This window comes from Apium graveolens, chromosome 4 (assembly GCF_009905375.1).
Source record: "Apium graveolens cultivar Ventura chromosome 4, ASM990537v1, whole genome shotgun sequence".
Taxonomy (NCBI): domain Eukaryota; kingdom Viridiplantae; phylum Streptophyta; class Magnoliopsida; order Apiales; family Apiaceae; genus Apium; species Apium graveolens.
The window spans coordinates 31,393,871-31,465,959 of NC_133650.1; the positions used below are offsets into that span (position 1 = coordinate 31,393,871).

General features: G+C 35.4%; 1 non-coding gene across 1 annotated transcript; it reads left to right on the plus strand.

Annotated features, from left to right (window-relative positions):
* The first annotated feature begins 1,312 nt into the window (after positions 1–1,312).
* LOC141723190 (small nucleolar RNA R71) lies at positions 1,313–1,416 on the plus strand. Its single transcript, XR_012576178.1, has one exon. It is a non-coding gene; the product is annotated as a small nucleolar RNA R71 (small nucleolar RNA).
* The last annotated feature ends 70,673 nt before the right edge of the window (positions 1,417–72,089 follow it).

Genomic DNA, 72,089 nt, shown 5'->3' on the forward strand with positions numbered 1-72,089 from the left:
ACGGTCAGCCAACTGCAAAGTCATATAAGTCAGTTTTGGATCAGGTAAGTCCAACTGCTTGAAGATTGACAAAGGTATTAGATTGATGCTATATCCCAAGTCACATAAGCATCTGTCAAAAGACATTTTTCCAATAGTACACGGAATAGTCAGGCTTCCTGGATCTTTAAGCTTCGGAGGCAACTTCTATTGCAGCACAGCACTGCATTCCTCTGTGAGAGTGACTATCTCTAAATCATCTAGATTCACTTTCCGAGAGAGAATACCTTTCATAAACTTTGCGTAACTAGGCATCTGCTCAAGAGCCTCAGCGAAAGGTATGTTGATATAAAGTTTCTTGAACACCTCCGGAAACTTCTCAAATTGCTTGTCCAGCTTTTTCTTTTACAGCCGCTTAGGAAAAGGCGGTGGAGGATAGATCTGTTTCTCTCTTGTATTATCCTCAGGAGGAGTGTGCTCAACAGTAGTCTTCCTTGGTTCCACTTCTACTTCCTGCTGCTCTACTTCTTTCTCAGCCCCAGCTTCTTCAGTCAACACTTGAGTTTGTTCGGGATTCGCAACCTTTCCAGACCTCAAAGTTATTGCCATTACCTACTCCTTAGCTTCCTTCCTTCCTGGCACTTCAGTGTCACTAGGTAGTGTACCAGGCTGACGATTTAGCAAGGCATTGGCAATTTGCCCAATTTGATTTTCCAAGGTCTTTATAGAAACAACTTGACTCTTGCACATAAGCTTCAACTCCTCTAATTCAGATTTTTCATTAGCTTGTTACAACTGAAGTTGCTGTCTTGGTGCATGTTGGGGTTGCTTAAAACTAGGGGGGTTGTACTGCTTAGCTGGATACTGCTGATAAGGCTGTTGAACCATATTCTGAGCGTTGCTCCAACTGAAATTAGGATAATTGCGGTTGTTGGGATGATAAGTGGCTGACACAGGTTGCTGCGAACGCTGAAAGTTGCTCACGAACTGAGCTAATTCACTAGAAATTACATATTGATCAGTCTCATGGAGCTCACAAACACTAGCGATTTGATTAACTCCATAATTAGCCAAAGTGTCCACCTTCATCATCAAATCCTTAAGTTGGGAAGCTATAGCAGTTGCTGCATTCAACTCCAAAATTCCTGCTACTTTTACCTAAGTCAGTCTCTGGGAAGGATTCTGGTACTCATTAGCAGCCATCAGTTCAATCAATTCATAAGCTTCATCGTAGCTCTTAGCCCACAAGGCTCCTCCTGATGCCGCATCGAGCATGGGTCTAGAAGTAGCACCCAATCCATTATAGAAACAGTTTATAATCATCCAATCAGGCATTCTATGGTGTGGGAACTTTTTAGCATCTCCTTATATCGATCCCAAGCCTCACACAGAGATTCTCCAGTTTGCTGAGCAAACTGAGTAAGAGCATTCCTGATTGCAGCAGTCTTCGCCATAGGGAATAATTTAGTGAGAAACTTTTGAGCAAGATCTTTCCAAGTGGTGATAGACCCTGCTGGTAGAGAATATAACCGGCACTTAGCTTTATCCCCCAGAGAGAATGGGAAGAGTCGCAGCTTGATAGCATCTTCAGTCACATCATTGAACTTGAAAGTGTCGTAGATCTCGATGAAATCCCTGATGTGCATGTTGGGGTCTTCAGTAGGAGAACGCCCAAATTGAACTGAGTTCTATATTATCTGAATCGTGTTTGACTTGATCTCAAAAGTGTTAGCCCTGATGGCTGGCCTGATGATGCTTGACTGAATGTCATTAATATTAGGCTGAGAATAGTCCATCAAAGCCTTAGGATTATCTACTTGATCTCCCATCAATACTGAAACTGGTTCTTCAACTTTCTCTTCTTCTTCAACCTTCTTTTCTTCTTCAAAAACTTCCTTTCGAACCACCACAACTTCTTCCTCGGCTTTATCCAGAGTTCTCTTATGAGTACGTGAACGCGTATGCATACACCCTCGCTAGAGTACCTGAAATAAGATAAGGAAACAATAAGTAACAATGTCCGAGTCAATGAATTTTAACGACCACTGATGGAAAACATATAAACTAAAAATGAACACTTTAGTCCCCGGTAGCGGCGCCAAAAACTTGTTAGTCGCTAAACACACGCTAAAATTATATGCAAGTATACGTGTTCGCAAGTAGTATAAGATTTAAATCAGATTCGTTCTCACAGGGACTGGCTTGGTTAACTAATTAATTTATGCACTTAAATAACAATGTATGGTTATTATTCAATGCTAAGACGATAATAAATTGAGATTGTTCATAACTAAGAATTAAACTAACAATTATAACTAAGAGAATACGAATGATTGAATAATATATATGACAAACATGAGATTCTAACTTTATTAAGTACTTCATTCAATAGCCTTTTCATTCTCAACCTTAGCATGTAATGGTGATGACACTAATCAGATAACACGAAATTGATAAACGCCAACTTTCGGTACACGAATACCATACTACCAGACATCCATAAAAGAGATAGAAGTTGAATATACACCAATTATATTGAGACCCTATATGTCTATAGAATTTGACAACATAACAGTTTAAGCATAAGTTATCTATCTTGATTACATATGGCAAGTAAGATGGTTAAAATTACCCACCAATCACGCATAACAAATACATGAACCAATGCTACAATGGTAAGTTCTAAACCCTTAAATTCACTTTCACTTCATTAAGAATTAACACACTATCTTATAAGTTCGTGACGCTCATAAGACTAATAAGCACAACCAATACTAGGTTATCATACAATCACCACACACTAAGGCATTAAAACAAATCAACTAAAGAAATCCATAAATAAATCCGCTAGAACCCCACGATAACGATTGGCCCATAACAAGAATAAATAAAACCTAGTACGAAACAAGAATAAGGTTCACAAATAAGAAAACTAGCATCCAAGTTACAACTTAGAACAAAGATTCACAAGTAAAAACAAGATATTCTTCGTCTTTGTTGAATCGTGCTAACGCGGTCTTCTTACAGCTCTCCTTGTGATATGTTATGAAAAATGACCTAAAGTTATGATTATATAGCAGCCCTAATCAGCAGAGAAGTCCAGAAATCAGTCTTCTATTCAAAACAGGATTCTTGAAACCCGACCTGGCGCGGCCACACGCTTGATCAGCGCGGGCGCGCCGGATCTCTGTAGTTTGGGCACGGGCGCGTGCTTGATCAGTGCGGGCGTGCTGGGCTTCTTCCAAAAATCATATTTCTTTTTTTTTCTTGCAGTTTTGAGCCGGTCTTCGCGAGCTTTATTCCTTGGACACCATCCTAACACCATATTAGCATCAAATAAATGCTAATTCACCTGATTCTCAGATTAATTCCTGAAATGCAATAACACTAGAAAACACATTAAAACACCAATAACTTGAGTACAAATACACCAATTCAAAGCTTTACGGAGCGTAATAAAGTGTCATAAATGCCACTCAACAACTATTTAAAAGTTTGCTTTAGCCCTGGTGATGGATTCAAGGAAGTTATGCCCTTACTTCCAAGCTCATAAAATTGAAGTGCTAACAAATCAGCCCTTGAGAAACATCATTCACAGTCCCAAAGCTAGCGGGGGTTAACTAAATGGGAAATCGAATTGGGAGAATTCGACATCAAGTACAAGCCGTGAATGGCAATAAAAGCTCAGGCATTGGCTGACTTCGTGGTGGAATGTACCATACCCAACCAAGAAGTCAGGGGGCAGGAAGATACCATACCTCAAGACACAGAAGGTAATAAAGGAGACAAAGGAGAGGGCGTTAAAGAGAAGGAATACTGGGTTCTCTATTTTGATGGAGCATCAAAAACAAATTCGAGTGGGATAGGGCTAGTTTTACAAAGCCCAGATGGCTTCTTGATTGAATATGCTATGAAGTTAGACTTCCCAACCACAAATAATGAAGTTGAGTATGAAGCTCTGATAGATGGCCTCGGCCTAGCAGGGACATTGAGGGTCAAGAAATTGAAAGTCTGTGGAGATTCGAAGCTTGTCGTATCCCAGGTCAAGGGGGAGTTTGAAGCACGGGATGAAACCATGGCAATGTATGTGCGCCTAGTGAGGGACGTAATGACTCAGTTCGATGAATGTCATGTTGAACACATTCCAAGAGAGGAAAATGCTAAGGCAAATACATTGTGTAAGCTCGCCTCATCAGAGATAGAGAAAAGTTCAGGGAGTGTGTACTTCCGCATTCTGAAAACTCGAAGCATTGATGTTAAGCTTGTAGTCCCAATAAGCTCGGGGACATCGTGGATAGACCCCATTAAGGCCCATATTTAAACTGGTTGGCTCCCGAATGATGTGATTGAAGCACGAAGATTGACTGTACAAGCACTGAGATATTCTTTGATTGATGGAATTTTGTATAACTGGTCCTTTGTGGTTCCTTATTTAAGATGTCTCAGGTCGGATGAGGCTCGGCTTGCCTTAGAGGAAGTGCATGAAGGTATATGTGGCCAACACTTGGGGGGGAAGTGCCATAACCCACAAGATTACGCGCTTAGGCTTTTATTGGCCAAAAATGATGGCTAATGCCAAAGATTATGTTAAGAGATGTGATCGATGTCAGAAACATGCTCCAGTAGTAAGGCAACCTCCTGAAATGCAACTTCTATAAACTCCCCAATCCCCTTTGCTATGCGGGGAATTATATTCTCGAACCTTTCCTAATGGCTACTGCATAAAGGAAATTCTTGATTGTGGCTATTGATTACTTTACCAAATGGATTGAAGCCAAGCCCTTGGCAAAGATTACAACTAAGAAAGTCTCTCAGTTCTTATGGGAAAATATTATGTGTAGGTACGGAATTCCTCGAATCTTGGTAACCGACAACGGAACACAGTTCAATAATGAAGAGTTTAGAAAGTACTATGAAGAAAACGAAATTGACTTGAGATTCACCTCTGTTGCTCACCCTCAAGCTAATGGGCAAGCAGAGGTTGCGAATCGTATCATTTTAGATGGGTTAAAGAAGAGGATTGAAAAATCCATAGATAATTGGGTGGATGAAATACTGCCAATACTTTGGGCTTACAGAACTACATGTAGAGTTACTACAGGAGCAACACCATTCATGCTAGCATATGGGGCAGAAGTAGTTGTTCCTGTGGAAATATCGCACTCGTCTCCTAGAATCCAAGCATACAATGCTGAGGAAAATGAAGAAGGGCAAAGTTAGCCCTGGACTTGATAGATGAGGTACGAGATACAGCATATATAAAGACCATAGAATATCAGAAAAAGGCCTCCTTTTACTACAACCTAAGGGTGAAAGAAAGTTTCTTTAAGCAAGGAGATTTGGTTCTAAGGAAAGTGGAAGCTTCTGGAGTAGGGCATAAAGGTAAGCTCACCCCGAATTGGGAAGGGCCATATAAGGTTAAAAGCGTTATAAATACATACCCTCCACTTCCAAATCAACTCACTGCTTTTTCAGACACAACTCTTAATCTTCTCAAACCTTTTCATTCAAAACTCCAACACTCATCAAAACAATGGCTCAACCCCAATTCTACAAATGCAACGGTGGATGCTACCTATCTATCTTCAATCCAAGTGATGAAAAGATGTACTTTGATCGATACGAAATACTGGTCTGGATCGGTGGTGAAATTTTTCACCCAACTGCTGTTCCAAACTCAGTCTATGATCATCTCTCTTGGGATGATCAGTTAAAACTGCATTTCTTCACCAACGAAGTTTTTATTGAAGAAGAACGATGTGCTGAGTTGGTTAAACGCCTATGTCAGGAAGCTCTTGAGCTGTAAGAGAATATCATTTCTCTTGCAGGCTCCATGTCTAGAATCTATCATCGCCGGACGATGAGGGCGCAGCCGGATGCAAAGAGGCAGAAGATTGAGTAGTTTAGATTAAGTTAGGATTTTAATTTAAAATTCTAAATCTTGTACTCATCTTATTAATATTAATGAAAAATCTTTTATCTTCTTTGATTTCATAGCTTAATGAATGTTTCTTATTTTGTTTGTGCTTAATTTATTATGACTGTTCATATTCCAGTCAGTACTACATGTTTAATTACAACAAATTTTCAATAGTGCATGTGTACAACTAATCTCTGTATGAGTTATATATGTTTATTATAGCATAGATTGAGCACAACATTACAGGAAGCAACTGATATCACAGAAGAAATTGATGAAAGGTTTAATTCTAATCTCATGAGAATTATGATCTTTGAGTGTTCTTGTCTATCAAAATGTCTAAACATATTTATGTTTCAAAAGTCTGATACTATGAAACATGACATATTATTTGAAACTTTTTTTCTCTCAAAGGAAGTTGTCAACACTCATTCTCAAAATCACACAACTTCTATCTCAAATTTCTTCTTTAAGATGAAACACTTGAATCCATTTTTTCAAATGTTGCCAATATCAAGTGATATGGTTCATGAAACTATGTTCACCACTCATAGTCAACATTAAGTTGGTAAGAGAATACATGCTTAGGTAGATCTTGATGACACCAACAAAAACACAGGGGTTTCATCAGTTTTTATTGAAGACGCTGTGATAGCTTCAGATAACACATTCAAGTGTCAGTTCTTTGCAAGAAGAACAAGGTTTGAGACCATGATACATGACAGTAACCTAGTCAAATCCTCTCCAATTCAAATGGACGTTCCCATAATTGGTGAACAACACACTGTCATAACCACGGTGTCAACTGTGAGTTCAATTGTGATTTCAGATTCACAAGGAATAAATACTGATTTCACTTTATCAGCATTTATTTTAAATACTGATTTGGTATATTCAATATTTAGTATGCATGTTATAAATCCTATTGGTATGATTATTTCTAAACCTTATTTAAGGACTACCTCTAGTCATATGACCACAGACCACCCTTCTTTGCCTACCTTTTATTTCTGTAGGAAAAATTATCTGAGATTTTCTGTGAGTTGTATGAAAATATTTAGAGAAAAAAGAATTACTGAGAGGCAGTCTCCTTCCTGGAAAAAGGAGAGGTAGATGAGAGACAGGATTTAGTAAGCCTTGTGTGGAAACTCTAACTATTGAAAGTTAATAGATGTGTGGTGTGAGGAGTAGTGAAACTACTTTAAAAGAATATAAAGATTAAGTGTTAATTGTTATATTTTGTAGGTGCACAAAGTACACAAGAAACAACTGTTGAACAACAGTCTGTTGACCCTCGAATAAACTCTGATGTACCAAGTATTGATAATCTCCCTGCAGGTCTAAGTACTGATACTTTCCTGCAGTCCATTCAATCTACTAATCCACCACTTGTAGCAATCCCTGTTTTTGTTGAAAAATATTCCATTCACTCTATTATTCCATCACTTGAAATTCTCCATGTTGTTGCTAAAGATGTAGTAGCACAACAGTCCATTCATAAAGTTCTATCCATTATAGGTTCACCACAACACTCTACAGGAACTGAAGTTCTGGAAGTATATTTTGAAGCTCCAGTTCATTTATCTAAAATTCTTGAAGATGTGGAGTTAAATTCTGATGGTATGGAAGCTTCTGAAGCTAGTGGATCACATACAACACCAATTTCTAATTCTATCCTACATGCTGAAGCTGGTGTTGAATTTCATCAGATAGTTCAAGATCCAATTGCAAATGAAGTATCTAATAACGGTGAAGAAGCTGATATTTCAAATGCTCTTATAGATACTGATGATGATCTTTTCTTTCCTGAAGATCTGCCTAATCATGTGAGGCAATAGAAGCTGAAGGAGTTGATGCTAAGAAGAAGCAGGATTATTTTGATGAAATCTGGAATGCTAAATAGAAAGATGCTACATATCCTATTTCCAGAAAAAATCCTATTTAACATATGGAAATAGCTGAACAAAGAATTCAACATCCGGATATGCTAAATCATCTAAAAGCATCTATTGTGGTTGTCAGATCCTTACATACAGCTCAAGAAGCAACTACTTCTTAAATCAATCAGATCAAAGAATTTTTGATTGCTTCAAGGCTGACTGCTTATCAGGAAATTCAGAAGTGGATTGCACTAATTTTTTCCAGACAAACTAAAATTGAAGTCAATCAAGCCATATTAGATGCTAAGCAAGTTCAAATGTCTGAACAACTTACAGAGGCACAATTTCAATGGAGCCGATTCTTTCTCTACTGCTTGGTGATGATGCCAAAAAGGGGGAGAAGATTGTTAAATCTAAATGCAAGTAGCAGACATTTACAATTCCTGATGGAGATAATAAGGGGGACAAAAGGACAGTGATAGGAGAAGAGGTGAAGAGCTAGTTGGGATTAGTGGCTCATCAAAAACAATCACTAGGTCTCAATCTAGACAAGGTGGAGAGAGTAGGAGAAGTGAAAGAAGAGTTAAATCTAAAGAACTGATGGTGACTACAACAACTCAATAAACTTTAAAAGTTACAACTGCTGATGAAGACCAAGGTATTCTGGAGATAGAAGCTGGTGCAGAAGCAAGTCGGTATCTTCAAACTCTGAAAGTAAAAGGTAGAAATACAACTCTATTTTACAAGGATCCAAATATTCAAGCATTTAACTCTAAGGTGAGTAGAAGAATCATTGAAAAAGAAAATCCTCGAGTTGATCTAGAACAACAAATACTGATGTTTTTTTATCTCTCAAGATCCATATGAAGATGATCCCTTCTAACAGACCAACCAACGTGGTAGTCATAAGGGAGGTGAGTCAGGCAGATGCTAAAAGATTTTTTAGGTCCCAAGCTATCTTAACTGCTGACAAGAGTCATAAAGGGAAAGAGAAGATAGGAAAGAAGTCAAAACCTTCAAAATCTAAAGCAAAAGCTGGTTTTAAGAAGAAATCAGTGTATAAGGAAACTAAACCACAAATACTTATAGATCCAATCTATACAGTTGCTAAATCTTTTGATACTGATGAAATTGCTGAAGAAGAAAAATTGAGTCAAGCTCACCAAAGAAGGAAGATTCATGGAGCTGACCGGGCTGAAAAATTGCAATTAACCTCTAACATTGCTCAAGTTAATAAAGAAGAAGTTGTTATTTAACCAATCACAACCTCTCATACTACTCATGTTGCTGATTTTTCAAACCTAATTCAAGCTGAGTTATCAAATCCTGATTCTGAAAACATAGTCTCTGATAAGCCAGAACTTACTCTTGAAGAGAAGAAGAAGCTACTATGGGGAAGTAAGAAACCTGTACCTAGAAGAGATTCTTCTGAAACATTAAAGAACATTTACAGTGGAAGTTCTCACTCTAGAAAACCTGGAATTACAAGTGGTCTGGGAAGGTTAAATGTTGATCTATCTGTAGGAGATGTTTTGACTTTAAGGAAGCATGCTAATCTGACAGAAATTGGAGACAATATGATGCTTGAAGGCTTACAGAAGATCATATCAGTACAAATTGTTACTGATCTTGTTGGAGAGAAAATGATCTATTTTCTGGAGTCTGGGAGAAAATTAAGGTTGACTCCAGAATAGTTAAGAGACAAACCATGGCAGGAATTAGAACCTGTTGCTACAATTCTCAAGGTAACCAATCATGTAACTACCATATGGTATGCATTCATAAAGAACCTGATACAATTAAAGCAGAGATAAATGCCTTACAAATCTAACTATATTCCAAAGTACATTGATCAAACTGAATATATTATTGATATGCCTATTGGAGGAGCCAAGATAGAAATGAGTCTAGGGACTAAAGTCTTAACTTTTAATCCTTATGGAAAGAGGATTGGGTTTCTGGAACTGGATGATCTATCTCTTGGAAATGCAAAGTTATATGATCTCAGGGCTGCCATCTATCAGAATGATAAATCAACAGATGAACTGAAATAACACAAATAGAGGATGCAATTGTATTTGGAGGTAATGGAAGAAAATTTGATGATGAAGTTTCTTGAAGATTTTCCAGACTATTTTACATTGTGATCCAAAAATGTTTTTTGGAGAGAAAAGAAAAGAAATGTAAAGAATAGATTTTATCAGCTTGTTCCTGAACAACTTTTATGAAAGAAAGGAAAAAGATATCTGGAGATTTGGGGAGAAGTTTTCTTTATTTTTGTCTCCAAAATCTTCTTCCCACTTTTGAAAAGATTAGGAGAGAAAGAAAAATTAGTTATTTTCTATTCTTTTCTTTTCTACCCTAGATTCGGGAACACAACGTTAGAGTTCAGAATGAAGAGTAAAGTCTGATGTTCATTGAAGTAAGAATGAATATGTTTACTTGATTTTCGCATTTAGATAGTTTTGACATCATCAATCGAAACTTGTACATATTTTCATAATGTACAAGTTGGGGGAGATTTTTAGGTATAATTGATGATATCTAGACAGAAACTATCAGAGGTTTTTATCAGGACTTATATTAGTATTTACTGAAGAGTGATGTCATCAGTACTTATATCAGTACTTGATGATCAGCAGATGATGTCATCAGGATTTATCACATCAATAGATATTCGAGAAGGAAAAGGAAAGCAGAAATTCAAGGTGGTGAAGGACTTTATCTCAAAAGCAATCATACATGGATATGTAATAGGTTTCCTTACTATAATAGAATATGATTCCTTATTGATTGTGTAACTGTGCTCTATATAGAGCACATATTAGTTTCATGCTATAAGCATATTGCTAGATCATTCGCATAACCTAGCAACTATCAAAGATAATTGTTCATCCTTTGAGAGAGTACTTTTATAGTTAATTTTTATCAGTTATTATAAAAATTGTTGATTCTGTTAAAGCTTTATTGAATTGTTTGCATAAACTGTATTCACCCCCCACTACAGTTGATTACGGACCTAACAAGATAAAATATATTTTTTATTATAAAAAATAAAATAATTATCAAGTGACAAAGTAATAACTCAGAAAAATATCAGATAGACCATATGACATAGAGAGAATGTAGTGTCTACTTGTTGTGCAATATAAGCCTGTACAATAACAAGGCTAAGTCACATTGACAACCCTAAGAGCAAGATACGCCTTTACAATAACAAGACTAAGTCACATTGACAATCCTAAGATTAAGTTGTATGATAATCTAAATCTGTATTATGTATTGTATTTTTTGAGTCTGTAAAAATGGTTAGAAGATTAAACTGGGAGATTTTTCTATGAACACATTTAAGCCAAAGAATAAACTTTGGAAAAAGATCAAATTTGATGATCATGCATCAGAGAAAAGATGTAGAAGCTTGGAGTTGAATAAAGTTGTTCTATGAAAAATGTTCTAAATCAAGACATCGACAAGTCAAAGATCAAGTTATATCGAGAAGTCATTCGAGAAGTCCAGAATGACTTGTAGAGAAGTCCAAAATGGCTTATAGAGAAGTCTCAGAGATATCGAGAAATCAAATAAAGATGTGAAGAATTGGAGATATCGACAAGTCAATTTCTCATATAGAGATCTCATAGATATCGATAAGTCAAATTGTGTATATAGAGTTCTCAGAGATATCGACAAGTCATTTCTACATGTAGAGATCTCAGACATATCGACAAGTCATTTCACATGCAAGGATCTAGAGACCTCGACAAGTCAAGTATACATATAGAGAACTCAGAGATCTCGATAAGTCATTATACTTATGTAGATGTCACTTCTCTATTGAACAAACTGGAGATCTCGACATACTTCTCAAATTTAGAATGCAAGCAAGTTCAAGATTCAAGATTATCAATCAACAAACGATCTATTCACTAGATTGAAAAGTCTACAAAGTAGCTGGAAGAATACAAGATCAAGGGCCAATATTAACTGGACAAAGGGTGGTCACAGACCTACAAGATTTTGCACAGATTTGCTAAGCTAGAAATGGAAATAGAAAAATATTGTTTTAGAAAGTAGTTTAGTATATTTTAGTGCAAGTCTTGTAAACCCGTGTTGCTAGTTCTTATTTTCTTAAGAACACAGATTTGTAGCAAGATAATCTTAATTAATACAATTATGTGAGTTTTGAAAATATTGTACTTGTTGATTAATTCTGCAAACATAATATTTCTACAAAAACTGAACTGCTTTGTTCACCTACAATGTGAGTTATTACAAAGATTGACGGCCTCGTTAAAACCTTAAAAGGAAAAATCCAGTACAAGGAAAAACGTTGAGGTGGGTAGTGACTTTGTAAGCAAATCAACCAGATTATTACATTAGCGCACTTGTACAACAATGTTACTGTTCTCCTGTAGTCCATGTGTGTAGAAGAATACAATGATATGGTGTATACTTCGTGGAGGAACCTCAAAATAAAATATACCCAAGTCTATTTATAGATCAAGTTAACTTTCGAATAAATCAACACTTCTAATCTTGACCAAGTCTCACGGTAGTTTGTTATTATATAAAATGTTAAGATAATTTAAGATACGTGTAAACAAAAGATAAGATAGATTTGAAATCAATATAAAAATACCTATTTTTAGTTTAAATTTAAATACCGATATTTAAGTAAGTTGTTTGGATTGAAAATGTTATTAACAACTTACGAGAAAATAGGAAATGATTTTGTTTAAAAGAGTTTGAATGAAACTGGAGTTCTAATATATTTTAACACATAAAATATATACTCATTGCTATTAAATTTCCTTAAAATCCGCAAGTCCTGAATAACTTCTATGCTTTTATGCGATAATTGAAAGCTAGCTAATAAACTTGTCAAAATATTATTAGCTTGGTAAGAGCATCTCCGAGGGTAATAGCTAAAATGGTTAGCTAAATGATCATCATCTAAAATTTTGTTAAATCTGTAAGAGATTTTGCTCCAGCGGTATTACCTATATTGGTTAGCTATATTCATTAATATTACTATTTTTAGATGTTAAAATACATTTAGTTTATATTAAATTAAATATGAGTAAAAATTAAATATATTTATTAAATAGTAATTTAATATATATTACAGTTGAAATATAATAACATATTTAGATATGACCAAACACGATTAATAAACATTACTTACATATCTATTATAAAATATGTGATTATATTACATTATATTTATATATATAAATTTGTAATGTAACTAAAATAATTATTAAGTTACATATTAAATAAATAAGAGTTTTAAAATATATGTATTAAATGTAATATAAATATATGTACGTATTAATGTATAGTCTAGGTTTAACTTAGGCACAAAGGTGACGTGACAAATATAGAAGACATGATACATGATACGTAAAAATATTGTTAACATGTGTCATAGTTGGAGCGGTACATTTTTTAGCTAGCTAATATGTATATGATGTCACATAGACATTTTAGCTAATATGTATATAATCCTGTCACATAGACCTTTTAAGTAATAGTTTGTTATTATATAAAATGTTAAGATAATTTAAAATACATTTAAAGAAAAGATAAGATAGATTTGAAATCAATATAAAAATGCCTATCTTTAGTATAAATTTAAATACTGATCTTTAAGTAAGTTGTTTGGATTGAAAATGTTATTAACAACTTACTAGAAAAATAGAAAATGATTTTGTTTAAAAGAGTTTGAATGAACCATCAGCTCTAATATACTTTAACACATAAAATATATAGTAGAATTCTTATAAAGATTAAATCCTATTAAATCTCCGTAAAATTCACAAGTTATGTTTATCTTAAATAACTTATATACTTTTATGCGACAAAATATTATTAGCTTGGTAACGGATTAAATTTATCACGAAATTTTACTTAGCACAACAATGTGAGTAATATAATATATTAATATAACGGTGTTGTGGATAAAAAACTAAGGTTATTACTTGCTATATTTAATACTAAGATTCGGGAGCTCAAGGCCTTTAATGGCTGCTCTCGTGTTTCGTGACTCAATCTGCCTTTACGAGATGCCTACGTATCTCTGTGAATTAGAGAATCAAGCCAAAAAATGTAGTTCTGATTGGTGGGGGTGAGACCCCTTATATAGATGTTGGGAGTCCTTGAATTGGACTTGGTATAGGAGACTTGGTGGGCAAGTCTCATAATTAGAATGGACTTTGGAGTCCTAGATAGTAGGAAACTGATTCCTTATCCTTTTAGGTCCCCTTGAGGCTAATCTCCAAGGATTTATATCCTTATCGGGACTCTTTTCAACATCTGATTTGTCCCTTATTAATTAATTACGAAATTAATTAATAATTAGGGCTTTTGGGCCTTTTTTATTCCATCAGGCCTGATCTGGTCCATCAGGCTTAACCTTTCTGGTCTGAGTATCATATATCTTTTTATTGGGCCTAGCAGCCCACAGCTAGTACAAGTAATGCAGTATAAATTATACAAGCATAATTTATTTATCCCTATCAAACGGACTCAGCTTGAGACAGTGTATTGAGGCATCTAGGAATATTCTAAATATTTTAAATTATTGTTTATGAATAGAATTGAGTAGTAGAATTTTTGGAGTAATATTGAAGAAGTACAACTACATGTGTACTCGGGAGAGATTATGCTCGATCAACAAAGTAATAAAGGAGCTACGAAGACAAGTAATTAAATTTATACTATCTATATTATATTATACTATAATAACCGAAACCGAATGAGATATAATTTAATTCAATGGTAATTCCTCAATTTTAATTATTAAAAAAATAAATAAATAGTTTTATATATCTGTTAAACAACTAAATTATTAAACTACTACACACATAGTCTACTTATCCTTCTAAACTACAATCATAACTTATCCTATTATTGAAAAAAATAAATAAATAGTATTATACATTCACTAAACTAATAAATTGTTAAACTACTTGATATAATATACTTATCCTTTTCAACTATGATCACAGGTTATCCTATAATTTTTTATATAAATTTATAATTATTATATATTTATATAAATATTTTAAAATTATAATATTACAGGATAAATACAAATTTTAAATATTAACGGTAATCCGTGCATCGCACGGGATTTAAGTTAGTATTATCTAATTATTAAACAAATTTTGGTTTGGGTAGGAAGTTTTTATGTTTCACTATTTTTCTGTTTTAACGATTTTAATTTTTCTATTTAGATTAGATTTTTATCTATTTTCTTTTTGAATTGGACTTTAAATTGCGTTTTCAAGATTGATTAAAATATTGACTACTTTTAAAGCTGAATTTATATTTGGATTCCTATAAGACTCAGGTTATTGTCTAGTCTATATATACTCATATGTTGTAATCTTGTCCTGTGATATGATTGAGTGGATTGATGAATTTGAGATATAAAGTTGAGGTTTATAGATTGTTTATTTATGGATTGATTGTCCTATTAAAAACACATTAATTTGTGTTAGGGGTGAGCGTGGTGCAGGCGGTGCGATTTTTTTCTCAAACCGCAAATTAAGCCGCACATGCGGTTTGCTTAAATTTCCAAACCTCAACCGCACCGCATACCCTCGAAATCCGCATAAACCACACCACGAAAATGCGGTGCGGTGTGGTGCGGTGCGGTTCACTGTGGTTTATACTTTACAAGTTCAAAAAAATTAAATAAATACAAAATTTAAATTTAATCAAATTTCCGAAAATAGTTTTAGTCGATCAGAATGCAACATCTTAGTTCAATAGTATAAATACTTGGATTTTGGTTTTCCTAGTGAAGAAATACAAACAAGAGATTGTGTAGTCTCTTTTTTATTTGTCAGAAAATCGCGTGGTCCATTTGAATTCCTTAATGAATTTAACATATAATTCTAACTCAATAAGGATGTTATGGTCATCTGGTGAAATTCAGTTTAATTAAGAATATAAAATGGTTCTTTATGTTACCCGATAGTAATATAAGTGTGTATATATATATAGAGTCTTACTCTATTGAGAACCTTTTTTTGGTGAGATATGAGATCTAATCTCAACCATAAAAATTTAAATATATTTTTAATCTAGACCGTCCATTTTAAATTTCATCATCTTCTCCAACCATCATCTCTTCCATCTTCTTCTTTCTACTTACCACCCACCATTACCTCCAACCACCGGCAACCACCATTTCCGGCCACCACCACCAGTGACCACCACTACCTCCGGCGATCACCAGAAAATCACCACCGGCAAATATAAAATCACCACCGTAAAATCAAAGATCACCACCGAAATACCAAAAATCACCACAAAAAATGAAAAATCACCGACGGAAAAGTAAAATCACCACGTACTGCCAGGATTTTTGTCCACCGGATCCGGCCACTTGCTCTATTCATCAACTCCGAAGAACATCATTATAACAAAAAATCACCAACGTAAAATGAAAATCACCACATTCAACTTTTGTTTCTGGCCACAAGAATTGCTCACAACTTCCTTTACTAACAGTGTCCACCAAATTTGAAATAAAAATCACCAAATTTAAATTTAAATCATAACAATAATTACTATTACAACCACCACATCACTGCCGAAAATCACCACATCCAACCACCATTTATGTTCACCAGATCCGACCATGGTCACCAAATCAGACCACTGCACAACATAATCACCCCAATATTATTGTCACCACAGACTACCACAACCTCCGATCAATACCACCAAATTTTACCAGCATATAACCACCACCCGCACCGTACCGCGCGGTTTATTAAAATTTCAAACCGCAACCGCACCACAAAAATTAAAAAATATATTTTACGGTGTGGTTTGGTATGGTGCGGGCGGTTTTTGCGGCTCACCCCTAATTTATGTTATTATTTTGTGAGTCTGTGGAGCACATCACCTAAATAGGCTACCGCATACAATTTTAAAATCTCTTAAACTTCTCCCTTGTCACCTCACCGGATAGCTGCTAGTTCACACGCTATTTTCACTTATTTATAGTAGTTATACTCCATTTCCTCTCGTTAGTTGAAATTCAAATCTCTCTGTAACCTCTACATTCACAAGAAGAAAAACTGTGTCATCTTTCACTTTACGTAACTTCACTCTGTCTGTCTCTAAATATACACACACACACACACACACACATATATATATATATATATATCTTTCGAGAGTAAAGCCTGCAGCTGTGGTTTCTTCCTGAGGTGAGCATTGCAGCCATTTTATCTCCTGCTCCTGCTCATGGTGTTTATGACTGTGCTGTGTATACTTAAGTTGCATTACATACATAATTTGTCATATTCATGTGTGCTATTTTGAATTTGTATTCAAGTTGAGTGTTTCATATAATCCTTTTAACTGCTATCTTTTGTTTACATACACATTTACAAACATGTGCAGTCTCTTTTCTTTCAACTACTGTGTTATTGTCCTCAACCAATCTTCCTACTCTGACATTTACCATTTATCATAATATTATAACTTGTATTATTTATTCCTAACTCCTCCTCCTCCTCCTTCGCCTCCTCCTCCTCCTCCTCCTAGCATTTAAATGAGAATGCTAGGTTGGGACACAAAGTAGGTACACTTGTTGAAGAGAACAAAGGGTTGTCTGCTGAGTCTTTGTTCATGAAGAGAAAGGCTGGTGAGCTTGCACGTTGTGTATTGAATACGGGATATGATTCTAGAGTGTGTATGTTTAATCGGAAGATTGAGAACCTTCAAGCTCAAATATATAGTCTGGAAAAGAGGAACACGGAGTATTATGAGCAGCTTGTTGAAAAAGAAGAGGAAAAAAAGAGTAAGATCGCCATGAAGAAGATAATGAAACTTAAAAGTGGGATGTGACATTACGGGATTGCTTTCAAGTGGAGGAAGAAGAGGCCTACAGTAATCCCAAACCTCGATGGAGTGGCAGGAGAGTTCTAAAGATTTTGGATAAAGTGAAGATTATTGACATGCTTCTATGTGTTCCACACAACAACTTCTCGAGCTGATGACCAAAGGAGTCCCTCTAAATTAAATTTTACTTACTTGATGAAGATAGTGGTATATAGGCATATTACTGTTACTAAGGCCCTTTGTTCTTTCTTCTTTATTACTAATGATATCATTCTGTCATATGCTAAACAAAACTTCAAAATTTTTTAATCTGCTGCACTTCAAATTGTTAGCATCGATGCTATGTGTAATGTTTTGCTTTCATCTTTTCTTTTTCTTATTATCCATATATTATTATTTACTAGTTTATAACACTATTAAAAAAGGATCAATAAATATCACTTTTTTAATATTGCTTGGAAGAATCATCGATCTAAATAATAGTTTTCACATCGGTTATCTTCAAGCCGATATTATATATATATATATATATATTTTACATCAGATTTTTAAATAATCGTTCTCTAAGAGTATTTTTTAAGAACTGAAAATTTACCTTGTGTATCGGTTGTATTTTAACATATGTTAAAATACTAATTTTACAGCGGTTATTTTCTGATCAATGTTAATTTCAATTATTCATATCGGTTGTTAAGAAACCGCCGTCTAAATTAAAAAAATTAAAAAAATGGCCGCAAATAATCCCCTCATTTATACTTTGACAAAATTTCAGCCATTCCCTAAATATTCTCCCCTTTCTCCGGTATCTATTTTCCTTCTTCTCTCTAGTATCCTTTCATCTTTGTCAATTATATATCGACACAGCCTCCCTCACACCTCCCTCGACATGAACCCTAATTTGAATGAACGTCGATCTATTATCAAATCTGCGAGACTAAATAGATTACGAGTTCAATCAACGGTGGATTTCAAGAGTTGAGAAGAAAGCTCAATTGAGAAGATAATTTAAGTTCAAACCCTATTTCGATTGGGAAGAAAGTACGAGTATGTTATGGATCAAAAACTAAAGTATAATAATTATTGTATTTATCACTAAGAAACGTGAGCTTCAAGGCCTGATTTGACTGCTCTTGTGTTTCGTGACTCGATCTTCCTGAACAAGATGCCTACGTACCTTGCTGTGTGCCAAGGATCAAGTCAAAAAATGTTGTTCTAATTTGTGGGGTGAGGCCCCTTATATAGATTTTGGGAGTCCTTGAATTGGACTTGGTTTAGGAGACTTGGTGGTCAAGTCTCAGAATTAGAATGGACTTTGGAGTCCTAAGAAGTAGGAAGCTGATTCCTTATTCCACCAGATTCCTTGGAGGCCAATCTACAAGGATTTATTTCTCCACTAGGACTCATCTTATTAGCTGACTTATTCCTTATTAATTAATTACGAAATTAATTAATATTCAGGGTGTTGAGCCTTCTCAAATGAGCCTAGCTGTTGGCCCAATTCTGATATGATTAATGCAACATTAATTACATACCCATACCTTATTTTCTTCCCTATCATTTTCCCCCAACTTTTGGGAAATAGTGACTAGGTTTCGCATAAGTTAAGTTCATTCGTTCCCTTATGGGGTATCGTTTTTGCGTAAAGTGTGGAGTGACCTACACAGTTACAGTGATTTGCTTTCATTCATATGATGTAGGAGTTATTTTAATTTTTCAGGGATTTTCCCCTAATTTATGGGAATTTTCCTTAATTTCCAGGAATTTTCCCTTAATTCTGGGATTTTCCCTTAATTTCCAGGAATTTTTCACTTAATTCTGGGATTTTTCCTTAATTTCCAGGAATTTTCCCTTAATTCTGGGATTTTTCCTTAATTTTCTGGAATTTTCCCTTAATTCTGGGATTTTTCCTTAATTTTCTAGAATTTTCCCTTAATTCTGGGATTTTTCCTTAATTTTCTGGAATTTTCCCTTAATCTAGGGATTTTTCCTTAATTTTATGGAATTTTTCCCTTAATTCTGGGATTTTTCCTTAATTTTCTGGATTTGTTCCTCATTTTCTGAGAATATTCATATTTTCCAGAAGATATTTAAGGAATTTCCTTTAATTTCTGGATTTATTCCTTATTTTCTGAAAATATTCATATTTTTTCAGAAAATATATAAGGAATTTCTTTTAATTCTGATTTTTTCAGGATTTTTCTCCCTCATTTTTTCCTTCTTTTCTCGTTTTCTTTTCTTTTTTCTCTTTTTCTTTTTTCTCTCCCTTTTTTTAATACCTGGTTAGACCAGGAATCCTGTTCGACCAGGATCCTGGTCGAATTAACCCTCAATTTGCTCTGGTCGACAGGTCTTTTGAGGAGGAGTTTTCGAGCAGGAGTCCTGGTTGATTTTCGGCCAGGATTTTATCCCTTTTTTTTGCATTTCGACCAGGATTTTAATCCTTTCGGTCAGGATTCCTCATTTTTTGACCGGAATATGCCTCCATTTCATCCTGGTCGACAGCATTTTCGAGCAGAAGTTTTCGATCAAGAGCCTGGGCTATTTTCTGGTCAAAAAATTTCCTTAGGGTTAAAATTTTTCGATCAGAATCCTGACCCTTTCGGTTAGGAATTAAGATTTTGACCGAATTAACCCTTTTTTCTAGCCTTGATCGAAAGCTTTTTCGACCTGACGCATTCGATCAGAAGATCAATGGGAATTATGATAGAATTGGGTCAGGATAATTATCTATAATTTTTGGTCTATCCACTTTCTGGGCTTTTATCTTAATTTTGGGCTTCCTTGGGCCCATTTTTTCAACTGGGCTTTGGTTCATGGGCCTGACTTATCCCCATTTAAACATATTGGGCCTTATCCCTGGGCCTTTTTACCTGGGCTTTTGTATTTAGGCCATTTTGTTGATTTTCTTTAGAAAATCTTAGGTATGGGCCTTGAGACTGGGCTTCTTGGGCCCTAAATAGTTGGATTTTCTAGATTATTCTATAGTTGGGCCTTATCCCTGAGCCCAAATTCCAGATTTTTCTAGAGTTTCTAGGATTTTTTTGGATTCTTCCAAAAGTTTCAAAAATATTCGTTTAATTCAAGTTTTATTTCTGGATTCTTCCAGAAGGTTCTTTTCTTGGGCCCAAATGGGCTTTTTAGGCCCAAATTGCCTCCCTTGTGGCTATATAAGAGTGAGGTGAGGGGTGTGATTTCATTCACACTTCTCGTTTCCACTCTCCAAAACTTTCTACTCTCCTCTCAACACTCCTCCTCTTCTAGTGATTTTCCGGCCACCGGCCTTTTTCCAAGCTTCCAAGCCTTCCTCATTCTCCATTAATGGCAGACAAAGGTGCTGAGAGAGCGGCCAAGATTGCCTCTGCTTCAAAATGAGGTAAGGATGTCGAAATCCGCTCTTCTTACATGTCTTTGTTAGATATGATTAATACTAGGGGGACGAATATCCCTCAACTGCACATCTTGACTCTTTCAATCATTGCAACACATGGCACAATATTGATTATGATAAGCTAAACGCACGTTATAATGTTCGTCCTCCTCTTAGGCTAGTTCCAGTTTCTGGTGGCGATCGTACTTGCCACCGAAAACCCGATACTCTTTTTGTTTACACAGATGCCCTTGATGCTGAGCTTAGGTTTCCTTTTCATCCCATCATTCCTCACCTCTTAGCTGATTTGCAAATTAACCGCTGTCAGCTTCCTCCAAACACCTGGAGGAACATTTTATGTTTCATGGTTTGTTGTCTTAAGGGTGGTTTTCCCTTATCTGTAGCTGTTTTTAGGAAGATTTTCCAGTGTTATAATAGTTCTTCGAGTATTTATGGTTGGGTCTGCATTAAACAAAGGTCCAAGTGCAAACATATTTATAACAGTGCCTCCATTCCCGACAATAACCAACATTGGAGGAATAGTTTTTTCGGGTTAAGGTGGGAGAATGGTGACTGGGGCACCCTCTTCAGATCTTCCTTCGGGAAGGTTAGTGATGGTAGCCTCAAATCCATTAATCTAACCACCGAGGAAACTATCATTTATAATGAGCTTATTCGGGATGATGGTGCCACCACTAGCTGGACCCTTTTAGAGGAGTTTTCTCTTATTCACGTGGGGCTATCCTCCGTTTCTCAACAGGGTATTTTTCTTCCCTTCTCAGTTTTACTTTATTTCATGCATTATTGACACCACTTATCTTGTTTTTCTCTTATTTTGCAGCTGCTAAGGAAATCAATGAGGATAATGTGCCTCTCGTTGAGGAGACTGCGAGGATGAAGAAGGCTCGCCTTGCGGGTCTGGATACTCGAGGAAAGGCTACAGAGCCTAGCTTCCTACGAAAGCACAAGGAGCCCATGGTGGAGGTTCCAACTGAGGGAGCCGAAGCCCACAGTGCCCCTATCACTGCTGCTGCTCCTGTCTCTGTTGCTACGGGAGCCTTTCAGCCTCTTTGGGGGTTCCGCCGAGGGGATATCGTGGTTGGATCCACAAAGCACGCTTTGGATTGGTCTTATCACGGCGCAACCCCCAAGGACTTTACTGATGTGGTTGCTACCCCCGACCTGGAGAGGATAAAACTCATGGGAGCTCAGTCCCTGGCCTCGGTATGACCCTTTCTTGAAATTTTTCTTTCTTTTTACTTGTAGCATTTTCTTGCCTTATTATATCTTCGTTTATCATTTCATTTCAGTCTAACGCCTACTTCCAAGGCGATGTGAGGCAAGCTGAATCATGGAAGAGGGCTTCTGACAAAGCTGACAATGCCCTCAGGAAGCAGCAGAAGAAGTACGCCGTTTTGGAGCGAAAGCTGAAGCGCAAGGAGGAGGAGCTTGGAGAGTCCAATGCTGAGCTGGTTGTCTTTAGGGCCGAGAAGGACAAGGCGATTGACAACTAATTGGACTCGGAGGAGTTTACCCAGTCCATGAGGGTGAGGGACGATTCAGTGTTCCCTGGGTTTTTCAAGACTGGCTGGGACACGGCCCTTGGGACCGTGAACGAGGCTTGCCCTGATATTAACCCAGCGGACTATGTTTTCCCTGACGACGAGGCTTTGCTACAGAGGTTCCGCACCCGAGTGGTTGTCTCGGATCGTATCCCTCAGGACTCGCTTCTTCCTCCCCCTGAGTCCTCTTCCAGGCCCGCCGCAGATGATAGCTCTTCCTCTTCCGGGACTACTGAGACTTTCAGCGAGAGCGGGGAAGATGATGATATGGATGCTGAGGGCACCTCTGCTCCTTAGAGCTTTTCTAGCGCTGCGTGGCTTATCTATTTTATATTTTCTTTGAGACTTATCTTATCAGACTTTGTATTATTTATTTGAACCTGTTTTATTCATCGAACTCTATGCTTTCATCTCATGCACTTAGTTTACTTGTCTTGTTATTGGAATTCAAACATATTTTGAAACTTTCTGAATTTCATAAATTGTTGGGATTCATCCCTTACACAAGTCTTAATAAACCTCAAAATAAACTAAAACATGTAAATCCTAAGCAAGCAAAGATTCAAGGTGCTTTTCAACCTACTTGTCATCTTGACAAGTGAGAATCGTGCTCAACCGCTTCACACATAGTAAATCTTCAGGTTTTGTGCATGCCAAGTTCTCGGGACTTCAAAACCATCCATAGTCTCAAGCTTGTAGGTTCCTCTACCCTGAACACTCTTGACCTTTTATGGCCCTTCCCAATTTCGGGCAAGTTTCCCTTTCTACCCTACACCAGAAGCTTCCACCTTCCTCAAGACTAAATCATCCTGTTTCAAGAACCTTAACTTGACCCTTAGGTTGTGAAGCATTTTTCTGATATTCCACCATCTTCGCATGTGCCTCATCTTGTACTTCGTCGATTAGATCCAGGGCTAACCTTTGCCCTTCCTCATTTTCCTCAACATTGAAAGGTTGAATCCTGGGAGGGGAATATGATATTTCTATAGGAACAACCGCTTCTTCCCCATATGCTAACATGAAAGGAGTTTCTCCAGTCGTGACTCTACATGTAGTCCTATAGGCCCATAGTATTGGGAGTATTTCATCCACCCAGTTATTCCTCGACTTCTCGATCCTCTTCTTTAGTCCATCCAGGATTATTCGATTCGCCACTTTCGCTTGCCCATTGGCTTGCGGGTGAGCCACATAGGTGAATCGTAATTCAATTTCATTCTCCTCACAATACTTCTTGAATTCCTCATTGTTGAATTGTGTTCTATTGTCAGTGACTAGGATGCGGGGAATTCCATACCGGCACATGATGTTTTCCTACAGGAATTGTGCAACCTTCTTAGTTGCGATTTTGGCCAAAGGCTTGGCTTCAATTCACTTAATAAAATAATCAATGGCTACACTCAGGAATTTCCTCCGTGCCGTGGCCATGGGGAAAGGCCCAAGTATATCCATTACCCATATAGCAAAGGGGATGGGTGAGTTGATGGAGGTCAGCATCTCGGGGGGTTGTCTAACGACAGGTGCATGCTTTTGACAGCGGTCACATTTGTTCACATACTCTTTGGCATCAACCATCATTCCTGACCAATAGAAGCCTAAACGGGTTATCTTATGAGCTAGTGCTCTTCCCCCCAAGTGTTGTCCACAGATACCTTCATGCACTTCTTCAAGAGCCAAGCATGCCTCATCGTGCCTGAGACGTCTTAAGCAAGGAACTATATAAGATCTTTTATACAAAATCCCATATATCAAGGAGTATCTTAGTGCTCGAACAACCAACTTTTGTGCTTCAGTAGCATCATTTGGCAACCAACCGGTTTGAATATGGGTCTTAATGGGATCTATCCATGACGTCCCCAGACCTATAGGAGCTACAAGCTTAACATCAATGCTCCGTGTCTTCAGAACGCGGAAGTATACACTTTCTGAACTTTCCTCTATCTCTGATGAAGCAAATTTTGATAATGCATCTGCCTTAGCATATCCTCCCTAGGAATGTGCTCAACATGGCATTCATCGAATTGGGTCATCACAGCCCTTACTAGGCGGACATACTTAGCCATCATATCATCCCTTACCTCAAACTCTCCCTTTACCTGGGATATGACCAACTTCGAGTCTCCACAGACCTTTAAGTTCTTGACTCTAAATGTCCCTGCTAAACCAAGGCCAGCTATCAGAGCTTCATATTCTATCTCATTATTTGTGGTCGGGAAGTCTAACTTCATAGCATATTCAATTAAGAACCCATCGGGGCTTTATAAAACCAAACCTGCTCCACTTGAATTTGTTTTTGATGCTCCATCAAAATAGAGAACCCAATATTCCTTCTCCTTATCATCCTTTTCTTTGTCCCCCTTATCAACTTCCTTGTCTTGAGGTATAGTATCTTCCTGCCCCCCGACTTCTTGGTTGGGTATGGTACATTCCACCACGAAGTCAGCCAATGCCTGGGCTTTTATTGCCGTTTGTGGCTTATACTTGATGTCGAATTCTCCCAGCTCTATTGCCCACTTGATCAACCTCCCACTAGCCTTGGGACTATGAATGATATTTCTCAGGGCCTGATTTGTTAGCACCTCAATTTGATGCGCCTGAAAGTAAGGACGTAACTTTCTTGAAGTCATTACCAAGGCTAAAGCAAACTTCTCAATAGTTGAATAATTCAACTCAGCTCCATGCAGAATTTTGCTGACATAGTATACGGGTTTCTGGATTTTCAGATCCTCCTTAACCAATACAGCGCTCAAGGCATTCTCTAGAACAGCCAAGTACAAGTATAAAACTTTGTTCAGAGCTAGCTTGTCCAACAACGGGGCCTGAGCCATATACCTCTTTAATTCCTCGAATGCCTTCTGGATTTCCTCACTCCATACAAAATCCTTTACCTTCTTTAAGGACTTGAAGAACGACAAGCACTTGTCCCCAGATTTGGAGATGAATCGTCCCAATGCTGCAACTCTTCCAGTGAGGTTTTGAACATCTTTAATAGTTTTTGGTGGTTCCATGTCTAGGATTGCTTTTATTTTTTCGGGATTGGCCTCGATTCCCCTCTTGGAGACCATTAATCCCAAAAAATTTCCAGATCCTACTCCGAAAGCACACTTCGCAGGATTTAACATCATCATGTGGTATCTCAGGACCTCAAAGGCTTCCCTTAAATGGGTTATATGGTCAGTCTTTACTAGACTCTTGACTAACATGTCATCAACATAAAATTCCATGGTCTTGCCAATAAGATCCTTAAAAATTTTATTTACCAACCTTTGATAGGTGGCCCCTGCATTCTTGAGACCAAATACCATAACAAGATAACAATAAACACCAAAGTCAGTGATGAATGATACCTTTGGGATGTCGTCCTTGTGCATCTTGATCTGATTGTATCCACTAAATCCATCCATGAAGCTCAGCATCCCATGTCCAGCAGTGGCATCTATCAAAGTATCTATCCTTGGCAACGGGAAACAGTCCTTAGGGCATGCGTCATTCAGATCAGTGAAGTCCACACACATCCTCCATTTTCCATTGGCCTTCTTCACCATTATAGAGTTTGCTAACTATTCTGGAAATTGTATCCTCTCAATGAAACCAGCCTCTAAGAGCTTCTCTACTTCCTGTTTTATAGCTTCTTGCCTCTCTGGAACAAAACTTCTTTTCTTTTGCTTCACCGTCTTTCAACTCGGATCCATATTCAGTTTGTGAGTAATCAGTTCCGGGTCTATGCCTGGCATATCAGCTGCCGACCATGCAAACACATCACTATTTTCTTGCAAAAATTTCACCAACTTCCCTCTAAGGGGCTCCTCTACTGTGGCTCAAACAAAAGTCACTTTCTCAGGATCCTCGGGAGCTAAAGGAATCGAAACTAAGTCTTTTGCTGGCTACCCCCTTTTCTCATCATTTTCTCGGATATCCAGATCTTCAATAGGCAGAACTTCCCCCCCATCTCCATATGCCCTCAGAGAGGCTACATAACAACTTCTAGCCATTTTTTGATCTCCTCTCCCTTCTCCAATCCCATTCCGGGTGGAAAACTTCATAACTGAATGGTAGGAAGAAGGGACTGCTTTGAAGGCATGTATCCCTGTTCTCCCCATGATAGCATTGTAAGTTAAACTAGCCTTTACCACCACAAAGTCCAACATCTGTGTTGCTTGCCTTGGTTCCTGTCCTATGGTCGTTGGCAACTTGATTATCCCTTCCACGGGGCACTCTACTCCCGCAAATCCATATATCGGCATATCGGTCGGGGTTAGTTGAGAATCATTATAACCCATCCTTAAAAAGGTGTCATAGAGCAAGATACCCACTGAAGCACCATTATCCACAAGGACCCTCTTAACCGGGCTGTTTCTTATTATCGGTGTTATGACCAGCGGGTCGTCATGGGGAAATTTCACACCCTCCAGGTCAGAATCATCCAAAGCCATTGTCACTCCCGTCCTGGCCCTCTTTGGGGCTTCCCCAACAATATGCATAACTTCTATGGTATATATTTTCCTGGAGTTCTTGGATAATTCAGCAGCAGTTGGTCCTCCAAAAATTGTGTCTATCACAGGCCCTCGGGGTCGCGGTCCTCCAAAGTTTGCATTTATAACCGATCCTCTAGGCTGGGGATTCCGCCCTTGATCGTCTTGGTCCCTCCTACGATCTTCAAAGTTCTTTCTCCCATTGTTATTCCTATCTCTTCATTCCCCATTGTACTTGTTCAATCTTACTTTCCGATGAGGAATCCTATTTCATCTTTCAGTTGCCTACACTCATCGGTGTCATGACCAACATCTTTGTGAAATCTACAATATTTGCTCTTGTCTAGCTTGGCAGGATCTGCCTTCAAGGGTTTAGGCCAACGAATATCTTGATCTTTCTCAATTTCCATCAAGATCTGGCTTCTAAGAGCATTCAACTTGATGTATTCAGCGAACTTTTGTCCAGATCCTCCCTTCTTTGGGGTTGAATCAGGGTTTTGCTCAGTTATGGGATACTTGTCCTTAGCAATATATTCCAGATCAGTTTTTCGCTTCTTGCCTCCAGTGGGCTCATTACATACTATTGTCTTCCTCATGCTCTCCTCCACTTTGATGTACTTCTCGGCCCTATCTTGGAGCTGCAACATGCTTTCAGGGGGGCACTTGGCCAAGGACATCTTGAAGAACTCATCCCTAGTTCCCTGTTGCAGTGCTATCATGGCTACCTTGTCATCAAGGTCCGGGACTTTTAAAGCTTTCTTTATGAATCGATTCAGGTAGTCTCTAAAGAATTCCTTCGCTCCCTGCACAATGCTCATGAAGGATGCTGAACTTTTCTCATGCACTCTCCCGCTGATGAACTGCTTAATAAAAGCCTGACTTAATTCTCTGAAGGATCCAATAAAGTTCGGGGGAAAACGACTATACCATCTTTGAGCCATACCCGACAGGGTTTGAGGAAAGGCTCGATACTTAATAGCATCATTCACGGGCTGCAACAACAGTGCATTAGAGAATGTCCTGACATGATTAGCGGGATCTCCCGTGCCATCATAAGCTTTGTTAGTGGGCATCTTGAACTTCCTTGAGATATGGGCAATCATTATCTCTTCAGTGAATGATGGAGTAGGATCATCAGGATCTCCAAGGGGAAGAAGATTGCTTGGATCAGCTCTTAGGACTACAACCCTTCTTTGTGACGGACCATCCAGGTCTATAATTGGAGGAGGATTTCTCCCCCTAGGTGGTAATGGGAGTCTGGGAGCCTGATGCGCCTCCAAGTCGCGCTTCAGCCTTTGAATCTCGGCCTCGTGGGCCTTGATTCTCTCCTGCACTTCTTGGGGATTCACCCCTCGGGTGCTCCTAGGATGTTGGTTACCATCAGCCATCGGTTCTTTACCAGCACGTCTCCTCCTTGGGGCCACTTCATCATCTGAAGATTTGAAGTCTCTCTCAGTGTAAGGACCAGAAAATTCCTGATCCTCTGGGTTAGGAGCTAAACCTTGTATGTAAGGGGGTGTTCACCCTCATCCTTCACTCCGTCCAGCATGTTCACTTCCTCCAACCTCAGGGTAAAGGGGCATCCCATAAGGGGGGTTAGTGGTCACAACAGTTGAATATTCATATCCAACGGGTCGAGAATTCACAGGTATATGTAGTTTCTGAAGTTGGGGATTCGTACCTTGAGGAGCCGGGGGAATCGTCCCTTGGGGTTAAGGTTCAGTTGCCTCTACCTGGGCTCCTCCTTGGGTGGCGACATAGGTTAAATGCGGAGGTACCTCCATGGCTGATTAAATCGTTTGGGTTGTTCCCACTGGTGTTTCTCCTTCTTGGGCGCTACTTGTTCTCCGTATTCTTGCCATGGTTGTTGTTATGTTTTTTCACTGACGGCGCCAAATGTTATGGATCAAAAACTAAATTATAATAATTGTTGTATTTATCACTAAGGAACATGAGCTTCAAGGCTCGATTTCACTGCTCTTGTGTTTCGTGACTCGATATGCCTTAACAAGATGCCTACGTACCTTAGTGTATGCCAAGGATCAAGACAAAAAGCGTAGTTCTGATTTGTGGGGTGAGGCCCCTTATATAGATGTTGGGAGTCCTTGAATTGGACTTGGGTTAGGAGACTTGGTGGTCAAGTCTCAGAATTAGAATGGATTTTGGAGTCCTAAGAAGTAGGAAGTTGATTCCTTATCCCACCAGGTTCCTTGGAGGCCAATCTACAAGAATTTATTTCTCCATTAGGACTCATCTTATCAGCCAACTTATCCCTTATTAATTAATTACGAAATTAATTAATATTCAGGGTGTTGGGCCTTCTCAAATAAGCCTAAATGTTGGCCCAATTCTGATATGATTAATGCAACATTAATTATATACCCATACCTTATTTTCTTCCCTATCAGAGTAGAACATCAAGTTTGTTTTTGAATATAGTCCCAATCTACAGGTAATTAACTCGATTAGCTTTTCGAATTAGATCGTTTGAGAGGATTACACTTTAAATTAGCTAGATAGTGCAATTTTATATTCAATATTCGATTATATAGCTTGATTATTAATTTTTAATTGATATTGTGAGTATGTTCATCCAGATAATTTACTTAGTATTGAACATTACTAGTGTTCTAATTTGAATACTAGTTTGAATATGGTCCTTTCCGGTAAAAAAAGATAGTTTGAATCGATAAGAGATCTACTGAATATTTGTTTAAAAGTTATATCACATTCATAAAATTTTCTCATATAAGTTTACTAGCTTTTAAATTTAGGTTTCAGCAACTTCCATTTCATGAGTATGTGACAATACAAAAGAATGTTGCAATATTGTTCATCAGATTGTTACCCTGATTTTGAAAGGTGGGTATTTTTGTTCTATAATTCAACATAAGCTAGGAGAAGGTTTATTGTTGTATGATTTAGTTTTGATATATACACAACTGAAGGCCTCTCTCTCTTCGAGGAATTCTAAGGTCGGATATAAGAGCTCTTCCATCTGATCAAATATGGCTTGCATTCACATGTATGTCTCATATTGATTTGAACTTGGAATCTTTTTTTGGAGAGCACAAGATCACAAGTGGACATATTGCTCTATTATTGATTAATCGATTTAAAGTCAGGTTACTCTATTCATGTCAAAGAGTTTAATAATTTCCTTTATGTTTAAAATTTGATTTGATATTTCTTTTTTTCATGTTCTTAGTCACATATAAGTTATCTTCAATTAGCAAAAAGAAGTTGCATTCAAAGTTTCTTTGATCTTCTTTTCATCTATTTTAATTAGTGTGAGAAGGGCGAGCATTCAAAGTCTTTTCTAACCTCCGACCCTTAGATTCTAGATAAATTTATGTTGTCATGTGTGTTAGAAATACAAACCCGATAAAAATAATATATTATGTCCATTACGAATAAGAGATTGTGTATGTGTTCACGACAGATTTCAATAGTTAATATTTACTTTATTCATGAAACTATGGTACTCCCCGACTTTGAAAATGTAGATATACCGATAAGCAGGGATTCTTCACTCACTTGCCACACCGCGCACCGGATTCTTGGGTGTACGAGGATTCTTGGGGATTCTTCTTTCATCCATGAGTGAGAGAAGATAATACAGATATTTGAATATTTAATCAATTAAATATGCTAAAATGTATCAGTTGGATTATCAAGTAATAATACTATATTTTCTTTTAACGATAATGTACTCATAATGAACTTATGTAGTTCATTATTTAGTTTAATTTGACTAAAACTCCTGAAAAACATATAAAAAATATATTTTTAATGTATTAATGTTTGGCGAATCCCCCCGCACCCGAATCCCCATATTTTTAGATTTGCCGAATTCCCATATCCCCATACCATGCACCACCGCACCCGCACCCGCACCCATGCTTTCTAGTAGATATCCCTTTCATGACAACTGAAAAAGATGACTAGATTCTGAGGCAAGTGGCTCTATTTATTTTGGTAAATCAAGAATCTAGCATTAATCCCACAACCTTACATGAACCATCAAGCTTTCAATAGAGTGACGCGACACAATTATGTATGGTCTAAAGTTTCTCTTGTATGTAATGGAATTGCCTTAAAATGATTCACCTTGTTCTATATGTTTAATGATGATGAACACTTATCTGGCCATTAACTAAACTTCAAGGTGGATATTCAATATAGGATTGGGCGTGAAAACTTTTAGTGACAGGACATACATTTTTTTATATATTATTTCTTAATTTTGTATAATAACTTAATTTGCTTGCGTGGACCGTTAGTGTAGTAACTTCTAGAAATATAAGAGGTAAGAGTATAAGATACAACAGAATTTCGACTCGAGAATGCTTATATAATTTACCTCTCATGTTGGACTTTCTCTGAAACTTATTTCCATAATTTACCTGAAGTTTTAGGAATTTCACTGCAAGGAACTCTACCTAATTTCAGCAAATTATCAAGGCTTAAATATCAGTAAGTTTGAATTTGAACTCTAAAGTTAAGTGATAATTGATTAACCCGTGTACTTATGAGTTCTTTTGGCTTTATAACATATTGTGCTTTGGAGCTGATCATTTGAGCAAAAATAGTTTATAACTTCCAACATGACTAGTTATTAACTTCTTCTACAGAGATCTTAGCTGGAATCAACTCACTGGATCAATACTATCAGTTAAGCCATCAGATGATATGACAACTATGTATGCACATGATGTACCTAAAACTCTAGTTATTATATTTACTCCATATACTGTCATGCCTTGACAAAGTAATTTTCTAGTTTTGGAATGTTTTTGCGATTTTCTAGGTTTATAAATATAGAAAACAGTAAATCAAGGATAGAAACAGAGAAATGAAGATAGATCATAAGAGAAATAAGCAAGAGATTGAGAGAATTAGATATAGAAATGACCTAGAGAGAGATCAGTTTTAAAGAAAGAAAGAAATAACATATTCTAGAGAGAGAGAAGACTTGGTGGAAAAGATATTCCATTTTCTGATAATTGTTCATATATACTGAATTACAAAGCTTCATACTCTATTTATACTAGTCTGGAACTTAAAAATATAGTACAAAGACTATATTACCCCTTAGTACTAATATCTCATATTACCGTCCTTATATTGTATCTAATCTCCTCTCCTGACAATCCTTTCCCCTTGAGTATGATCATGCCCTCATGGATCAAGCACAAAGTTAGGAAAATTTAGCTTGAGTAACTCCTCATCCTCCCAGGTAGCTTCTTCAATGTTGCATCCTTTCCACTGAATTAATGCTTGGTAAACCACCCTATGGTCCTTAACTATATTCATGCTGTCCAGTTTCCTCAATGGAGTAAGTTCAAAGGACCCCTGGTCATTGACATTAGAAAGTTGAGTATGCACCTTAGCATGTCCCACAGCCTTCTTTAGTTGTGAAACATGAAAAACTGGGTGAACCCTAGATGTTACAAGCAACTCCAGTTTGTAAGCAACACTTCCAATTTTCTCCAACACTTTATAAGGTCCTAAAAATTTTGCAGATAACTTCAGTTTCGTCCTAATGGCCACCGTGATCTGCCTGTAAGTTTGCAATTTCAAGAAAACACAGTCACCAACCATAAATTCCTTTTCAGTCCTATTTTTATCAGGAAAACCCTTCATCCTTACTTGAGCTGACTCTAGGATTTCCTTCAGTATGGACCACTGTTGTTGCTTAGTCTCCAACATTGTCTCCAGAGTTGATATATTAGTATGCACTCTTTTAGTGCCAGGTAAGTGCCTTGGTTTAACTCCATAGACATCTTGGAAAGGAGTAGTTTATAAAGTGTTGTGGGAAGTAGTGTTGTACCACCATTTTGCAGCAAATAACCAGCTAGCCTAATTCTTAGGAATCTGACTAGTCATTTCCCTTAAATATTGTTCCAAACATTGATTCACCCTCTCAGTGCACCCATCAGTCTGAGGGTGGTAAGCAGTGGTCATGCATAACCTAGTACCACAGATTTTGAAGAGATTCTGCTAAAATTCACTCAAAAATAGGCAGTCTCTGTCACTTACTATGAACTCGGGAAGATAATGTAGTTTGTAGATGTGATAAAAAAAAGTTTGGGCTAAATTTTTAGCTGAAATAGGATGTTGTAGTGCCACAAAATGGGCATATCTACTAAATCTGTCCACCACTACCCAAATAACTTCAAACCCTTGGGATTTTGGAAGTCCAGTGATGAAATCCATTGCAATTTCTCTCCATGTAACCTGAGGAATAGCTAAAGGCTGTAATAACCCTGGTTTCTTCAAATTCTCTCCCTTGGTTTTTTGACAAACCAAGCATTATCTTACCCACCTTCTAATATCCTGTTTAATAGTAGACCAAGAAAAATATTCAATCACCCTTTTAATAGTGGCTTTAATGCCAGAGTGTCCACCAATACCAATATTATGCAGTTTTCAAAAACTTGCTTTTTTAAATTTCCTTGGCATCCAATAATCCACTTTTCCTGGTACTGCAGAAGACCCTGAGATAAGTAATATTGTTGAGGTCCATACTTCTCAACAGCTACTTCAATAATTACCTCTTATACTTCAGCATCATTCTCATAACTTTCCATAATTTATGTTTTCCAAGTAGGAATCACAGTATTAAGCTGGTGATAACTTCCTATCATAAGTAGCTAATCCTCAGTTGTCAACCTCACTAATTCACCTTCTCTCATAAACTGCATAGTATGCTTCTCATAGTTACAGGTGAAATCTCCCAATTGTGCCAACCACTCCACTCCCAATATAAGGTCCCATTCCATGAGATTGACTACCCTCATCTCAGCTTTGAACTCATCATGATTTAACTTCCAGCAGAATCCTTCTATCTTCCTTGTACAATCCAATACACCACCATCTGGTAGAGTAATATGCACATGATCCACTTCTATTTCCTAGATGCCAACTCTTTGCTCAACTTCTGCCTGATCAGATTAAATGTACTGCCACTGTCCACCAGTAATCTCATTGTCCTTCCATTGAACACACCTTTGAATTTTAAAGGTGATTTTGTTGGTTTTCCTTCATAGCTGTTGCTGCTAGTAGAACAGCATTCTCCTGGAGATTTTCTTCCTCATATTATGGATAAACATCATACTTAGGTTCCTCACTATACTCCTTAGCTTCTGCCACTCCTTCAGCTACCAATAAGAAGTTTTGAGGCTTCTTACATTCGTGCCCCATGCTGAACTTCTCATCACAATAATAACATAGGCCCTTTTGCCTTCTTTCCTCCCTTTGAGTGTAAGTCAAGGGCTTTGGTAGAATTAATCACATCTTGACTTTTACTCTGAATAAGAATAGGAGTCTGATTAGTATTTCCACCACCAGGAACCACACTTCCAGCTTTAGCAGGTGCTTGCATTCCATGAGTAGTCTTATAAGTAGAACTAGAAGCATTGTACTTCTTGGGTTGAGCATTGAGAGTTTACTCATAGTATCTGGCCAGCTTAAAAGCCTGAGATAAATAATTTGAGTCCAACAGTCTAATCATACCCTTGATGTCACCTTGCAAGCCACCCATAAAATTCTCTCGAAAGTACTCTGAGGTTAAACTAGGAATCTTCTTCAGTAGTTGACCTCTGCACTTCTCAAAATCATCATAGTACTCTTCAACTGACTTTGTATGTTGTAGTTTCTTAAATTTCTCAAATACTAGGTCAGTATCCAATTCTCCAAATCTAGAGGTGAAAGCTTCTGAAAACTCCTGCCAACTGATCCTAGTTCTTCCTATCATGAAGGACTTATACCATGATCTAGGCACCCCTGACAGATGTATTGTTGCTATAGAAGCTCTCCTTTTATCAGTCACATCATATATGCTAAAATACTCCTCACAATCTCTTAACCACTCCATAGAATCTGATCATTCTATATATACTGGAAATGATAACTTAAGGTGCTTCAAACTCTGGCCATCATTGTAATTCTCCCTCAATATTCCTGTCTTTTGGATCATCATCCATCTGATGTTGGTGGTGGAACAACCTCTGTCTTTCTGAGGCTGCATGGTACGGATCCTTGAATAATCTTTTCCTATAAGTTCTAGGAGAAATGTTTTCCTTACAGTCTCTGTCTTCTTTACTTCCATAAATTTCATCTCTAGGTACCTGTCCTTTGCCTCTGTTCAATCCTACTATCAGCTTCTCAAATTGCTCCTGCGGCCTATTAAGCTTCTCATCAGTTCCCGCAAATTGATTCTGAAACTCCTGTTGGAACATTTCCAGAGTTCCTTGAGTTGAACTCTCAGGTAGGTCATTACTCCAGTAATAACTCATCTCACCTCCACAACTAATCAAACACCTTATAGGCACTACTCCAGAATCAATTCTATATCTCCTTAGCACAACCGTAAACAATCAATGCTCCAAAATAACTCAACAATAATCACAATTCACCAATAGTATTATTTCTAGAAGCACTGCACCTGTACTAATTCAACATAGCAGTATATACCTCTAAGACAGATGATCTACTATTGACAACAATCAAACAATATGCTACCTTCTATTTTTGAACTTTTTCTCAATAAACTCAACTGTAATCTACTTAAAATAAGCAAACGAACATATATCTATTTCAACAGTTTCATAACTAACTACTAATAGCAGTAAAATAACAGATCTGAGAGAAAAAACTTAAGAAAGAGCACCTGAACTGATTTTGAGCAGATATCTGAGATTACAGATGCGATTGTTGTGATTCTAAGATCGCATAACTCTCCTAGAGATGCACAACACAGAGGAAGAAATAGTAGATCGAAAATAACAGCTCTGATACCAATTTGTCATGCCTTGACAAAGTAATTTTCTAGTTTTTTAATGTTTTTGTGATTTTATAGGTTTATAAGTGCAGAAAATAGTAAATTAAGGATAGAAACAGAGAAATATAGATAGATCAGAAGAGAAATAAGCAAGAGATTGAGAGAATTAGATATATAAATGACCTAAAGAGAGATCAGTTCTAGAGAGAAAGAAATACCAGATTCTAGAGAGAGAAAAGACTTGGTGGAAAAGATATTCCATTTTCTGATAATTGTTTATACATACTGAATTACAAAGTTTCATACTCTATTTATACTAGTTTGAAACTTAAAAATATAGTACAAAGACTATATTACCCTTTAGTACTAATATCTCCTATTACTGTCCTTATACTGTGTCAAATCTCCTCTCCTGACATATACACATATATTTTACTTTATGTAAGTACCTTTGTGTTATACTGTGCTAATGCTAAGAAATTCATTTTGTCAACTATTGGTTTAGACTATTATTCTATTGTATAACCTTCTTAATGGAACTATTCTAGAAAGTATCTCAAATCTCCCCCATCTTCGGACATTGTAAGAGCTTTTTTTGTTATGTTAACATGTTGATCCTAACAACGAAGCAAGACACTCTATATATGTAGACTCCATTATCATTACTAGAAATTCTTTCTTTATTTCTACTTTCTGATACTTTGGAACAATTCCTTGCATTTTACATAACATGTGCAACTTTTTATTACAGGTTAATTAAAAATAATACTCTAAGTTGTTCTATTGTTGCTAGTATCTGCTGTCATATTATGGTCAATAGACTGTTCAAGGTCTGACATTACAATAGTGTAGTATATTTAGAGTCATAATTTTTTTATCACAATCCAAGTCTAGTATATTATCCATTAAAGCAATTTTAGTTAATGCTCCTCGAATATGATTCATTTTTCTCTTATAGGGACAACTAAATAGCATTGCAGCAAATTACGATGGCTATTATGGCAACCAGTAAAACATATATCAGCTGGTACAGAGTGATTAAGGCTTCAAAGTATGTATTTGTTCTATATTTAAATTTTTCTTTGATATCACAAAATATCTTATCTTTACTTGCTGGGCAAATGCAGTTTATGAGACCAACAACTTTTACATATCTCCTTCGGGTTACTGTTATATTTTTTTGTATCCCTCTTCTCAACTAGTTATGATTATATTAAATTTCTATGCATGAAGTTATTTTACTATATTTGGTAGGATGAAGCCAATATAAGAGCAGCACGTGATTGTGGATCAAGGCAAGCATGAGTACATTGTGCCCTATTTTGGTATATACTAGATACAATAGGCTTGATAATGGAGTAGTTTTCAAAATCATGTTTTTGATTTTCTAGTTGTACACTAAAATCCTTTGGATTGGTTTTGTAATGATAATTAATATTTTTGGTTATTTTAATACGATATCATTGGTTAATTTTGGTTTTTGGCATTTTTTGGTATGTGTATGATTAGATCATGTAAATATTACATTAGTTTATATAATTGTAAACAATGTCCAAATTGCCTATTAACATCACAATTTTTTCAAAAAAGTCGATGTAAAAAGGTCATTCTATAGACCCACAAAAAACATCAGTTTTAAAATAACACACATCAGTTTTCAGTAGATATCTATTAACCAGGTATCGTCTAAAACCGATGTCTATGTACATATTAGACATCACTGCTTGTAAGGAGTTGATGTCTGGGGTGATATTTTGCAACGGTTCTGGACTGATGTGAAAAATGAGGGAACTGATTTATGGGGTAACATTTCACATCGATTTTGGACAGATGTAAAAAAATAAATTTTCTACACCTGCGCAGTGTCGATTTTGAAGGAAATAGACCGATGTAAAAAATAATATTTTCTTACACCCGTGTAGACATAAATTTTGAAGGAAATAGACATAAGTTCTGAACTAATGTCTATTGACTTTTTTCTAGTATTATAACCTGTAATATCCGGGGCATAGCGTGTAATTATTTTTATTAATAAATGATTATTATGTGATTATTATATGATTATTATGTGAATTTTAGTGAATTATCTGATGATTGATAATAATATTTGGATTTTTATATATGATAAAATGTGAGTATATTAATTTTATTATATCCAGAATAAAGTACAGGTAATTATGGTATTTTTCTGGTAATTTTTGGAGTGATATATGATTTTATAATGATTTCTGAATTTATTAATTATTTTCTGAATAATTACAAAATTATTTTATAAAGACGGGAATCGTCCAACTTCAACCGTTTTTGCGTTTTTAAAACCCGAAACTCTTTGAAAAACTCCTTCCTAACCAAATCTGATAATTCCGGACATATTCCGTGTTTTAACTTTTTCGATCCGGATTATGGTTTGACCTGTGCGTGTCCCGGCGCAAGATTTTCTATACGATAATCATTTCGATAAAGCAACAAAACCAGTATTCTCGAAAGACGGGATAATATTACATTATTGTCATATAAAGTGTTTTATTAGAAGCTCGGTTTGGATAATTAACCAATACGGGTATTGAATCGGATCGTTTTTGCAGTTATTTAGCGGCTAAGTAACTAATTTATCGATCCAATACGATCTAACACAAACCAATATTTCATAAATATAAATAGCCTATTTGTTATATTATATTATTCGTATATAATAATCATTCAGTTAAAACCGATAAAATACAGAGAAAACCGTAATTATTTGACGCGTTCTTCAAAATCAAACTTAAAAATAAAGGCGTTATCGAACTTCGATTTGGGCGTGCAAGTAGTCGAATCGAAGCTTGTGAAAAGTACTTTCATAATTTTCAATCAATTTCACTAAAGAAATCAAAGCTATTTTATATATATTTATTTAAATTTGAATTAAATTATAATTAAAACATGAATTTTTGATTTTTATGTTGTTAATGTGATTTGATGATTGTATCTTGTAGATAATTTTATTATGATCATTTTGGTATATTATATGTTGAATTTGGAGTTCAATAACATATAGAAATTTGGGTTTGATTCTCGAATTATAAAAATTAGGGTTTATAAAGGGTATGAATGTTCTTAATCGGATTTGGGGATTTTTGATCTGAGGGTTATTGATTGAAATTGATGATTGATATAGCTTCATCTTAGCATTTGCAATCGATTCATATAATTGTTTGGACCAAACGATAACCGGATAGTATAAGTCGAGTTCATGTGTTTTATTAAATTTTAATTTCGATTTTCTTGATTATTAAAGATGTGGGTGTTTATTTTGATCATATGAGTAGATTTTAGGTTAAATCAGCTTTGTATTGATATATATATATGATCAATTTTGGTTTCGAAATGGCGGTGTTTGGGTTTTCGCCAGGTTCTTCTCCGGCGGGGAGGTGAGGATCATCGAATTCGACGATTGGCAGACTATTTGATGTTGTTATTGTTGAATATAGCCCAGAAATATGATGTTATACAAGTTTAAACTGAAAACCCTGTTAGATGGTAGTGTTTTGGGTGGCTGAACGGGCGACCAGAGGTTCTCCGCGGCGGCTCGAATTTGGGTGAAAGTCTGGTGACCTTCAAACCCGATTCTTTCTTCTTGACCCGCGGTATAACCTGGTTTCGACCCAGGTTTAATCCCCAAAACCCTAATTCCTAAAACTAATTTCTGTTTTTGCATTTTCTTTTGTTAATTAATTCAAAAATTCAATTCTTATAATTTTAAAAAACATTTTAATTTAAAAATAATATAGTTAATTATTATTATAATTGACTAAATTATTTTAAATTTAAATAAACAATATTTTATTTTATTATTTTCAAAAATCTAAATTTGATTTAATTATTATAATTTATTTTAATTAATTATTTATGGATTTAATTGATTAATTAATTTACTTAATTAATAAATTCTATAAATAGTTAAATAAAATGTAATTATTTATAATTGAGCCAATTAATGATTTAAAAATCATTTTGAGATTATCAAATTATATAAAGGTATTAAAAATTCAATTAATATTATTATTAATTGAATTATTCTTATTTTATTCATAATAAATAGACCGTTCGTCCATTTAATACGAAATGAACGCACCTAGATTCAGAAAAATATTTTACTTCCATTAAAAATACTTTCGAGACCTAAATTCTTTTATATCGAAGGGGTGTTTGTTTTGTGAGTCATTCTAAGTCGGTTATTGATCGATAAATATTATTTTGACCTGATTTCAATTATGAATGTATCGAGTCGAATGTTTTGAGAAACTGAATCATATGTATATGAATTATGTGATACGTGCCTTGTGTGTTTACATGTTATGTGAATTATGAATCCACATGTCTATTAAACTTTATATGATTAAAGATTATCCTTATCTTTTATTATCAAATGGGTAGATGGTAAGGATAAACGTATAAACTAGACAATTATATATTGTTGGTTAAGTGAAATAGTATCTTTTATGATAGATACATATAGTTCGAGGCATTCAAAGCCAGACAGTGATAGTGAAAGTAAGCTTGAAAATATGTGGTAATGAAACGAGTAGATACAGAGATAAGATCAACATAAGATGGTGAATAACAAGAAAGGTCAGATAGCTTGTTGATGGAAATACAAGCATACCAGAACTGAGTGATATGGCGGATAGTTAAAGATCAGACGGTTATCAATTGAGGCAAGTATTCCTAAACCTTCTTATGATATACTGTAAATACTTCATTCTTATTCAAAGTTCAGAATAGTTAACTATTTTTATATTTCGCTGCAATTACTCTTATTTATGCAAGTACCTTTTTGATTTTGTTCCTTGATTATCAATTGATCTCTTGAGTAAATACCTATTGTTTCGGGTTATTTGCGAACCCTAAATCGGGATGTTTTGAAATCAAAATGATTTGACATCAAAATACTCTACGGCCTGGATGGTTACGATGAGGACCAGGAATAAGCTGGACCCTAAGGTCCAGAGATGGGTGGACCCTTGATTATTAAACCATAGTGCCTGGGTACCCTATATGTTTGGTGGTTCTATGCATTTGGGTATAGATCTGTACTATATCCTTACTGATCAGCATGTTATAGTGCATATGTAGGTTCTAATGTCCAGTCTAATTTATTGTTGATCACCATTAACGACATTCCTTCTTGGAAAGTTATGGTTACAAAAACAAATAAAGATTTGATTCAAGAAATGAATCAGTGAAACGTTCACTGTTCTTTTACAGAGAAATGTGATTTATGATTAAGGGCCAATGAGGGTCGATGTTTTATTCGCCAAATGTTTTAAATAAATAAAGATGTTTTAAAATCATTTAATGATTGTTTCCAGAAGTTTCTTTGATCTGATACCTGGAAACCAATTATGATACTTGCTGGGCATTTTTGGGTCACTCTTGCGTTGTGAATTCTTATTTCTTTCAGTATCAAATGAAGACAAAAGTGAATAGCTCTTAATAGACAGCAAAAGCGGAGAGATCCTAGCTGAAGGAGTTTGGAGGTGTCAGAGTAAATAATATGAGGAAGTTAGTAAAGAGGTAATAAAAGTATATTTAGTTATTGTAACTTTAGAAGGTTAGATTCTTGTTTTATACCATAAACTGTAGGCGATCCAGATTATTGAGGGGATGTTTGTATATTTGTTTTAACATACAGATCTATATTACCTACATTGTTTAAAGTTATTTGGTGACACCCAATCCTAACCTCGGATTTGGGGCTGTTACAGTTGGTATCAAAGCTACAGGTTATTGGTCCCTGAAATAAGAATAGGTGGAAGTAAGATAGGATTGATAGGTCCTATAAGATAAGGAAGACCCTAAGTATACTCATCTTGAGTTCGAGTTGAGTGTGAGTTAAGATTAGCAGATCCGATATGGATTAGTAAGATATGATATTGTTAAAATAAGTGGAAGGAGAATATATTGACACTATAGATATATTGAGTTCCTAGATCCTATAGTTGCGAAGAGTCGACAGCTCAATGGAAAATGGGTAAATTACCCTATTTTTATGTGATTTTAAAGAAAAAAGAGAATGATTCACGTAAGAACTTCGTATAAGGAAAGATAGATGAGTTTCGGTATGATCCAAATTAGAATTATGTAGTTGGACAAGGTTCAGACTGGAGGTAACGAGTTGATTGAAGCTGACAAAGAGCCAACGTTGCAAATTTCAAAGGCACCATCGTTGCACGAAGTTTCTTGTCATTTTACGGGCGTCGCGCAAGGAATGATATCTTCCATATTAGGTATATCTAAGACTAGCAAGAAGCTACGACCTTATCTACAGATAGAATACTGAATTCCGTTAATTGGTTATACATATGACATCAGGGACGATGTTGAAAACATCAAAGATAGTATCAGATATCAGCTTTGGAGTTAGAGCTACGAAGGAAATAGTATGCATCGGTAAATGAAGTTCTCGGTGACTAGTGAAGGCGAAATAGATTCAATAAAGAGCAGAAGAGGTATTGAAGTGGATGAATCCTTAGGTGGTCGTTTCTTCAATTAGGTACTTTGTTGTGGTTGAAGAGAACAACAACCAACTCATATAGTAAGGATGACCAGATGTTCGATTTTTAAAATTCTAAAATAAGTTTTCGAAAAAAGATTTTCTTAACAAAATTTCTAAAAGATCTTTACACAAAATGAGTTTTAAAACTTGGTTGTCAAATTACTACTTGAGTTCTTGTTGTTATAAGTATTAGATTACACGAAAAAAATACTTGATTGAACTCAGTATTATTAGTTCAGATGGCCAAGTAGACTCGCTAATACGGAAAAATTTAAAATTTTCTCGAAAGAAGAGTGCAAACATTGTCTAATAGTATCAACAATCGAATCAACGTGCGGAAACATTATCTATCCAATGTATGGAATTATTAAAGTTTAAAATGGGTTCGTTGACCCAAAAGAAGCTCGAGGATGATTGAAGAAAATTAAGGAATCTTCCAGACGATTGAAGAAGAAGAATATTCCTATCGACGGAATCGAGGTGTTGCATGATCAATGATTACGCTATGCGGCATAGAAGAATTTAGAAATTTTGATTATAAATTCCGTAAGAACGCGATTATGGTCGAATTATTAAAGTATCAAACATGGAAGCATAATGCTAAAAATACAAGATTTACATGGTAGGGATGAAATAAGAAGTTATGACGGCAAATTTAACGAGAAGACAATTATGCTCAAATTATTAAAATGTTAAAGGTATTTCCGGAGGATATTTCGAATCTATCATCTGACATGGATCTGGAATCTGTTACTCGAACGAGCCCTGAAAGTATGCATAAGTGAAACATAGATGGCGGTCAACAACGTTATTCTTTTTCCATGACTGTATATACTCTTCTCGATTCTTGAATACGCGTGAGCTTCTTTCAGTGATAAATATATGAGACAAGAAGGAAAGAAAATTTATTATATTCCTTCCAAATTATTTCTTTTCTCGGAATATTGCTTTCTGACCGAGACAAGCAGTGTTATGATGTGACGCTTTGTCAAAATGACGAAGAGTCGGGTGGGACGCCAACTAATCATGTGTTGTATGCCATATAGTATTAAAGACTGGCCATCTTGAGTACAAATATGGTTGTCTCATTTATATCCAAATCATTTATTTATTTATTTTCTTTTGCAAATCATGATTATGAACCTATGGATTCTTCCAATTGTTTTGTTACATTGTTGTTCTTTATAAAGCTTTCAATCAAAATCATATACAAAAATTCTCTTCTTGTGTAAGGTCTATTCTTTCAGTGTTTTAAAAGAAGTGAAATGACCTTATGTAGCAGATGGAGTTATATGTTGGGTATGAATAATTACAAGCCAATAAATGGTGGACATTTTCGTGCAAAGAAGAATCACTATGCCAATAACGTGGTTGTTACGAATACATCAAATTAGAAACGGAAATCTGTATACATGATACGTTTCAAGTCTGAGATTTTGGCGTAAATTGGAGTAGTTGGCGAACCGTATGAGGTAAATCAACCATAGAAATAAGATAATAAGGTTGCGTACACCATACAAGGCAAATGATTGACGGGACAACAGAAGTAGATGAAGGAATTCTCAATAATGACCCAGACAAGCGATTAATATGTAAGAAGGTGAAGCACACTTCAATCTTGTGAGAAATACTTGTCATAAAGATTGAGAATCAAAGAAATTTTAATTATAAATGAATTTGAAATATGTTCTTCAAGAATATGTTAGGCTTCCCAACTCGAGTAAATGAGTTATGGTAAAATTGACGCTCATGACTGAGCCAGCAACGGAGGTTCCGTATAGGAAAATATAAATAGAAATAAAGAACTGGTGATCCAACTGCGTCAAATCTTCTAAGAAATAACGCTTTAGAACCAAATGAGTTTTCATAGAATATGATAGTGTGGATTGGGACCATGTGTTGGTTATCAGAAATTAGACAAGTTACTAATGAGAAGAAACGTATATTCTCAAGGATAGAGGATTTGTTTGATCGGTTGAAAGATGTAGTATAGGTTCTTAAAAGTATCCATGTACAAGTATGAGCCGTGAGAAATAAGATTAAAATATTTCTTTAGAACGGATTTATGAACAGGTATAAGTGATATGATTGTTAATTAGAGAGCTTGAAAAAAATGAACTAGAAGAATCCTGGAATAAAGTTTTTAAGAAACAGCAGAATAATTTTATATTCATTAGTGGAGTTCCGAGATATTTTGAAGGAATAAATGAAAGGTATGGTTATATTCTTAGTTTGATAAAAAGATGTATGTTATGTCAGTTAGTATTATATGCGGTCATCAGCATGATATATTCTGAAGTATGGTGAAATAATGAGGTTGGTAGATAGTGGTGGATTGATATGGTTGTTGATTGTTGGTGACGGGTTGATTCCGACTGGTAGTTCATATAATATAGAGGAGATGCTGCCCAAATTTTCAGAAAATACCCTACTTGGTATTATACTTTCGTGTTTTATTGATTTTCTGTTGATACCCCAAATGATTATGATCTCAGTTCTTGAAAAAGGTTGTTATGACCAAACTGACTTTATATAATTGGATTTTGATTTCATTTTGCTAGTCATCACTTGGTTTAATTGATCAATTAAAAGAGTTGATTGGTTAATTTTATCAACTTATGGTTAGTTAGATGGAAATCGGTTCCAATTAGATTAAGTCGAATCCTGACATGATTTTCAGATTCAAAATCAAAGCAATTAGAAATTTGGAGAAAGTAAGGACACCAGTAGAATTCAGAAATTTAGTAGAATTAACACGATGTTACGGCAAGCATGCGAGACCTTATCTAGATGAATATGCCTCTTTGCGATAGACAAGAGAAAAAAAATTAGTTATACATGCAAGTGAGAAGAATGTTTTCAAGAACTAAAGGTTCGATATAGAGTGGAGGGAAGTAAGAAGGAGATGCAGAGGGAGAAAGAAGAAAGACGAGACTCATAATTCCGGCAATGTGGATACTATTAAATAATCAAAAAAAATTTATCATCTGCAATATTGTTTCCATGAAGGACTTGAATGTGTACCAATATTGAATGATAAAGTAATGAAGAAGTACTCTGAAATACTAGATAAATCGCGAACACAAGTATTCGATGTATACTAGAAGTTGGAAATGATCATATGTGAACTAAAGAGGGGGATATTTTGATTATGCAGGAAAGACGATGTATAGCGGGCATAGACCTCAATAATTTAAAACATTTCTTCAATGCGAAGAACCCAAAGATGTGACAGAGAATAGTTTAAGTGGATTAAATATGAAAGTTGTGCGATTAGTGATTATGTGAGTAAGGCTAAGGAATTAGCTGTCAATGGATTTTAATAGTTTTGTTAACAAGAATCCAAATATTTATTAATAGAAAGCTTTCATTCCAGTATTAGCCACAGAATGGCTTATCTAAAGATAATCAAACCAGTATAATTAGAAAGAAAGGATCGCTTATGTTAAGAAGAGACAATTAGTCAGGAGAATGAAGAACTTAAGTAGAAAGGGAAGTGAAATCAAAAGGATGATAAGAAATTTTATAAGATTTTCCAGGATATAAATAAGTTATGAACGTCAGGGTGCCGGAGCTAATGTAAGGAATTGAGTGAAATGCCTATATTGAAAATAGGAAATTCCTTCTGTGACTACTATTAAATATGGAAATTTAAATGCAGGTATTTATTGACATGGCATAAGAATGGAAATAGAAGGACATGTAAGTAAATGTCATATTTATTAAATAATTAAAGCCAACACTAGAGGGTGAACCTATTACCGTAACCTTTTCAAAAATGAGTATAGCTCGTTAAAGAACGATATAGAGAATTACTTGAAAACCAGAGATAAAGCAAGCATTATTTAAATTATTAAGGATAGATTAACTAAACTCAACCATTCTTTTGTTAACGAATACTTTACCCGAGGAATAAGTTGATATTGCTACAAGGAGATTGTGGTGCGCTATCAGATTCAAGTATGGATTGGGAATTGATCGATATTATTACTTAATCTAATATTTCTGGACAGAAGTAAATTGATGAATTTGATGAAATATTTGTAAATTGAGATTTTCTCGAGTAATTTCGAGAACGTTAGAAATCGAATATGCTATGGTTTCAGTATATCATTCGCAGATGGACAAGAAGATTAAGGGAACGATTTAAGAGCCTCGAATGCGATCGGAAGTGAATACAAACTAGGTTAATTGAACAAAAAGACATGTGGGAATGAGGTTCAACAACCAGTATCTATTGGAAACATTCATTAGCACGAATCACTAGAATAAGAAAGGAAAAAGAATTAATATGCATTGTGATGGTCCTTTTGAGACTGTAAAATAGGCAAGTGAGTTGGCTTCACCGCCACACGTATAGCAGGTTCATAGGGTGTTTATTTGTATATACTCAGGAAGAGTAATTTAGCTCCATTATATTTATAAAATGGAGGCTTGAATTGAGTTATATGAGCAACTAATAGAATACAATGTCAGCAAGAGGCTGTTGAGTAATGATTGATTTGCAAGTTAAAGTTTATGAAAAGTTGTAAGGTTGAAGGATCAACCTGAGAAAATGGAAATGAGATACTTGAATATATCATTATCTGATCCTTAGTATGATTCTGAGGACAGAATCCTTTTAAGGGGGAAGGATGTAATATCTGGGGCATAGCGTGTGATTATTTTTATTAATAAATGATTATTATGTGATTATTATATGATTATTATGTAGATTTTAGTGAATTATCTGATGATTGATAATAATATTTGGATGTTTATATATTATAAAATGTGAGTATATTAATTTTATTATATCCAGAATAAAGTACAGGTAATTATGGTATTTTTCTGGTAATTTTTGTAGTGATATATGATTTTATAATGATTTATGAATTTATTAATTATTTTCTGAATAATTACAAAATTAATTTTTAAAGACGGGAATCGTCCAACTTCAACCATTTTTGCATTTTTACAACCCGAAACTCTTCGGAAAACTCCTTTCTAACCTAATCTGATAATTCTGGACATTTTCCGTATTTTAACTTTTTCGATCTGTATTACGGTTTGACCCGTGCGCGTCCCGGCACAAGATTTTCGATACGATAATCATTTCGATAAAGCAACAAAACCAGTATTCTCGAAAGACAGGATAATATTACATTATTTTCATATAAAGTGTTTTATTAGAAGTTTGGTTTGGATAATTATCTAATACAGGTATTAAATCAGATCATTTTTGCAGTTACTTAGCGGCTAAGTAACTAATTTATCAATCCAATACGAACCAATATTCCATAAATATAAATAGCCTATTTGTTATCTTATTTTATTCGTATAATCATAATCAGTCAGTTAAAACCGATAAAATACAGAGAAAACCCTAAATATTTGTTATGTTCTTCAAAATCAACCCTAAAAACAAAGGCGTTATTGTTAATTGAATTAATCTTATTTTATTCATAATAAATAGACCGTTCATCCGTTTAATATAACACGAACGTGTCTAGATTCAGAAGAATATTATGCTTCTATTAAAAATACTTTCGAGATATGAATCCTTTTATTTCGAAAGGTCGCTTATTTTGCAAGTCAGTTATGAGTCGCGTATTTATCGAAATGTCGTATTTTGACTCAGTTTCAGTTTTAAACCTACCGAGTTAAATGTTTTGACGAACCGAGTCATGTATTATTTGAATTATGTGATATGTGAATTATATGTAACTACAAGTCAAGGAAGATTTTCTTATGTATTTACAGCAAGTCAAGGTTGATTCTTATTATATATTTGATTGTTGATTGAGATTGTAAACAGGTGGATAGTCTAATAAATAGAGGAAATGTTGCCGAATTTTCGGTAGATTTCATATCCATTTATTGGATATAAATGAGTTTATTATATAAATAAGTTGTCAGTTTACATATCATTGAAACATGTCTACGTGCGTATATGGGCCAAGAGTCTTATTTCTGATTGTTTTTTATTTGTGGGTTATCGTTTGGGTAGACGATAGAGTTTTGACGCGCAGTTCGTCGAGTAATTATTGTGCGACAATTAAGAGTGTATCTTTTAATTATAGATGCGAGTTGTTCAAGATGATCAAGACGAGACTTTGGGATCCAGAGTAAAGTTGAACAGTAATGCATATCGGGATTCTAGCAATCGCAGGAGCAATATATCAGTGAATTGTTGAAATAGAAGACAACTATGTCACGAGATGTCAAAATAAGTCGATTGTGTTATTGCGAGTGTGCTTAACTGCTAAAAACCAAAGGCAAGTTTTCTATGCTATTCTAATTCCAGAATAGTTCAATATTTTACATATCGAACTGCTTATGATTATGCAAGTTTTTATAAGCTATTCTACTTCCTGAATAGTTATATGTTTATAGATCTGGATTAAACTATTTTATAAAGCTTTTGGAAGACATTGCGCATATAATCATTGGGATTATTGAAGTCGTGTTATTCTAGCAATTTTTCTGCTAGCATATAATTAATTTCCAGATAGATAGTGAATAACTATGCTATCCCATTTCACTCTATATTGTGGAACTTGATATTGATATTTAGCGAATAACTAATCATTCTAGTTATTTCGCCATCAGTTGTTGAGATTACTCCAGACCATGAGAAATGGAGAGTAGATAATGTATCGATTGATTGGATTCCTTTATGACGGAAAATTATTTTGATTGGAAGATGCATAAGTGGCCCGGGTGGACGGTCCAACATTAGGGCTTTGTGTTAACTGAAATATGTTAACACGCTTTTGTCCTTTGGCCACAGTGTGCCTTTTTATTAAAGTACATATCGGTTGTGGCCGGTATGTAGCTTTTGTTTGAGTACTCATATTTGGGATCCGAATTCTATGAATTATGATCCAGCTCTATCATAATGGCTGATCAGCATATGATAAAACATCCGCCGGAATATTGTGATTCCCAATCTAAAACTTATCGCTTACTATTTTATAAGCTTACTATTAGCTTCAGTTATTTTTCAGATATCATTCATTATCTGTTGTTCTTTCTTTATCAGCATAATACTGTTGCTGATAATCATACATAAATGTTTTATCCCGTGCTTCTGTTTTGAATAAAAGGTGAAAATGTAATTTTGATTCAGTTTCAGGTTGATGTTGATATTTAGTTTGTTGTTAAATATCAAATGTGGTATTAATATAGATGATTGATGTTGACTTCAGTATAGGATGTTGTTAGCATCAAAGTTCGTATTAATATCTAATTTGATATGACATCAAAATGAGTATTGATTTCAAGAGTTAGGTTTTGAATTAGTTTATGATTCAGTCTATAATCACTGTTTCATATTATTGTTTACGATATTCATGTAAACACTGTTTTATGAGTTTTATCCTCATCGAGATTTAAAGTATTGTTGAAGCATTTTCGCTCAAAAATATTAAAATGATTTTTAATACATTTAAGGAACCAATTATGGGATTCCTTAATTAAAACTTTTTCTGGTTCAGCGATTATGATTTAAAATGTTCTGCCCTAGTGCAGATGTCGATTTTATATCAAAAGACCATATATATGCTATAATGAACTTGTTGAGCATTTCTTTCACTCATACTTGCCTGTTTTTTAAAATTTAACCTTCCAGTAAGGATTAGCTTGCGTTGTTTAGCCGCGTAATTGGAGAAAGCAAAGAAGAAGTTTTTGGAAGGTGGTTGGTCCAGGGTTTGCGAAACTAGAGCAAGTTCTATTTTATAAAACTGGTTTGTTTATATATTAGTTATGTTAACTTATATTTGGGCCTAATATACTTCTTTCTAAATTTATACTAGCGGGTTAAGTTGTGAGTTCTTAAATTGTTGAAATAGATGTTTTTAAAGAAAGTGAAAATTTTATTTGTGGAATTTGGAATTCTTGTTTCTAGAACTGTAACCTTAAAAGATCTTGGATTAATTGGGGCCACAGATGCTAAATATCTTCTGCTAGCATTTGTTTATTGATTTGAACTCCGATTTGGGCGTGCAAGTAGTCCAATCGAAGCTTGTGAAAATTACTTTCATAATTTACAATCAATTTCACTGCAGAAATCAAAGGTATTTTTATATATATTTATTTAAATTCGAATTAAATTATAATTAAAACATGAATTTTTCATTTTTATGTTGTTCATGTGATTTGATGATTGTATCTTGTAGATAATTTTATTCTGATCATTTTGATATATTATATGTTAAATTTGGAGTTCAATAACATATAGAAATTTGAGTTTGGTTCTCGAATTATAAAAATTAGGGTTTATAAAGGGTATGAATGTTCTTAATCAGATTTGGGAATTTTTGATCTGAAGGTTATTGATTGAAATTGATGATTGATATAGCTTTATCTTAGCATTTGCAATCGATTTATATAATTGTTTGGACCAAACGATAACCAGATAGTATAAGTCGAGTTCATGTGTTTTATTAAATTTTAATTTCGATTTTCTTGATTATTAAAGATGTGGGTGTTTATTTTGATCATATGAGTAGATTGTAGGTTAACTCAGCTATGTATATATATATGATCAATTTTAGTTTCGAAATGGTGGTGGTCGGGTTTTCGCTGGGTTCTTCGCCGACGGGGAGGTGGGGATCGTCGAATTCGACGATTGGCACACTATTTGATGCTTTTATTGTTGAATATAGCCCGAAAATGTGACGTTATACAAGTTTAAACTGAAAACCCTGTTAGATGGTGGTGTTTTGTGTGGCTGAACGGGCGATCGGAGGTTCGCCGTGTTATTTCCTAACAATACAACAAGAATTACAGAAGGGGGTTGAATGTAATTCTAGCTACTTTTTCAAGATTTTAAAAACTGTTCTAACTAAATATATATAAGTGTTTGATTTGCAGAGTGCGGAATGAAAGAGTTATATAAATCAAAACACAAAGTAATAAAAACACAAGCTTTTAAAACTTTCTGGTAGATTTGAATGTATCCACCAGATATATATATATATATATATATATATCTGGTTTAGAACTCTGTGTAGCTTAGAATGGCTCAAAGCTGCTTTACAAGTAGAACAAACAAACTACAGAGAAATACTTGACAAGTACAGCTTTTTCTATCTCTCTTTTAAAATGTGTTTGCTTTGTTGAATGTTCTACTTGCTACACTTGGTTTATATATTACCAAGTTTACATGACAATAAGACAAGATAATAAAACAAAACATATCTAGTCTAACTCCATGCTACTTCACTACTCTATTCCAGCATCTTTGAATATCTTTACAATTACATGAAAATGGTAATGCTTCCTTGTTTTCAAATTCCTGCTTAACAGGCTGCCACATTCCTTTTGCAAACACCCAACGCATGTGTCTGCGTTGTCACTGTCAATAGATATTTGAATTTGATCATCTGTCGGGTACATGTTTGTCATCCGTCGGGTAGCTTTGTTGATCATCTTTCGGGTAGCTTTGTTGATCATCCGTCGGGTAGCTATTTGTCACTTGACTCCATTTCACTTATACAAAATTACAAGACATCTCATATTTATAATTAATCAACCTATTCTGCATATCCACTAGTAGTCAACATGACTCATATACTCCTACAGAATCTACACAAAGTTGTTTGCAGAAATGTGCTACAATACTTATTTGTTACATAAGCTACTCACCCGGTGGATGTCAAATTGTCATCCGCCGGGACTATATTAAATCATCCTCCGGGACTATATTTGATCATTCGTCGAGTGCTACAAAATTCACTAAGTTAAATGTACTAAGGTGTTTTGTTTAATTTATCATTAAGTTCACAACATATTCCTAACAATCTCCACCAATTTATGTCTACTGTAATTGTAGCCATAAATTAAGAGAAACTTGATGATAACAAAACATCCTAATGATACAGATTGAAAAGTAGAGATAAAACTGATAAGTGCTACAATATTTACTGAAAATTGAACAAAGCAAAGTATACAAAGAGTTGCTCACAATCTTTATCAATGTGCTCCTCTAGTCTGAGCAGATAAATCTATTTCCTTGATTGTCTGGATTTCTTCCCAAGCCTCCTGTTATTCTCTTCTATCTGATTCTGGAGTTGTCTGTGGAATTCAAGTTCATCAGCTTCAGATATATCCAACATTTCTTGTATTTCCAAAAGAGTCTCATTGCTAGAGATGCTCAATTGGTCATCCAGTCTGAAGAATTTTCTAACTCCCTTATCATCCATGAATTCCATCAGCCAGTAAGGCCTCAAATGCACTCTCTTTCCTGTGAAGGGAATAGACAGAGTTTTTGAAAGTGCATATTTGCTCTATTACGCCTTAGCTCCTCTATTTTCTTCAGAACTATTCTCCTTACAGTCATATTAAATCCAAAGTTCTTCTTGAAGGATGAATAGACCTTTATCAGTACAGATTGTCTTTCTTTAAGAATCCTGTGAAGTGGCCATGTGATCTCTTTCCTTCCCTTATACTTGAACACTAGCCTTTCAGAAAGATGTCTATAGGCATCAATCCCTCTTACTTCTTCTAATTCTTCCAAGTAGAGGTTTATTTCAGAGAACTCCTTGATGTCACAGATGTATAAGAGATCCTCCTTATTGACTGTGGGTTAAGATTTGGTTAGGGTCTTGGATCTAAGAGTCACATGCTTCACTTTCTTGATTGCTCTAGTCTTTGTTTTCTTTAGCTTGTTGAAGATTGGAAAGTTTAGTTCAGGAATTGGTAAACTATCCCAGTCTACTGGCTCATCCTTTGGAATTAAGGGCTCACCATGAATATTCCTTGTTGGATCCACCACCTTGAATTCTTCAAATACCATTGAGGGTTTTGATGTCTGAGTTGAAGTTGTAGACTTTTTGGGAATGTAGTCTTCCATTTTCTCATCACTGAAGTCCAATTTTCTTTTGGAGTGGAGCATGTATCGGAATCTTCTTTTCAATTGTGGTACACTTTGCACTTTCTGATCTTGAGGTTCAGCAATTACAAATGGTTGTGCAGAAATCTCTATTGTAGTCTTCACAGCTTGAAGTTTGGCCAAGATAGCAGCTTGCTCCTTCTTTTGTTTGAGCTTCTTAGAATCTAAGGCAGCCTGCTTCTTTTCTTGCCTGATTCTTCACTTATCTTCCTTCTTAGCTTCTACAAACAGAAGGTGTACAGCCACCACACAAATTTCTTTACCATTTCTGTAGATTTTGGCAATTCTTCTTTTAAGTGTTGAATCAGTAGGATCTTTGAAAAATGCAGTTGACCTAGCCAACAGCTTCTTCTCATCTGGTCTGGGTGTCTCAAACACAGTATCCCTAGGATTTTTATCCGAAAACTTTGAGTAGTTTCTTTTAGGCTTCAGGACCGGATTTGCCTTTGGAGATTTGATGCAAGATGTTTGGCCTTTTTCCAGATAATTCATACTCATTTCATTTACAGAAATATTCTTGACTTGAGAGTGATGAGTGAAGATTTTGTCTAGTTTCAGAATTGGCCCAAACTTCTGTTGAATTTCTGCATCTATATTTCTCCATTTCTCATCTAGTTCCTTCTCCACAGCTGCAACATCAAGCATCTTGGGAATTGACTTTGAATCAAGCTTAGCAGCTGCTATTTGGATCAGATCAATGATGTCCAATACTGGTGACTTTGGCAGAGTAATTTCTGGAACAATTACTTGGCTGATTTGTACATTTACCACATGCTCCCCCTCAATAGTTGGCTCTGCTTGACTATCTTGAGATAATGATTTCTCCCCCTTTTCTTATCATCAAGTAGAGTGGAGGAAGAAGATTGTGCAGCCACCAGCTTTTGCAGCAGTTGAGTTTGTTGTGCTTGATGTAGATGAATAGCTGTTAGAGAAGCTTCCATCGCAGTCATCCTTTTATCCAAGTAATCCACTTTAGTGGCAAGATCAGAGTTCTTCCTTAGTTGTCTCTTAATATCAAGCATTGTTGCTTCTGGAAGTTTAGCATCCAATCTTTCAGAAATATCCTTCTTCACTTGATCAATCTCAGTCTTGATAGAAGTGACATCCTGACTGGGTTGAAAGCCTTGGATTTGATGTAATTGTAGAGAATTGAGATGTGCCTGTAAAAGCTTCCTGGTGCTAGCATTTATTGTTGCTTGAAGAGCATTATGTGTGTCTTGAATTTGATGGATGAGAGTGGTTTTGAAATGTTGAATATCACAATCCTCAGAGAATGCCCATGATGGCAGGCCAGATCAAGAGCTGGTGTCTGCTTCTCTCCCTATGTCCATAAGCTCTTCACTATCATCACCATTATCTCCAAAGAAATCTGCAAATTCACCAGTACCATAGTCAACCTCATCATTAGCTCTAGCTGGCATGGCTGTGATGATATCCTTTGCTATTTGTATAGATTGAGGGGTGTACACTAAGTTGAGCATCATTTCAGCCTCCTCATTGCCCTGTCCAGCTAGAATTTGATATGCTGGAACGGGATGAGTAAATGTCTCAGCATCCAGGGGATAGATTCTATGACAGTTTGATGTGCTTGCTGAGATAGACTCCCCCTTTCTGCATCACTGACATTTATTGACTCACTAGTAATGGTGTCCATCCTTATCTCTTCAGTACCTGCATTTCTCTCATGTTCTCTCTGTTTTTGCATCAAGGGCTCCCCTTGGCTTCCCACCCTCACACCCTCACCTTCACCATCTAATGTGGGACTCCCCTCACTCACTTTTGCCAGTCCTGAAGAAATGGACTGCTTAGGTTCACTCATTTTCTCTCCTTTTGCCTGGGAGCAACCCAACCTCTCACTCAGTTCACTCCCTTCCCTCAGTCCTAGGAGTGATTATACTACTACTAAGTCCTCGGCAATTGTAATAATTGAAGAAATTTGAAGTTGTGCAGAGACTCCCGACGGATGAGGAATATCCATCGGGGTAGTAGTTTGGCTAGCCGACGGATGACTGTTGTTAGGCACATCCGTCGGGATACAATCACTACTCGACGGATGAATGATATCCACCGTGATAGAAAAAATGAATGAGTTTGGAGTGGAGACTATTGTAGACTCTGTGCAGATTGATGAAAATTTGGGCACAGATGTCTCAATAGACTCAGAAAGAATTGGCAAGTGAGCCAACAAATCATCTAATAGATGATGCTCACTTGCTTAGATTTTTGGCTTCTCCAATAGAGTTAAAGATGGAGAATTTGGAAGTGATGTATTAATCATGTCTACATCCAATGAGTGTGTGGGTGAATTTGGTGTTTCAGGTGCTTCTATCACTAAAGATTTTGGTTGTGACTCCACATTTACTGGAGCCACATCAACTTGAATTTGAGATGGTGCAGTGACTGAGTCTATTCCTTCAGTTTGCACTGTTTATGTTCCCTGTGCATCTCCAAGGGTTTTAGATCTTTTCTTTCTAGCATAAGTCTGTGGTGAACTTGTGTCCCTAATCCTCTTGACCTGTGCTCCTGGTTGGGAGCTTGTTTCAATAGTAACATCCTTTTGGGAGGATGAAACTAGAAGTGAGCTTATTTCCTTATTAACAACCATAGTTTGTTGGGAAACTGTGGTGTGGCTAGGCTTAGGTACACTCATCTCACCAGCCTTATCCTTAGGGTTTCTTTGATTTTTACCCTATCCCTCACCTTGCTCACTCTCCTTTACACTCCCCTCTTTACACTCCCCTCTTTTTGTTTAGTAGATTTTGCAAATGATTTCTTTTGAAAGAAACCAGATGGGGCTTTCTTAGTTTTGGATTTTGAAATTATTGGTTTGGTAGCTTGGGTAGGCATCTGTTGGGTCATTGACACAGATGTCATAGCTACACTTGAAGGCAAAAAAATGTGTGAGGTTGGAAGAGTAGAGACAGTGGTGCTTACCTCACTTACCTGAGGTCCCTCCATGATTGGAAAGTAATGGAGGGTCACCTCTTTATGGTGACTTGCCCTGTTGAGATCAGCAATGACTCTCCTTTCTTGAACCCAATAATTTAGCTTGTTGGTTGGGTTCTCAACAACAATATTCTCAATAAGATGGTAAGCAAGCATCATAAAGAATCTAGCATAATAGACACTTTTACCTCTCTTATTAAGTTCTCCTAACTTATAACCTAACTCAAACATGATCAAGTCACTGAAATTAAAGTACTTATCAGTAACTATCATATAAAGCATGTTAAGCATGGAGATGTTAACAGAATCAAAATTGCTAATTTTACCAGAAAATACTTTATTTACCACATCACATAGATAGATCCATTCCTTTCTAAGACCTAGCCTCCTAATTTCACTTAACTTAGAAGTAGAAAGTGCATAGCCCATAGAATTTAGCATGTTAACTATATCAGTATCTGTGTGTGGAACAGTAGCAGAGTTATCTGGAATTCTAAAGCATGCTTTGATAATGTCACTATTGATGCAAAACTGCTTACCTTTAAGTGTGAAAGTTATGGTTTTATCAGATGAGTTGTACATGGCAGTTGTCCATATCTCCTCCACAACTTCACAGTAGATTGTGGGTGATTCCAGCATAGCATAACTGAGTTTACAGATCTTCACAAAATCCATCACCGTGTGAAAATCTCCAGACTATGAAATCTCCTTATTCACAAGAGCTACAAAGTTATTCTTTTCATAGATATATCCAGATTGAGACATGATTTTGACTACTGGTGCCATTATTAGAGAATGAAAAATTTGCAGAGAGAATATTTGCTTTGGAGAAGAAAGGAAGTTGGAGCAGTTGATTTGACAATGAAAAAAGAGTAGAATAAAAATGAATTCTGCTTTTATACTATCTCAGAAATAAACTGTCAAAAATAATAAAGTGAAGTAAAGTAACCAATCAAAATAGCCCAAAATAGCCATTTAAAAATAAATAAACTGTAAAAATTATGTCACTTATCTGTCGCGTTATACTTACAAACTGTAAGTATACCCGATGGATAATGTTTAGAGTTTTAACGGCTAAGATTGAGACAATTCGACGGATGATGATAAATCAATTATCCGTCGGTTTATAAAATAATCCAGAAAAGTAATTAATTTTTGTTAACAAATAATATTTCGACGGATGATCAAACTCGATGGATAATGAACATCCGTCAGGATGTAAATTTTGACTTAGTCAAAATTTCATCCATTATAGAAAAATCAATTAAGTTTCTGGCTGCATTATAACTTGTAAAAATATTTGAAATGATTCAAGAATAATTAAGCATACCTAACTCACTTACTAACCTTGAAAAGGTGGATTCATCAAGTGGCTTGGTAAATATATCTGCAAGCTGGTTTTCACTTGAAACAAAATGAAATTCCACAGTACCATTCATCACATGTTCCCTGATGAAGTGGTACTTGATGTCTATGTGCTTTATTCTTGAATGTTGTACTGGATTTTCAGTGATGGCAATTGTACTTGTGTTATCACATAAAATGGGAATTCTATCCACTTGTAGACCATAGTCCAACAATTCGTTTTTCATCCACAACATCTGTGCACAACAACTTCCAGCAGCAATATATTCAGCTTCAGCTATAGAAGTAGAAACTGAATTTTTTGCTTTTTACTGAACCATGTCACAAGTTTGTTCCCTAGAATTTGACAGGTTCCTGTTGTACTTTTTCTGTCTATTTTACAACCTACATAATCTGCATCTGAATAACCAGTTAGATCAAAACCAGAATCTCTAGGATACCAAATGCCAGGTTTTGGTGTTTCTTTGAGATATCTGAAAAATCTCTTAATAGCTATTAAGTGAGATTCTCTAGGATCAACCTGAAATCTAGCACAAAGACAAGTAGCAAACATTATATCTGGCCTACTAGCTATTAAGTACAGAAGTGAGCCAACCATGCCCCTATAGCTTGAAATATCCACAGACTTTTTAGTGGTGTTTAATTCAAGCTTAGTTGCAGTGGCCATGGGAGTTTTTGCAGATGTGCAATCCATTAGTTCAAACTTCTTTAAAAGATCATGAATATTATTAGTTTGACTAATGAATATTACATCCCTAACTTGCTTAACTTTTAAACCAAGAAAGTAAGTTAGTTCTCCCATCATGTTCATTTCATACTTATTTTGCATTAATTTGGCAAACTTTTTGCAAAGTTTTTCATCTGTAGAGCAAAATATAATATCATCTACATAGATTTGAACAAGTATACTAGAGCCATTAATATTTCTAAAGAATAAAGTTTTATCAACAGTACCTCTTGTGAAGTGATTTTCCAAAAGAAACTTTGATAAAGTGTCATACCAGGCTCTAGGTGCTTGCTTCAGTGCATAAAGTGCCTTCAAAAGATAGTAGACATATTCTGGAAAATTTGGATCTTCAAAACCAGGAGGCTGACTAACATAGACTTTCTCCTCCAAGTCTCCATTCAGAAAGGTAATTTTGACATCCATTTGATAGATCTTAAAATTGGCATGAGCTGCATAGGCTAAGAAAATTCTAATGGCTTCAAGTTTTGCAACAGGAGCAAAGGTTTCATCAAAATCTATTCCTTCTTGTTGACAGTAGCCCTTAGCAACCAATCTAGCTTTATTCCTGACCACTATGCCATTTTCATCCATCTTGTTTCTGAATACCCACTTGGTGTCAATTGGATTCTTTCCTTTAGATTTGGGTACCAACTTACATACCTTGTTCCTTTCAAATTAGTTTAGCTCCTCCTGCATAGCTAAAATCCAATCAGGGTCCAACAAAGCTTCTTCTACCTTCTTTGGTTCTTCCTTAGATAGGAAGCTTCTATATAGACATTCTTCTTGAGTTTCTCTCCTTGTTTGAACTCTAGAAGATGCATCACCAATGATGAGCTCAAAAGGGTGATCTTTAGTCCATTTTCTTTGATGAGGTAGATTAGCTCTTGATGAAGAGGCCTCATTGTTGTCTTGATGTGTGACTGAGTTTTGATTATGAGAAACTCCCCTTGAGTTTGTGAATCTTTGATTTGAGAAAGGGGAACTTTCTGTAGGTGATCTATTCTGACTTTCAGCTTTTCTTATTGTTCCGACGGATGATGCATTTTGTGTCCTGACGGATGAAGCTGATTATCTCCCGACGGATAAGTCAGATTATCTCAAGCATTTTGTAGCTCGAAAGATTTTGAATTATGTGTTTCGTTAGTTGTAGATTTTTCTGCATTATCCTTATTCACTGTTTCTTGATCACTTTCATCATCACTGTCATCACTAACCATCTCCACATTATCAAACTTGAGGCTTTCATGGAAATCTCCATCTTGTAGTCCTTCAATCTTTTTATCATCAAACACAACATGTATTGATTCCACAATAATGTTGGTTCCCAGATTGTAGACTCTATATGCTTTTCCTACAGCATATCCAACAAAAATTCCTTCATCTGCTTTAGCATCAAACTTTTCATGTTGATCAGTTTGATTCCTTAAGATATAACATTTACAGCCAAAGACATGAAGAAAATTTAGAATTGGTGTCATGCACTTTGCTTAATTAACAAAATAAATATTCTGAGTGTAGCAGGCAGTATTCACAGCTTCAGCTCAAAAATATGTTGGTAACTTTGATTCTTCAAGCATTGTCCTTGCAGCTTCAATAAGAGATCTGTTCTTTCTTTCCACTACTCCATTTTGTTGTGGAGTTCCTGCTGCAGAAAACTCATACATAATCCCATTCTCTTCACAAAATGATCTCATCACAGAATTCTTGAACTCAATTCCATTGTCACTCCTGATTCTTCTTACTTTAAAATCAGAATGATTGTTGACTTGCCTTATGTGATTGATGATGATTTCACTAGCTTCATCTTTAGACTTTAGGAAATGTGTCCAAGAGAACTTTGAGAAATCATCCACAATTACTAGGAAAAATCTTTTCCTTGAGATGGATAACACATTGACTAGTCCAAACAAATCCATGTGTAACAATTGCAAAGGTTCTTCAATTGTTGAATCAAGCTTCTTTCTGAATGATGCTTTGATCTACTTTCCTTTCTGGCAGGAATCACACAATCCATCCTTAGTAAACTCCACTTGAGGAATACCTCTAACCAGTTCTTTCTTGACAAGCTCATTCATGGTCTTGAAGTTTAGATGGGACAGCTTCTTGTGCCAAAGCCAACTTTCATCTTGACTTGCTTTACTGAGAAGACAAGTTACTAATTCTCTATTTGATGAGTTGAATACAGCTAAGTACACATTCCTTTTTCTCACTCTAGTGAGTACCACTTTGTTGCTCCTTTTGTTTGTCACAACACAGGCTTCTGAATTGAAGGTTACTGAGTTGCCCTTATCACAAAGTTGGTTGATACTCAACAGATTGTGCTTGAGACCATCCACTAGGGCAACCTCTTCAATGATGACATTGTCTTTTGAAATCAAGCCATATCCCACAGTATAACCCTTGCTGTCATCTCCCAAAGTAATACTTGGGCCAACTCTTTCCTTGAACTCAGTGAGCAGGGTAGAATCTCCAGTCATGTGCCTTGAGCAACCACTATTCAGATACCAAAGATTTCTTCTATTTCCCTGCACATATCAAAATCAAATCAAGTTGATTTTGGTACCCAAGTTTACTTGGGTCATGCCTTGTTAGCTTTCTTCTTTGGTTTCTTAGGTTTGATCTCATTTAACTTGGGGATTTCTGATTCATCCTTAGTCATTTGAGTTGGACCTTTGAAACTAGTCATTAGAACATAATTATCATGTATATTTTGATTAACAGGAAAAGGCATGCTGTTTGCAAACATGTTATTCCAATAAGGCATGCTAAATGGAATTTGAGGCATACTAAATGCAGCATAATAAGGATTAGGTGCAAATGGCATATTAGCAAATTGTGCATTCATATTCTGAGTAGACATAGCATTCAATGGCATGGCAGGCATAGCAGTCATGTTGAGAAAAGAGGGAGGTGCATACATAGGAGTAGGCATGCCAAGTTTGCAATTAACAGACAAGTGATTAACACTACCACACTGAACACAGATTTTTCTTGGTGCATATTTATCAGGTGTGTAGTTGTTATGTTTGTTAATTCCTACTTTCCCATTTCTATTGTTTTTCTTTTTAGCTTATGTTTTAACCTCAATATTTTCTAATTTGTCATTCAATTGCTTGATGGACAGATGACCAACATTAACTTTCTTTTCCTTCCTGACTTGACTTGATTCTCCTGGAATAAAGTTCTTAGAAACAGATCCATATTTCTCATTCAGCTTGGCTAGCTCAGCTTTTCTCACTGGTTTACTCACAGTCGACAGATGTGGCTCTTTGTCACTCGACGGATAATCCTTTTGATTATCCGATGGATGATTTTCATCATCCGTCGAGTCCACATCTGTCAACAATCCTTCAACCAAATTAGATTCCAGCTTCTCCCTACTCTTCTTCCAAGCTGCATCACAAAAGGACTCAATACCTTGAACTTTAGTGATTTGAGCATGGACATTTCTGAATGATTTCCATGCCTTAATCACTTCATGTTCTCATTCAAGCTGCTTCTTTAAAATCTCTTCTTTCTTCAAGGACTCAGTTAATTCATCCTTAGCAATCTTACACTCAATTTTCAATTTTTCAAATTCAATAAACTGAGACTCTAGCACATTATTCCTCTCACTTAAAAACAAATTATTTTCTTTAATTTTAGCATTTTCCTTAATGAGGGACTTAAGTGTAACACACAAGTGATACAATTCTATGGACATGTCATTGATCATATCATTACACTCAGCTTTAGATAAATGTGCTAGGTTAGTGGTGATTACCTGATTACTTAAAGAACTTGTAACTGTTTCATCTGACTTGGCCATCAGGGCTAGGTTGACATAGCTTGTTTTTTCATCTTCATCCAATCCATCAGTTGCCCAGTCATTCTCCTGTGTGATGAAAGCCCTTTCCTTTTGTTTGAGCAACTCAAAGTATTTTTGTTTATAATCAACAGGATCAAACTTCTTCTTACTAGAATCAGACTTTCTACACTCACTGGAAAAATGCCCTGCCAAGCCACATTTGAAACATTTGAATTTGGATTTATCCACCATGTTTCTAAATGGCTTGGAAGATCCATAATTCTTTTTGAATTTGAGCTTGGCAAATCTTCTGGATAGGAATGCTAAATGTTCATCAATATCATCCATGTCATCTTGGCTCAAGTGATCTTCATTTTTAGCTACCATCCCTTTACCCTTGCTTTCACAGACCTTTGATGTAGACTCAACAGCTTCTACCTTCATCTCTTTCTCTTTCTCTAACTCAACAACCAATGCTATGGACCCTCCTTTCTTCCTTCCTTTCTCCATCCTCTCATCTTGCTCAATTTCAAGCTCATAAGTGTTTAGGATGCCATACAGTCTCTCCAAGGTGAACTCCTTGTAATCCTGTAAATTTCTCAATGAGACTGTCATTGGCTTCCACTCTTTTGGAAGAGATCTAAGGAACTTGAGGTTAGAGTCTTTTGTTTGATAGAATCTTCCATACAACTTCAGAGCATTTAGTAGCTTTTGAAATCTACTAAAAATATCGGTGAGAGACTCACTTTCTTCACAGTGGAAATGCTCATATTGTTGAATCAGTAGTTGCATCTTGTTCTCCCTTACTTGCTCAGTACCATCACAAATAATTTGGATTATGTCCCAAACCTCTTTGGGTGTTTTAGAGTTAATGATGTTATCAAACATATCACCATCAACTCCATTGAACAATATGTTCATGGCCTTCTTATCTTTCCTGACTTGCTCAATATCAGGATCTGGCCATTTATGCCTGGGTTTGGGAACAGATGGTTCATTTCCAGTTGTAGCTCTCATTGGTACATGAGGACCTCTCTCTATACAATCAACATAGGCCTCATCTTGGGAAAGAAGATGTAGGTGCATTTTCACCTTCCAGTGGTGATAATTATCCTTGTCCAGAAATGGAATTTTGACTATAACATCCTTCTTGTTTATCTTGATGTTTGTTGTGATCTTTTCACTCTTTGTACTTCAAGAGCTTGCTCTGATACCAATTGTTATTCCCCAACAATACAACAAGAAATACAGAAGGGGGGTTGAATGTAATTCTGGATACTTTTTCAATATTTTAAAAACTATTCTAACTGAATATATATAAGTGTTTGATTTGCACAGTGCGGAATAAAAGAGTTATATAAATCAAAACACAAAGTAATAAAAACACAAGCTTTTAAAATTTTCTGGTGGATTTGAATGTATACACCAGATATATATATATATATATATATATATATATATATATATATATATATATCAGTTCGAGAACTCTGTGTAGCTTAGAATAGCTTACAGCTGCTTTACAAGTAGAACAAACAAACTACAGAGAAATTCTTGACAAGTACAACTTTTTCTATCTCTCTTTTAAAATGTGTTTGCTTTGTTGAAAGTTCTACTAGCTACACTTGGTTTATATATCACCAAGTTTACATGACAATAAGACAAGATTATAAAACAAAACATATCTAGTCTATCTCCATGTTACATCACTACTCTATTCCAGCATCTTTGAATATCTTCACAATTGCATGGAAATGGTAATGCTTCTTTGTTCTCAAATTCCTGCTTAACAGGCTGCCACGTTCTTTTTGCAAACACCCAATGCATGTGATTGTGTTGTCACTGTCAATAGATATTTAAATTTGATCATCCGTCGGGTACATGTTTGTTATCCGTCTGGTAGCTTTGTTGATCATCTGTCGGGTAGCTTTGCTGATCATCCGTCGGGTAGCTATTTGTCACTTTACTCCATTTCACTTATACATAATTACAAGACATCTCATATTTATAATTAATCAACCTATTCTGCATATCCACTAGTAATCAACATGACTCATATACTCCTACAGAATCTACACAAAGTTATTTGCAGAAATGTGCTACAATACTTATTTGTTACATAAGCTACCCACCCGGTGGATGTCAAATTGTCATCCGTCGGGACTATATTAAATTATCCGTCGAGACTATATTTGATCATCCGTCAAGTGCTACAAAATTCACTAAGTTAAATCTACTAAGGTGTTTTGTTTAATTTATCATCAAGTTCATAACATATTCCTAACACGCCGCAGCGGCTGGAATTTGGGTGAAGGTCCGGTGACCTTCAAACCCGATTCTTTCTTCCTGACCCGCGGTATAACCCCGTTTCGACCCGGGTTTAATCCCCAAAACCCTAATTCCTAAAACTAATTTATGTTTCTGCATTTTCTTTTGTTAATTAATTCAAAAATTCAATTTTTTTAATTTTAAAAATCATTTTAATTTAAAAATAATTTAGTTAATTATTTATAATTGATAGAATTATTTTAAATTCAAAAAAAAATATTTTATTTTATTATTTTCAAAATCTAAATTTGATTTAATTATTATAATTTTTTTAATTAATTATGTATTGATTTAATTGATTAATTAATTTAGTTAATTAATTATTTATATATATAAAAAATTAAATAAAATGTAATTATATATAATTAAGCCAAATAATGATTTAAAAATCATTTTTGAGATTTTAAAATTATATAAAGGTATTAAAAATTCAGTTAATATTATTATTGATTATATTATTCTTATTTTATTCAGAAATAAATAGACCGTTCGTCCGTTTAAAATGAAACGAACGCGCCTAGATTCAGAAAAATATTATGCTTCCATTAAAAATACTTCCGAGACCTAAATTCTTTTATATTAAAGGGTTGCTTGTTTTGTGAGTCATTATGAGTCGGTTATTGATCAATAAATACTATTTTGACCCGATTTCGATTATGAATGTATCCAGTCGAATGTTTTGACGAATCAAAGATTTCTTCTGTTTCCCTGCACACGTCAAAATCAAATCAAGTTGATTTTGGTACCCAAGTTTCCTTGGGTCCTGCCTTGTTAGCTTTCTTCTTTGGTTTCTTAGGTTTGATCTCATTTGACTTGGGGATTCATGAATCATCCTTAGTCATTTGAGTTGGACCTTTTAAACTAGTCATTAGAACATAATTATCATGTACATTTTGATTAATAGGAAAAGGCATGCTGTTTGCAAACATGTTATTCCAGTAAGGCATGCTAAATGAAATTTGAGGCATACTAAATGCAGCATAATAAGGATTAGGTGCAAATGGCATATTAGCAAGTTGTGCATTCAATTCTGAGTAGACATAGCATTCAATGTCACAGCAGTCATGTTGAGAAAAGAGGGAGGTGTAGACATAAGAGTAGGCATGGCAAGTTTGCAATTAACAGACAAGTGATTAACACTACCACACTGAACACAGATTTTTCTTGGTGCATATTTATCAGGTATGTAGTTGTTATGTTTGTTAATTCCTACTTTCCCATTTCTATTGTTTTTCTTTTTAGCTTCTGTTTTAACCTCAATATTTTCTAATCTATCATTCAATTGCTTGATGGACAGATGACCAACATTAACTTTCTTTTCCTTCCTGACTTGACTTGATTCTCCTGGAATAAAGTTCTTAGAAACAGATCCATATTTCTCATTCAGCTTGGCTAGCTTAGCTTTGCTCACTGGTTTACTCACAGTCGACAGATGTGGCTCTTTGTCACTCGACGGATAATCCTTTTGATTATCCGATGGATGATTTTCATCATCCGTCGAGTCCACATCTGTCAATAATCCTTCAACCAAATTAGATTCCAGCTTCTCCCTACTCTTCTTCCAAGCTGCATCACAAAAGGACTCAATACCTTGAACTTTAGTGATTTGAGCATGGACATCTCTGAATGATTTCCATGCCTTAATCACTTCATGTTCTCGTTCAAGCTGCTTCTTTAAAATCTCTTCTTTCTTCAAGGACTCAGTTAATTCATCCTTAGCAATCTTACACTCAATTTTCAATTTTTCAAATTCAATAAACTGAGACTCTAGTACATTATTCCTCTCACTTAAAAACAAATTATTTTCTTTAATTTTAGCACTTTCCTTAATGAGGGACTTAAGTGTAACACACAAGTGATACAATTCTGTGGACATGTCATTGATCACATCATTACACTCAGCTTTAGATAAATGTGTTAGGTTAGTGGTGATTACCTGATTACTTAAAGAACTTGTAACTGTTTCATCTGACTTGGCCATCAGGGCTAGGTTGACATAGCTTGTTTCTTCATCTTCATCCAATCCATCAGCTGCCCAGTCATTCTCCTGTGTGATGAAAGCCCTTTCCTTTTGTTTCAGCAACTCAAAGTATTTTTGTTTATAATCAACATGATCAAACTTCTTCTTACTAGAATCAGACTTTCTACACTCACTGGAAAAATGCCCTGCCAAGCCACATTTGAAACATTTGAATTTAGATTTATCCACCATGTTTCTATATGGCTTGGAAGATCCATAATTATTTTTGAATTTGAGCTTGGTAAATCTTCTGGATAGGAATGCTAAATGTTCATTAATATCATCCATGTCATCTTGGCTCAAGTGATCTTCATTTTTAGCTACCATCCCTTTACCCTTGCTTTCACAGACCTTTGATGTAGACTCAACAGCTTCTACCTTCATCTCTTTCTCTTTCTCTAACTCAACAACCAATGCTATGGACCCTCCTTTCTTCCTTCCTTTCTCCATCCTCTCATCTTGCTCAATTTCAAGCTCATAAGTGTTTAGGATGCCATACAGTCTCTCCAAGGTGAACCCCTTGTAATCCTGTGAATTTCTCAATGAGACTGTCATTGGCTTCCACTCTTTTGGAAGAGATCTAAGGAACTTGAGGTTAGAGTCTTTTGTTTGATAGAATCTTCCATACAACTTCAGAGCATTTAGTAGCTTTTGAAATCTACTAAAAATATCGGTGAGAGACTCACTTTCTTCACAGTGGAAATGCTCATATTGTTGAATCAGTAGCTGCATCTTGTTCTCCCTTACTTGCTCAGTACCATCACAAATAATTTGGATTATGTCCCAAACCTCTTTGGGTGTTTTAGAGTTAATGATGTTATCAAACATATCACCATCAACTCCATTGAACAATATGTTCATGGGCTTCTTATCTTTCCTGACTTGCTCAATATCAGGATCTGACCATTTATGCCTAGGTTTGGGAACAGATGGTTCATTTCCAGTTGTAGCTCTCATTGGTACATGAGGACCTCTCCCTATACAATCAACATAGGCCACATCTTGGGAAAGAAGATGTAGGTGCATTTTCACCTTCCAGTGGTGATAATTATCGTTGTCCAGAAATGGAATTTTGACTATAACATCCTTCTTGTTCATCTTTATGTTTGTTGTGATCTTTTCACTCTTTGTACTTCAAGAGCTTGCTCTGATACCAATTGTTATTCCCCAACAATACAACAAGAAATACAGAAGGGGGGTTGAATGTAATTCTGGATACTTTTTCAAGATTTTAAAAACTATTCTAACTGAATATATATAAGTGTTTGATTTGCACAGTGCGGAATAAAAGAGTTACATAAATCAAAACACAAAGTAATAAAAACACAAGCTTTTAAAAATTTCTGGTGGATTTAAATGTATACACCAGATATATATATATATATATATATATATATATATATCAGTTCGAGAACTCTGTGTAGCTTAGAATGGCTCACAGCTGCTTTACAAGTAGAATAAACAAACTACAGAGAAATTCTTGACAAGTACAACTTTTTCTATCTCTCTTTTAAAATGTGTTTGCTTTGTTGAAAGTTCTACTAGCTACACTTGGTTTATATATCACCAAGTTTACATGACAATAAGACAAGATTATAAAACAAAACATATCTAGTCTATCTCCATGTTACATCACTACTCTATTCCAGCATCTTTGACTATCTTCACAATTGCATGGAAATGGTAATGCTTCTTTGTTCTCAAATTCCTGCTTAACAGGCTGCCACGTTCTTTTTGCAAACACCCAATGCATGTGATTGTGTTGTCACTGTCAATAGATATTTAAATTTGATCATCCGTCGGGTACATGTTTGTTATCCGTCTGGTAGCTTTGTTGATCATCTGTCGGGTAGCTTTGCTGATCATCCGTCGGGTAGCTATTTGTCACTTGAGTCCATTTCACTTATACATAATTACAAGACATCTCATATTTATAATTAATCAACCTATTCTGCATATCCACTAGTAATCAACATGACTCATATACTCCTACAAAATCTACACAAAGTTATTTGCAGAAATGTGCTACAATACTTATTTGTTACATAAGCTACCCACCCGGTGGATGTCAAATTGTCATCCGTCGGGACTATATTAAATTATCCGTCGAGACTATATTTGATCATCCGTCAAGTGCTACAAAATTCACTAAGTTAAATCTACTAAGGTGTTTTGTTTAATTTAGCATCAAGTTCATAACATATTCCTAACACGCCGCAGCGGCTGGAATTTGGGTGAAGGTCCGGTGACCTTCAAACCCGATTCTTTCTTCCTGACCCGCGGTATAACCCCGTTTCGACCCGGGTTTAATCCCCAAAATCCTAATTCCTAAAACTAATTTATGTTTCTGCATTTTCTTTTGTTAATTAATTCAAAAATTCAATTTTTTTAATTTTAAAAATCATTTTAATTTAAAAATAATTTAGTTAATTATTTATAATTGATAGAATTATTTTAAATTCAAAAAAAATTATTTTATTTTATTATTTTCAAAATCTAAATTTGATTTAATTATTATAATTTATTTTAATTAATTATGTATTGATTTAATTGATTAATTAATTTAGTTAATTAATTAATTATATATATAAAAAGTTAAATTAAATGTAATTATTTATAATTAAGCCAAATAATGATTTAAAAATCATTTTTGAGATTTTAAAATTATATAAAGGTATTAAAAATTCAGTTAATATTATCATTGATTATATTATTCTTATTTTATTCATAATAAATAGACCGTTCGTCCGTTTAAAATGAAACGAACGCGCCTAGATTTAGAAAAATATTATACTTCCATTAAAAATACTTCCGAGACCTAAATTCTTTTATATCAAAGGGTTGCTTGTTTTGTGAGTCATTATGAGTCGGTTATTGATCGATAAATACTATTTTGACCCGATTTCGATTATGAATGTATCGAGTCGAATGTTTTGACGAATCAAAGATTTCTTCTGTTTCCCTGCACACGTCAAAATAAAATCAAGTTGATTTTGGTACCCAAGTTTCCTTGGGTCCTGCCTTGTTAGCTTTCTTCTTTGGTTTCTTAGGTTTGATCTCATTTGACTTGGGGATTTATGAATCATCCTTAGTCATTTGAGTTGGACCTTTTAAACTAGTCATTAGAATATAATTATCATGTACATTTTGATTAATAGGAAAAGGCATGTTGTTCGCAAACATGTTATTCCAGTAAGGCATGCTAAATGAAATTTGAGGCATACTAAATGCAGCATAATAAGGATTAGGTGCAAATGGCATATTAGCAAGTTGTGCATTCAATTCTGTGTAGACATAGCATTCAGTGGCATAGCAGTCATGTTGAGAAAAGAGGGAGGTGTAGACATAAGAGTAGGCATGGCAAGTTTGCAATTAACAGACAAGCGATTAACATTACCACACTTAACACAGATTTTCCTTGATGCATATTTATCAGGTGTGTTGTTGTTATGTTTGTTAATTCCTACTTTCCTATTTCTATTGTTTTTCTTTTTAGCTTCTGTTTTAACCTCAATATTTTCTAATATGTCATTCAATTGCTTGATGGACAGATGACCAACATTAACTTTCTTTTCCTTCCTGACTTGACTTGATTCTCCTGGAATAAAGTTCTTAGAAACAGATCCATATTTCTCATTCAGCTTGGCTAGCTTAGCTTTGCTCACTGGTTTACTCACAGCCGATGGATGTGGCTCTTTGTCACTCGACGGGTAATCCTTTTGATTATCCGACAGATGATTTTCATCATCCATCGAGTCCATATCTATCAACAATCCTTCAACCAAATTGGATTCCAGCTTCTCCTTACTCTTCTTCCAGGCTGCATCACAAAAGGACTCAATACCTTGAACTTTAGTGATTTGAGCATGGACATCTCTGGATGATATCCATGCCTTAATCACTTCCTGTTCTCGTTCAAGCTGCTTCTTTAAAATCTCTTCTTTCTTCAAGGACTCAGTTAATTCATCCTTAGCAATCTTACACTTAATTCTCAATTTTTCAAATTCAATAAACTGAGACTCTAGCACATTATTCCTCTCACTTAAAAATAAATTGTTTTCTTTAATTTTAGCATTTTCCTTAGTGAGGGACTTAAGTGTAACACGCCAGTGATATAATTCTGTGGACATGTCATTGATCGCATCATTACACTCAGCTTTAGATAAATGTGTTGGGTTAGTGGTGATTACCTGATTACTTAAAGAACTTGTTTCTGTTTCATCTGACTTGGCCATCAGGGCTAGGTTCACATAACTTGTTTCTTCATCTTCAGCCAATCCATCAGCTGCCCAGTCATTCTCTTGTGTTATGAAAGCCCTTTACTTTTGTTTGAGCAACTCAAAGTATTTCTGTTTATAATCAATAGGCTCAAACTTCTTCTTGCCAGAATCAGACTTTCTACACTCATTGGAAAAATGCCCTGCCAAGCCACATTTGAAACATTTGAATTTGGATTTATCCACCATGTTTCTATATGGCTTGGCTGCCGCAAAAATCTTTTTGAATTTGAGCTTGGAAAATCTTCTGGATAGGAATGCTAAATGTTCTTCAATATAATCCATGTCATCTTAGCTCAAGTGATCTTCATTTTTAGCTACCAGCCCTTTACCCTTGCGTTCACAGACCTTTGATGTAGACTCAACAGTTTCAACCTTCATCTATTTCTCTTTCTCTAACTCAGCAACCAGTGCTATGGACCCTCCTTTCTTCCTTCCTTTCTCCATCATCTCATCTTGCTCAATTTCAAGCTCATAAGTTTTTAGGATGCCATACAGTCTCTCCAAGGTGAACTCCTTGTAATCCTGTGAATTTCTCAATGAGACTGTCATTGGCTTCCACTCTTTTGGAAGAGATCTAAGGAACTTAAGGTTAGAGTCTTTTGTTTGATAGACTCTTCCATGCAACTTCAGAGCATTTAGTAGCTTTTAAAATCTACTAAAAATATCGGTGAGAGACTCACTTTCTTTACAGTAGAAATGCTCATATTGTTGAATCAGTAGCTGCATCTTGTTCTCCATTACTTGCTCAGTATCATCACAAATAATTTGGATTATGTCCCAAACCTCTTTGGGTGTTTTAGAGTTAATGATGTTATCAAACATATCACCATCAACTCCATTGAACAATATGTTCATGACCTTCTTATCTTTCCTGACTTGCTTAATATCAGGATCTGACCATTCATGCCTAGGTTTGGGAACAGATGGTTCATTGCCAGTTGCATCTCTCATTGGTACATGAGGACCTCTCTCTATGCAATCCACATAGGCCTCATCTTGGGAAAGAAGATGTAGGTGCATTTTCACCTTCCAGTGGTGATAATTATCCTTGTCCAGAAATAGAATTTTGACTCCAACATCCTTCTTGTTCATCTTGCTGTTTGTTGTGATTTTTACACTCTTTGTACTTTAAGAGCTTGCTCTGATACCAATTGTTATTCCCTAACAATATAACAAGAATTACAAAGGGGGGTTGAATTAAATTATGGCTAATTTTTCAAGATTTTAAAAACTGTTCTAACTGAATATATATAAGTGTTTGATTTGCAGAGTGCGGAATGAAAGAGTTATATAAATCAAAACACAAAGTAATAAAAACACAAGCTTTTAAAACTTTCTGGTGGATTTGAATGTACACACCATTTATATATATATATCAGTTTGAGAACTCTGTGTA